The sequence below is a fragment of the Centruroides vittatus genome, unplaced genomic scaffold (genome assembly GCF_030686945.1).
Source record: "Centruroides vittatus isolate TY-2023 unplaced genomic scaffold, ASM3068694v2 contig_1824, whole genome shotgun sequence".
Classification (NCBI taxonomy): Eukaryota; Metazoa; Arthropoda; class Arachnida; order Scorpiones; family Buthidae; genus Centruroides; species Centruroides vittatus.
In genome coordinates this window covers 2291138-2350625 of record NW_027121123.1, presented here as the reverse complement: position 1 = coordinate 2350625, position 59488 = coordinate 2291138, and the positions used below count along the sequence as shown (strand labels likewise).

Here is a 59488-nt window from a genome sequence, read left to right as displayed (position 1 = left end):
GACAGCAGCGCCGCTAGCTGTTTGAGCGCCCGTGTGCAATACCGATTATGCCGCCCTTGTCTAATTACGACTACCTACGCTGAGCTTGCCAGCAATACCAATTTGCCGCCCCCTGGACGGCAAATTGGTATTGCTGGTCAAGCCAGCTGGTGCAAGGCGTGCACCTCGTGCGGTGCACGCCTTGCACTCCCGCTTACGACAGGCCTGGTGAGGGACAGGGGCCAGGGCCAAGACACAGGGCTGCTGCAAGCGGGCGTGCAGGGTGTGCAATGAGGGGCCAAAACATATTTATAATTAAATAACCGATTTGAATTATGAAGTGACAAAAATGGTACCAACACTACGTTGTTAACGCTTGTATTATATATTTATATGAATTCATATATTGATTTACTAATAAACTTGTACGAAGTGGCCCTGGTGGTAAATTTCTCGTCCGGCGAGGGATAAACTTGTATGAACTAGTATATAACAATCAGGATGGCAGCCTACAGCTCTGAGCGACCCGAATCGAATCTTCATGGGTCGAATAAATTCCAAGAAATTTTCGGGGGTCGTCCATCCTGGAAGGGCATTATGGGCCTGGTCAATTTATAGTGAGCTAACTGAAAATGCCTCCTTTATGCGGAGAGTTAAAATATAAAAGAAAGTATATAACAGGCATGGGCAAATGCGGCTCTTTTTGAGTTACATGCGGCTCTTGCTGAAAGTGTTAAAATTGTAAAACTAATAATAAAAAACAGAAATTATTTTTATAATTTTGTGAAAATATGTTTATTAAAAAATTCAATATTTGTTTTATATTATATTTTTATTATATAATAAAATCGCGCGCCACCATACTATCCGCCACGACAGTACAGAACTGCGGCTCCCATGCATTTTGCAAAACCTACATTTCGGCTCCCACTGAACTCTTACTTGCCCATCCCTGGTATATAACAGTACCAGACGTTCATTCCATCTAAATTCAATTAAGTTTCGATAGTAATCAAAGTATATTTGCACTAGGGTTTCTCATTTCCCGGTCTTTTGCTTGTCCCGGGATTCCGAAATAAAAGTGAACTGTTTCCCGAGATCCCGGGAAATCCCGGGACAAAATTAATTATTTTTAAGATATACAAAATATCATGAAATCAAATAAAAAACGAAAAATAATTATTATAAAGTAATTTAATACGTTCTGCAACCTCCAAAATCATATTAATAATGCTGTGTGAGATATATATTAAAAATTACCTTTGAATTACGTAGAAATTTTCACAAATAGAAAAAATTTATTAAAGTTTGCTGGAAACTGCATACAACAACAAAAAAATGACTTTGAATTGAGTTGAAAATTTAAAGAAAAATGAATTTAGATCAAACTTCTAAAGAAGGTAATTTTTGATTTTCCAAATAAAATACAAAATATTGTAAATTTTTATATTATAAGATTTTAAAAAGCAAAGATGGTCAATACTCCGATCACTCAAGTCTTGCTACCGAGAATGCCTTTTCCGATTCAATTGATGCGATTGGAATCGTGTTTAATGCATTTAAGAGAAGACAAATATTATGTGTTTTTCACCTGTATCCTGAAAAATTTCTAGTTCGTTTTTGAGATTGTAGTACTTCTTTTGTTCCCTAGTAATCTTGATTTGTCTACCTCGACTACTTTAATGGAAACATCATAGCCCAATAATTCGACAGTTCGTTTGTCTTTAATAATCAGATTATGAAGAAAAACTTCATACTCGCTGACTTCGTACTCGTTTGTATCCTTGCCCAATTTGCACAACTTGGCGTTACGCAGTCATTGAAGCTACTGGGCATGGTTAAAAGTTAAGACAGCATAAGCACAATTATTCCAGATATTACTGGTAAAGAATTTTGAGAGTCCTGCCACAAATAAGCTACGTATTGATTATTGACCATTTGTGACGTGCCATAACGAGCAAAAATTAAAAAAAAAAAAAAAAACTAATAAGTAGGTTTAAAATTAATAAATACAAATGTATTCTGACAGTTTGTGAGTTAATTATACTTTCTATTTGCAAAATTTCCTCAACCTTAACGTAAAATAAGAAAAAAGTGAATTTTTAAGAAATTTGCGGGATTTCCCGGGATAAGAAAAATTTCCTGGGTTAAAAAAAACAACCGGAATCCCGGGATTTCGTTTGTGAAATCCTAATTTGCACTAATAAAGGAACGAAATTTTTCCTTGCTAATATATATATATATATATATATATACACACACATATTTCCTCTACCATATTATCATTATAGCTTTTTTGCTGGGTAAACATTAAACATTGATTTGTCACCAATTTGTTTCATCATCTTTCAATTGCTTCTTGAATCGCGTTCTCGTCAGATAATTAATAGAGACGAAGGGACAATTTTCCGCAATGAACGTACAGTACGTACTGTACGTACCTATTTTTTAAAATTTAATTTAATTAATTCTGATGTATTCCTTGAATTTTAATTGAAATTTATTCCAGGTAGCATCACTTTAAGAATAATTTAATATGAAAGTAATCAACGATTAGATCATATTTTTACAAATACACTCTAAAATCAATTAACAGGAAATCAGTATATTTAAGAAAACTAAATAATCCATAAGAATTCTCTAAAACGAATCTGAATAAAACAATAGCGATCATTGTTAACTATCACTAGGAGCGAGTACAAGAAACAATCAGTAAGCAAGAAAATGATGCAATTAGTTTATGGCATGTGTTCGTTGTGGAGTGAGTTCAAGGACTAGTTTATTGAACTAACTCCATCCACTGAACCCAGGGTTGGACTTAGGCCCCGTCCTGAAAGTCCTGCGTAAGTTGTAACATGTAAAATACTTTTTCCCCTCCATCAGGTAATGATAAAGATGAGAGCTACTAAGCTCCAGTCATAGCATGAAAGTCGTAATCTGTAGCTTATTTAGATTATGTGCTAATCCGGCCCTGTCTATCATCAGTAGTGATCGCTTCGTACGTTATTAAATAAGGTAATGACAATAATTGTAATTCGCCGACAATAAGACGCCGTAATTCTATTTCGTTCATCCAATTATTATTCAGATAACGTTATGTGAAAATCTATTTTATTATTTTCTTCTTCTACACTAAAAAAAATTGAAAATGAAATAAATCAAACCGGTAATGGCGTCACTTTTTTCTACTATTTTGATAACGAAATGGGAGCTATAGTGTCATTGTGTGTCAAATAATAATATAAATGTTAACCAATTAATTAGTAAAACTATTTTATTGTTTTTTTATTCAAAATATAAAAAGAAACAATGGGTTTATAATACTTTGGTATAAAAATTACGGAGTAACTTCGTATTGAAAATAATCACTTGTTATTAATGCGTTTAAGGTGTTTTTGGTTTACTAAGAAATGCTGCAAGTCTTCAAATAATCGTTGGTTAAAACGAAATTCTGAATATTTTAACTACTTTAAGTTTAGCAGAGTCTTGTTTAATAAATACACAGCGAATACAAAGTGATTTCTCGTCTCGCCAATGGCGGATTACCCAATAGGCGCGCGCCTAGGACCTCGTCATCTAGGAGGTTTTAAAAATTACGTAGCAAAAAGATAATATATCTCTAAACATTTACAGAACGTTTAAAAGTTAAAGAAAAACTTATTATTCAAGTATTTTATTGTCTTTTTAATATAAAAACAAACACTTTTACATAAAGAGCCTTATAATAAAATTGTGCCTAGATAGAAAGTCCTCTCAGGAAACAGTCCTTTTACAGATCGGCCTTATGTTTCCTTATTCCATCAAACCAATCCAATCCAATTTATTTATTGACAATATGTTGCATTATAAATACAATTTCTGAGAATTCTATTGTAGTTTCTATCCTGTTCTCGTCTTGAGTGTAAAGAATTCCCGTTTAATAAAGATTTAAATTATTAAAACAATATTAAATGTTTTTTACGTTCTTTTATACATAAATTAAAAGGCTCTAATTTTTTTACAAGCAGTGAAATTAGTCTTACAGCAGAAAATTTCACGTAAAACAAATATAGATTTAGAATTTATAAATATAGACTTACGGTTCATATCTGTAAGCTTACTAAATAACCGGTTTTAGTTCTGGATCGTGTAATGCATGACGAAGTCAGGAATTTTCCAACTCGCAATTCTGCATATCTGTTGGCTGATTTCTCAAGTAGATAGATAAATTAACAACACACACTATCAATTTGTCAGTTTTAGCAGATGAAACAATTGAAGTTGTATAGCATTACTCGGAATAGTTGTTATATATATATATATATACACACAGATAACCCTTGTATAAAGCAGTACTTATACAATGCTTCGATATGAGTTCGTATAAAATCATCTGTTTATCTTATTCTACTAAATGTTCTTTTAGTTACTAAAAAATACTTGGCCAAAGCAGATTTTATATTGACCTTGTAGGAAAGGAAAATGTATAATCATAAGTGCATAACCATTCTGACTGGTCGAAATCGCGTATCTTGGTGAGAAGCACACACAATTTTTATAATTGTATATTATTGATTAGAAAAAGTTCGATTTTGTTGCCATTACTGTAAAACAAAGGGAAGAAACCAATACCGAAAAGAAAATTTATTAGTAGCCTATTTCTTTAGAAGAAAAAAAAATTAACATCCTGGATCAAAAATTCCTACGATCAAACAAAATAGACAGAAAATAAGAGAAAGTGTTGTGCTGAGTCGACTTAAGTGCAAAGTGTGTTACTTCAGGCATGTCCCGAGGGACACGTTGCCGAAAAGCATATCCTCCAGAATTAATAAAAACTGTACATCAAACTTCGTTGTGTTCCTGTGTCCTTCGTTCTCTCAAGCAATCTTATGTTACTCCTAACAATTAAGACGGGAACAAGAAGCAGTCAAGTACAAATGTGTTTCATGTGTACGCGATGAAGAAAATGGAAAAGTATCTAATGATATGGGTTGAAGACTGTACCAGAAAAAATTTCTTTGGATGGAAATGTAATAAAAACAAAAAGTTCCTAAAATTTACACACATTTGAAAGAACTTGAACAGACTTCTAAAGAATACACTGTATGTACAGTTTGGTCTAATGATGTGTTCACTTGTTTATAATCGATCAGCGCAGCCGTTACAATTCCGTTACAATTCCGTTACAATTCCCAGACACGCACCTGTTATCAAAGAGTTGACCGTTACGATTTGACCGTTACGAGATTGACGGTTGCGATTTGCGCTGATCGATTATAAACAAGTGAACACATCATTAGACCAAACTGTACATGAATTTTGTGATGGTAAAGAATGGTTTGAAAATTTATATTTGAAAAAAAAAAAAAAAACCGTTTTAGAACGTCAATCCACTTTTTATATTTAACATGAATCTCGCATAACGCGACATTTTTGTGGAACCTAACTATAGCGTTATAAGAGAGTTACCTGTATTTGTAATATTGTGAATACAGTGCATCCTCAATTTTGAAAATGTAACGCGATAAAAAGAAAGTTCTTTGGGATAGGGTTAAAAAAAAAGAAGGGATGTATAAGAAACTGGAATCGCGTGCAGTGGCGTAAATGGTGGACACGGAGGCGCAGATTGTCTGACATGATTTTATATTTTAATTTTTTTAGTGGCTTTATCTCAAAGTGAAAGATTCAATAGTATAAGTTAGGAAGTCCCAATCTAACATGAGTGACAGTGGAGTAATTCTCAAAATTCGTGTTGCTACTAACATAACTGAAGTCTAGGCACCCTGGTCACGTGTTCGTGCCTCACCAACGGGCTGTCTATATGAAATTTTCCATGTTTTCTTCACGTGTAAAACACCTAAATAGGTGCTAATTTCATATAGAAACTCTTCCCCAGAGAACTTGCTATATGAAATTGCATCGCCTTGGCAGATCGTTCATGTGTGTAATTGTCTTATCCCAATAATGGTTAATCAAAGCCAAACACCTTAGGAAAAAAAATTATTTAACTTCTAAAAATTTCAATTTATCTAAAATATAAATAAATATAATTTTTAAAAACTTTCAAGCTCTCATAACAAATCTGTTCATCAGTAAAAATGACATATTGAAAATATTTCAGAATTTATTCATTCTTCGAACAAAATTTAAATTTCGAAAAATTTATAAACTACCAATTAAAATCTCAATTTTTACGTAAACATTCATAAATGAGGTTTGTACAAGTCAATAAATTAGACTTTTAATTAAAACTTCAATACTGTAGATTTAAGCATGTTAAGAATTCGAATTCAAAGTACTTTGTGGATTAAGAATAATTACTTAAAAGAAGCGTAATTAGACATTAAATGAGTCTTTAGTAATTAGTAATTTTCTTAAGTAAAGTATTTATTGTAGACTTAATTAAAAGTCTAGATAAAATGGGTTTCAATTAGATTTATCCATGAAAAATTGAAATACATTAGCAAATAAGATTCAAAAAATATAAATTCCAACATTTAATACTCTAATTACAAAATTCTATAAATTTTAAGATAATCTTTGTTTTATTTTGCACCGAAAACTATATAATTTTATGGATTAAACAACAATAATAATGATATAATATCCAAAATTATTATACATTGATGATAATAAAATTGAATCACACAAAGAGAATCGTCCACGATGAGTCATTTTTAATATTTTTTTACGAGGAGATTGCAAGTATTTTGCAATAACATTATCAGGAAAGCTGTGTCATATGAATAAATTGTAGTAGAGAAAAAAAATATATATCTTGAAAACAACACGTTTCGTTTTTGTAATCTTATCAAAATAATTAAACGTCATCTAAATTACATAATCCAATTTGATTTATTGGTACGATGATTCAATACTGGGCATTAATTAGTTCATTTTGCAGATGGAAATTTTGAAAGAATTACAAATTTATAGCTTTAAGAATAAATTTAAGGTTGTCTTAATTAAACACAGAATTAAAATATTCGGAATTTTGTAATTTATCAATTAAATTCTTTACAAATTACTGACTAATTTAGTGCCTACGTGATGCGTTGCTGTTATTATTTTGTTTTTGTAACTATAATTATTTTAATTAATTCGAAATAAAAATAAATATGGTTAATAATGAAATACCAATCAATTATAACGTCAGAATAATTATATTCTATCTAAATATTAAAATTATTACAACTGTGGTAGCTTTTACGACTGATCTGTAAGAGCTGAATCTCAATTTTATATTTAAAGAAATCTCCCCAATAATGTTTAATGTAAGTAGACTTGAATAAGTTATTCCAGGGTGGTCTGCCGCCCACCATTGCACTATTCTAGTGCCGTCCATGATTGAAAATACGATAAACAATATTGAATTTGTGGTTTTATTTACGATGACTCACTTAACGAATTCTAATGACTTCAAAATTAACTAAAATACTCTGTAAACAGAGCCATGACACCAGAAGTAATTGATTTTCTCGAATGGAAATGAATCAAATGATTGTATCTTGAATACGAAATTGACAAAATTCTGGAATTCGATAATGCCGGATGGTGCACACCCAAATTCGAAGATCGACAGTTAAGATTACATTGCTGTAACGACGTGAACTTAAGTTCATATTAATTAATAAATAAGGTGATCATAGAAGTGTTCAGAGTCCTTCGTTGAAAGAACTATTGGACAAATCTCAATTTGGTATACACACTGTCCTGAATATGAGATTTCAATCTTCGGACAAAAAGTTTACTTCAAAAATGTAGCCGCCAGGGCTGAATTTGGTGCTGTGGTCCCCCTTAACACCAGTAAATTGTATACCAACTGAACGTCACTAAGAAGGTTACCATCGAATTTATTCCAGAAGCACAAATAATTATACAAAATGTCCATCTAATGATGAAAATTAAGAATTCTGTAAGAAAAATCTGAAGTATTTTCATCTGTGCATGGATAACTTAAAAATTATGAATCAAGCCCGAAACATAAGCTATATATAGAATTAATATGTAATTAAAATAAATTATCATGAAATATTGTAAAATAGCATTGCAAATGTTACATTATTGTGTATTTCCGTCATTAATGTGACCTTTAATCTGTCCTTTCATTTCCGTGATGGATAGTTAAAGTTTTTAACTGCTAGTAAACTAGACGATAATAATTATGTTCATTTATTACACAATTAAATAATGATTACTTCTACCATGAAGGTTTGTTGTAAATGCTTCATATATCGCCACTACTCTAGAATAATACTAAACATTTAATATCCTAAGTAGTTTGGTAGTATTTTCCGTACGAGTGATAAAATTCTAGAATAATTTGTTTTGATTTGATTGAATGCTATAAGAATGGCTCTTTTCCATTCTACGAACAAATTTATCATAAAATCATTTTAACTGATAAAATGAACTTTCCACTCTGTAGGCTCTTTTTAAATCCTGTAATGAAGTCAGCCAGAATTACAACGGGATTGTCGAGTGTGGAAAACAGCCCCAAACAGGATAACACACTTTCGATTCTTGAAAATCAGACCCGAACTCGAACCCGGATCTCTCAGTAGGGCAAGTATGCACATGGCTGCTTCCATTAGCCAGTCGTGATGATTTAATGATCTAATCATTTTAAACAGTCTTTCAAAATTATGACCAAAATAAGTTGTATCTTAAGTACCAGAAACTAAAGATGCTGAATGAACCAATCAAAAATCTTCACGAAAATCAGTTTGCAAATCATGCAAAAAAATGGTAAATATTCATTATGAATGGTTGGAAAGATTACATTTGAAGGGGAATCGTCCAAATTTTTATCAAATCCATCCATGTAACAAAGCCACAATATTAAAGGTTATTATAACTAAAAATTTAATTAGCTGAACGTTACACGTTTTTGCATATAAAACTAATATATAATAAGTCAATAAAAACTAAACTATTTCCATTTTAACTTACTATATTTTTCATTCTTCTCTCATTTTGCCCAATGGGTACCTAAGAAGCTTTTTTCTATTCAGATCATGGGTTTGGCCATGCCCATAATGGGAACAAATAATTAAGGTAAGGCCCAGAACAGACCACCCATGAAAACTTCCCAGGGATTTGTTCACCTGGGTCGATCCCACCCACCATCATTCCTACCCCAATCTCAAAAATCACTACCAATAAAAATGTTTAAATATAATTTTAATACATTAAAAACATATATATAACACACTGCCCTGTAGGAACTAAGATCCTCTTAATCAAGCTCATCATGAATTTGGCCAGGACCACAATGGGATAGCCAAGTGCTGAATGGAGCCTTACATATCACCCCAAAAAATTTGAGTTTTTTTGACCATGCAAATTTGTTCCTGAGTTCTCTAGAGCAGGAAACTGACACAAAGTGATGGTCATGTGACAACACAGTTACCAGTATTATATGTAGAGCTGATGAGAGAAAGTCGGAATTTGTTTTGAAAACTAACAATGCAATTTTTATCAGTATTCTATTTCCTTTTGTGATATCAAATTTTTTCTTTATTTTCCATTGCATTAATTTGAAAACATGAAAATAATTAAAGATGTAGAGTCTAGTTGCAATATGTATATTTTTTTTATTATGAAGTCTAGAAAACTATTTTATGTAATTTCATGTACATAAAGAAGAGAAATGTAATAAACTGAAAATATCACATTGAAAGAGGGAACAGAGTCCAGAAATCCTAACCCTAGAGCCCTGATACATCTATGGAATGCATATCCATATTAGTGAAGGTATTATAAAAAGACAAGTGATTTATCTATATCAGACAGAATTCCTTAGTTTCTTGGATAGGGCTGATGAATTTTCACTTTATATTATTTCTAAATTAAATTTCTCAAATATTAAAATCATTCAATTTGTTAAACTGAAATCTAAAACAGAAGTATTTGATTTTATTTTCTAAACATGTAAATTATGAGAAATAAATTGTTTTTTTCTGAAAAATTTTAATGATTAGTCCAAATGAATAAAATTAATACTTTTTAATAATTTCACAATTACTCTTTTTAGAAAAATATATATTTATTTCATATTTATAGAATTTGGACAATCTTATGTTAAATGTGTGTCCAGATTCTACATGCAATGTTTTATTTATTTTATTATTTATAATTTAGTGACTTATTTTAAAAACTATTAATAAATGAATAAAATCACAAACTGCCATAATAATACAGCCAAAACACACATATTATAGGACAGGTTCAATAGAAAAAAAAATCCAGTGAGTTGCTTCTTTCCTAGCAACATCTGTTATATTTCATTTAAATTATTTTTTATAGTTTCAATTATTATAAAATGACAAACAGCTTCATTTTGAGAGTTGAAATGATTTTTTTTTTTAAATTGTAAATGCTAATACCAGTAAAATTGTCATTAAGTTCAACCCTACTAGAGATACACAAGTTCACCTTTATTTCTCCACACCAAACTTTAACCACCAAAATTTAATAGCATCAATCCTCCCTAATAAACAAACTTCACTGCAAAATTTCAGAAATTTTCAACAAAAAATACAGGAGTTATTAAGCTTCAAACAGGGTGAACAAAATCATGCCCCCCTCACACACTGACATCCATACACACAGAAATTTTTGCATTTCAACATTTCAAGATCAAGTCCAAAAATGCAAAAATCTTGGTCATTTTTTGACCAATCACCATACTTTCCCTCTGTTATATATAAACAGCTGGGAAAATAACTAGTAACTGGCATTAAAAATTAGAAGGCTAATTAATATAGTAATTTTAACACATGAAACTTCAAAGTCAAAGTTGCAGCTGGCAACATGTTGGCATGCACGAATGTGAGGACATAACACAAGAGACTGAGAAAATGGCAGCATGCAATGCAGAATAATAATGTAGTGTCATCCAACTTTTGCAAAGTGACAGTATGAAACCAATCAACATCCATTGGTACTGTATATGCAGGTACAGTACTGAAAAAATTGCACGAGTCAAACTCAGATGTATTAATGGAGTTCTAGATTGGAAAATAGTCATAATTCTTTGAAATATTCTCTATAGTCTGGTTCATCATTCACTGTAGTAAAAAAAAAGAACATTGGCAGTAAAAGTGACATGGAAAAATTCTTGGTCACAGTTAGAGAGGTGGCCCAACAGTGACAATCTGTCCATCACTTTATTCATGAGGAGGTAAAATTCCACATTCTGTACAGGTGGGTTCTCAGGCTACTGATGATCAGATGAAAGATACACACATCTATGCCTACCAATTACCTAAGACAACTAAAGATCAGTGCTGGGCACACTACTTCCAACCAGAAAGAGAAAGCATGAATTAGTGTCACAGCATGTACAGTACCTAAACCCAAGAAGTTCCAGAGCAACCTCTCCACTAGGAAAGTCATGGACACATTGTTCTGGGATAACAGGGAAATGCTTCCAAAGCACTACACACCCAGAAGAAAAGTAACTGGTGCCACATACTGTGACGTTTCAGAACTGCACAAAGCCAGCAATCTGCACCAAGTGATTGGATCAAGTTGCTTACAGCAGGATATGACAATAATTATCTACACACTGCCAATGTAACGGTGTTAACAATCAAGCATATGAGGTTTAATTTGAATGTATCCGTCATCTTCCTTACTTGCCAGACATCACTCAGTCGAACCACCACATTTTCAGACTTGTGAAGGGAGACTGAATAACAAAAATTCTAGTTAAATGTAGAGGTGCAATCAGTAGTGGTACACAACTGATTACACATTCATCACAAAGGATTTCTTCCAAAGAATGAAAGGCCATATTCAATGCTGAGAAGGTGCATTGAGAGCAACTGTGTTGAAAAAAAGTCACTTAATTTCAATATCTTAAAAATACATAATCTGGAAAAAAAAAAATTTTCCTGTTGAACCAGCTCCATATTAACAAAAATTATATTGCTCATTTTATTACCTAAGTTAGAATGAATATATTTAAAAACTATATTACTTAAAATTAATTTTTTTAAATAAAATATTAGTCTTGTTTTAGAAATAAAAATTTTAATTTGCAAAATTATCTTTATTTTACTTTAATTATCATATACATCACATGGTATTTTATTTAAAGACACTTCAATGGCACTATATCTCTTATAAAAATATACATTTTTTTAAAGTTTCTGAAAGAAATTTAAAATACTACTAGTAAAGATTTTTACATTAATTTATTTCTATCAGAAATTAAACAACAGCATATATTACTCAGTAAATATGGCAGTGGCATATAGACTAGATAATGAAATATAAAAATATGCACTTATGATATATCACATCAAATATATAAAGTTCGTCATTGTTAAATGATGAACTTTAAATATTTGTTTACAGATGTTAAATGGACACATCAATGGTAAGATTGTAATTTAAGCATTTACCTCATAGAAAAGAAATGCTATTACAAATAACAATAAGATAAAGTTCTGATATCTATCTATGATATCATAACAGATGAGCTCCTGAGCATTTACTTCATGAAAATTATATGACAAATCAACGAGATCCTGAGCATTTTATTTCTTAGTATTACAAATATTTGATAAGTAGACAGTTTGCCTTATATTTTTTTTTCATATATTCAAAATGCACTTGAGATCTTTGCTTTCCTTTAATTTCAACCAACTAGTTTTAAATGTGGTCATTATTTTCTGGAATGGAATTTCTTCAAACACCGAACAGGCCGTATTTGTGCGAGAAAATGGTTCTACAAAATTAACAAAAACAAAAATTTTAAAAAAAAACCACTAAGATTAAACTATTGAACTCATTTTATTACCTTCAATGCATATATATTTCCAATGTCCTTTTTTATTTTTCTGAGATTTATAAGACATCACAGTTTGTTTTGGTAACTTACATCCTAAACGTATTGATATGGCATCTTTACTGAAACTAATTTTTAAAATTATTATATATTAAATCTAATATTTTGTATTTATACACACATTTGAAATTATGAGACGGTTAATAGTTAATATTTTATTTATCAGCTTATTATTATTATTATTATTCAGATACAGTATATTAACTATAACATTTACATGATAGATAAAATGCTATTCACTCAATTTCAAATAGAGAACAGAAAAATATTAAATAATTTTTATATCCAGAAACAATCATTATTTATACAGTTAAAAATTAATACCATAATTTTGGGGAAAACTTGCAGGATATCTGTGCTGAAAGATAATTTGAAAGGCATATGTATGCAATAGGGCAGAGATTATTGGCTAATTTTAAATTCTAATCATGAGTTAAAGTTTATTCATACTATAGGACATTTTTCCCTAAATTCATTTGAGACTACACATTTTATCGTCAAATCACAAAACATGAAAGTTAAACAAAAGAACATTAACACTTCGAACATATATTGAAACCATTGATTTGTAACAAAATTCTAAAAATAACTGATAATACATTACAAAATTAAAATATTAAAAAAAGCAAACCTTTAAAATATAATTTTGTCACATTTTGAACAAAATTAAACAGAATAATTTTAACACCTATAATAAAATTATTCTCTGTTAAATTTTTTTAGAGTTTATTTTATTACTATTACTGGACATTTATAACTTTTACTTTATGACTAATTATCTATCATATTTATTTTTACACTTAATTTATGTAACTGGGACAATTCATAAATATTTACAATTGAATTATGAGGGTGGCCAGTGATTACAGAGATGAATTTCTTGGAAGCCACTTTCCTGTTAAAGTACCATGCCATTCATACACACAAGGCATTGTCAAACATACATTAGTGAAAATAATATATAAGCATGTGCTTGTACAGGGGTTGATCTGAAAAATTAAAAACAAAAACTGCCAACCATTTCACTAGTTTAAACATTTTTTACCACCAGTTTTACTTACTAATTAATTCAGGTTCTGGTAGCTTTATCAGTTTGAAGTCCAAAAAGCAAAAATAACAAGTTAAACTGTCACTTAGAAATAGAAACCATTTTTGAATAATATTTTAAATTAATAATTCTGAATAACACATTTGATCACAATACTTAAACAATATTTCACATGTTCTGTCGTATCAAAATTTTTATGCTTAGTCAATGAAAAAAGATCAAAGTAAACAAAATGTCACCACAAAAAAAAAAAAAAAAAAAAAAATCCTCAAATGTTCTCAGTCAAAAAAGACTCAATCTGGAAACACTGGAAATCACTGCATGAAAAGTGCCTTTGGTTTTCAACATCACTTCCTGCTTTCCTATCCAAACTTGCTGTGTGATGTCATGACATAACTAGGTGTCACCCACTGCACAGGTGCTTGACACTGCTGTTTTTCCTGAAGTGTACTTTGAGATTCAATTTCATGCTGAATGTCAAAATAAGTGGACTAGGGTTTTTATCACCACTTTAATAAAAATATTGCCAAATGGTGATTTTTATACTATGCAGCATGACCCCTTGTGTGTGTATGCTACTGTTCCAAGATATTGTCTTTGCTAAGATGTGCTCAAATTGAAAGTTATTTAATATTTCAAATTTTATAGAAATGTTAGTTTAGTTAAAGTAAAATGGATTTCTACATTAGAGTTTAAAAATAAAGCAACAAAGATAATGATATTTTTAGTTTTAATTTTGTTAATTATTATTTTGGATTAAATTCAATTCCAAAATTATTGTAGCTATTAGTTAATGTTAGTATAAGACAGCAGTCCACCACTTGCTGTTATAAAAATTATATTAATTATTGATAGTTAGCCAAACTAAGTATGAATAATCCAGAAATTAATATGATTATTACAGAATATTTAGGTATAGTTGTTCATGTACATCTACAATGATTTATTAACAGAAATGTAACAAAGCAATATTTTAATACTTGAGATGGGAACTTCTAAACTGCATACTTGCTTGCTTTCATTGGCTACCTTGGAGGCATGAGATATGCAGTAGAGTGGATTATATAAATTTTTTATTTTGTTCTCGCAATTTTCTATGGGATAGTTGACATTGTGGGTTATCCCCAAAATTACAGTAATATAAGAATTATTATAATTTTTTTTATAAATTCACAAATCAGTTATGAAATCCACAAAAAAATTTTATATTTATATATATATTTGTTATATTTTCATTATTAAAAAACACACGTAATACATACTTGAATTTATTACTATAGTAATCCAAAAATCCTATAAAAAGTTCTCCTAAGTCTTGTTCATTTTTTGATTTAAAAGATGGTAGATTTTGAGTATTTAATCTTCTGATATCACCAGTGGAAAGAAAAAGATTCTGAAAGAATTTTATGTAAAAAGTAAACTTAAATTCATCTTGGCATCAGTAATGATAAACTAAAGGAATATTAAGATAAAATTTAGCTTTACTAAAAGAAAAAGTTCTAATTATTAAAATTCATCATAAGCAAAGATTTAAGTAAATAAAAATATCAGAAGGGTTTTACATAATATCAATTAAAATAAAAATCACAGTAGATGCAGAAATAGAAAGTATAAAAGATCACACTTTCATTTCCAATTAGCAAATAAAATATAGCATAAAGAACATACATTACAAATTAATAAAATATTAATCAGCCAGTATTTTATCTTGAAGAGAACACATTTCATATATGGTAGGTGTACTTTATTAATAAATAATTAATATTAAAATTATCAAAACTTGAAAGCTATTAAATATTTTAAGAATTTTTAATAAAAAACAAGCAACAAGTATAATCGAGGGGGAAAAAACTATATTCACACAAGAAAAGAATCAGCCCAAAATGAAATGCAAACTCTCAACTGCCACTTATGTGTGGATGCATTGCCAATTACACTGAACCTTCATCATATTATTTAATAAATAAAATTTTAATTATAATTATTAAATTTAATAAGAGATGGCACCCAATGCCTACCACTAGTGGCAAATTACTCAGAATTTAAGTATTAACAGTAGCTGTAATGAGCAATTTAAAAATCACTCAAAATCTTTCATTTGTGATCATATTTAACAAAGTAGTATACAAACTAGAAAAATATTTCTACTCTAACAATTTTTACATTCATTAATGATTCACTGATTATATTAAGTTGAACTTCTGGAAAAAAGTCAGAATATCATAAATAAGATATTAACAGAATTCTGCTAAGTAGACTATTGCAGCAGATTACTACATCAAACTCCTATATAAAGTTGTACTTTATAGTAATACTTTATCAGAGATTAACTATAAATTACAGTAAACAATTTTAAATAAAGTATTTAATGCAATTGTACAATTGCATTAAAGTTAATATTTTAAAATTTTTAAAATATTAACTTTAATGTAAATTTAAAGTTCATTTTAAATTTTGCATAACAAAGATGTTCAGATTATTCTGCTAACTTAGCAATTTCAGTAATAATGCTGAAATTCAAACAAGATTTATGAATGTTTGAAAATAATGACAACACACAAATTTTAGAAATAATGTACAAGACACACTAAGTTTTTTATATTTTAAAGTTTTCATAATCCATATTCATATCAACAGATTAAAAAAATAACATAAATCACAGCTAACTGTCAATATTGCTTGGACAAAACCAAAACATTACTTAAAATATTAAGAATTATTTAATTTAATGAGAACAGAGATGTCAATTAAAATAGCTATAATTTAAATACAAACACAAATATAATTTGAAGATTTTTGTATTTACTCATTAGTTTTCTTCAAATTATATACTTTTTTTAAATTATTTTCAAAATAAATGAATATATGAAATAAAATATTAAATTAATATAAATCATTATAAAAATATGTTTCTTTTATCTATACTTACAGGTTTCAGTTTTTGCAAGCACGGAATTACAGGAGGAACACAACCACCTTTAACATAAAGATATTTAAAACATTTTTAAATCATCGTTATTATAAAAATAAACTCGTGAACATTTAAATAAATAATTATTGGAAATGGATATTTCATAGATAGCTTTTTCTTCAAATAATTTATGATCAGTACAAAATAAAAAGTAAAATTATGCTATTTGTAAAAATTACAAAAATTGAATAGTAGTACAAAAATCATTTTGAAGTTTCTACACATCCATTCCATCTGTTCTTACAAATATCCAATGCTAGAGATACTTTTAGACAATTTGCACATGTGTAGGCAGAGTATACCTATAAAAAAAAAAAAAAAGGTTGAATCCACTAGTGTTGTGTTCCAATGGTTGAAATGGGCACAGAAGACTTCAAAATGTTTTTGTATTAATCTTCAATTTTGTGATTTTTATAACATATTCCCATCCTGAGTTTAAACATTTTTATTTTTATGCTATTTATGTTTCTTAATAATTGTTGAATAGTGTTAGAAGATTTTAATATTATCTTTTTATTTTATTGAAATAAAACAATATCAATTATATTAAAAATATATTAATATTTTACAAATTTAGACAATATTAACTGAATTTAATTAAGTTCATACAAACAATGCTAATCTCTAATGCAAAAATGTTTCTACAGTATACTTGAAACAATAATTCCAGAATAAAATTATTTAACAATACAATTTAAATCCCAATAAAAAAGTATAATAGAATAAAAAGATATCATTAACATAAATGATATTTTTATTTTACTATCTAATTGTAATTTTTCATAATAGAACAGTTTGAATTTTCTTTAAGATTTACCTATAAACTATTATAGAAATATTTAAAAGAATTAATTCTGACATTGCCAATCAATATTTGTAATAATTTAGGTACTAGTAACTAGATATTTCCCATATTGATGTTTGAACTTCCTTAACAGACAGTAATAAAATAAGAAACTAACTTACATTGTAGATAATGGATGACTAAAAGAACAAGTGAATAGCTAGATAATGTTTTTTCTTTTGCATTGTTAATATTATATTCTTGAGCCCATTCTTTTATTATCAAAACTAATGGCTGTACTCTCCAATCCACTAAAAAAATAAATTTTTTAAATACACAGTATTAATCAAAACAAATATTTAAATCTAACTTTAAATATCACAATAAATAAATGCTTCTTTATATTTTGATACATTTGTAATACATTTGAGTAGATAACATAATTTTAATATTTTGAATAATTGTGTTAATTGATTACCATTTGTATTATCTAATGCAATTTCTTATTAGTTTATGTTAACTGGATTTAATTATGGTTACACACACCCATACAGACAGTATGCTAATTTTAACATTAACTGCACCGACTAAACAGTATTTTGACAATTGTAGTGATGATTAGGTAAATTGGCAGAGCAGGGCTGGAAGCTAGTCAGAGATGGACAATCTCCAAAAAGAAAGTTAACAGATGAATAGGTCCTGTAATCCATACAGGTCACAAAACTAACTAACTCTTTCAGTTTTATCTTTTCCAAGAATTTGGTGTAGCATTTCTTACTACTTGAACAATTAAGAATGTCTATATGTTTGCATAGCTATCAAAAATTTGCTCAGTATATCCATGATGTATGCATGTTATAACCATAAGCAAATGTATGGAAATACACATAAGTTAAAATTTTTAACACCTTTTGCTCATTATATCTGTGATCCTTATAATAGATTGACTGTACTAAAAATACCAACACAAAAGACAAATTTTCATCAAGGAATCATTGTATTTATCTACTGAAACATTTTTTGAAAGCCTCTTCCCATCAGCAGCAGTAGATAAATGAAGGGATTCTTTGATGAAGGTTTTTCTTTTGTATTGTTGATATTTGCCATGAAATTGTGGTTTAGTAGTTTTCAACTAACTAAAAATAGTTGTCGACATTCAGTACAATAAACTTTGTTGACCAAAGGTGTTACAATGATCTGGTTCTATCTCAAATTTTACTCACTTTCAACAAAAAATTCAGGTGCTTGAGAGCAGTTCTTGATTATGTCTATAAAATATACCATGGTAACACAAGGAATGTTTTTACTTATGAATATCAAAACTATATGTGAGGAAATATTACAAAGGTAATGCTTAGTGAGAAGTTGATCCTTTAATTTGATGTCATTACAATTAATGGAGTTGATATTGAATAATTTGATGACACTTAATCAAATAAATATTTACAATATTTAAAAAGGGTTCCTTTTCACTGTTTTTCACAGTTGATATTCAGGTAGTATTTTCAATAATTTTTTTGAGCATTTTTATTACTGTAAATATCACTTATGAGAGACCATACCCAGATGAGGACTCTGGGTATGGTCCCTCATAAAATTACAATATTTAAATTAAATTAAAAAGAAAAACACATGTAAACTTTATACATAAGATGATGTAGGTGTTCTATTTGTTTTCTATTTTTAATAATCACTCAATTTTTTAATCTAAATCAATAATTAACGATGTTTACATTACAAAAAATTCCAATGCATACAATGGTTTAACAACTGTTTTTACATATTGAGGTGAGAAAAAGCAGCCTATAAAGAAAGGTCAACTTCGTCGTATGGACAGTTTGTTCCCAAAGTGTGTAAGGGACGTCGTGAAATTAAAGAAGACACATGGCACTTCTGTGCATTGGAACTTTTTATAATGTACTATTTATTGTCCCGGCATTTTTAATTATTTTAATTAATGTTTAATTGTAGATGATTGTTTAGTCTTTTTACTACACACAAATAATTTAAACCAAATATCACTTCATAATATATAAATCAGTGCCATCTTAACCATTGGGCTAATAGGGCTGCAGCCCTAGCACACACATTGCTGCCACATCAAAAGTTTTACTTTTTAATTTTTATTTTAAATTAATACAAGTATTCTGATATAAAAATAAAACTGTTGGGATGATGCAATTGCACAGAAATCACTTTGAATAAAATGTCAATTAAAACAATCCTATTAACATGTTGACTGCCAACTACAAGATGACTCTTAGTTTTCATTACTGCCCAGGACGCCACCTACAAGTTATATCGTAGTTTGTTTCCTTGCCATATTTGTGCAGCTACGATGTAATTCAAAGTATATCAGTGTAAATATAAATAGATAGCCTCAGGGCAAGAACAAAAAATCAAGTTTTGCCTAATTGAACAGAACATTTATTAATAAATGAACAGAAAATATAATCATAAAAAGTTTATTCAAAATAGAAAGAAAAACAATATTTTTATTGTTTGTGATAATTTTTAAAACAATCTTCCACGCAAAGGGCTGGCTTCTCTGGACAGATTGGACAGAAATAACGCGTTTCTCGGTGTTTTTTAGCTTTGGTACAAATTCAACATGGCTTTGTCGGATGCTGTTTTTTTCCAGTAGGTGGGACACACTGTAAATAGTGAAGCTCTTGCAATCTAATTTTTTTTGAAACTGGTTGAATCTCTTCTCCAATCAATGCTTCGATGAATGCTTCTGCAAACTAACAAATTTAGACGCACATCTCTGATTGGCTGTAGCAAGGTGACAGGATGAATTGTGTCTGTGCACGAATTAACTCGTAGTTTGGCTTTAGTGAAGAGCTTTCTGTTACATAAGCCAACTATGAGATAATTCGTAATATCTTTTTCTTAAAAAAAAAAAAAAAAAAAACACATTCTATATGCTTTTTGATTATTACTATGTACTCTGATTAGAGTTTTTAATAATATAACATAATTAAATTAAGTTGGTATTTTAGACCAGAATCCTGAAAAGTCACGTGGCAGTCAATGTGTTAAGCATATATTTATTATAGTTCTTCAGTAATAAAATAATCCAAAAACAAATAATATTTGCTAAGATAGTCCTTAGAAAGCCCAACTGGATTATTTAATAATTAAAATTCATTTCTCTAAAAACTCATTTAGTATATAATATAAATAATTTTGAATTATGCTGGAAGTTAGTACAGCATTTTCTACAGTATTTACAGATTTATACAGTGTTCTAAACCTATCTACCAAACTTAATGCTTTATTATAACTAAATAATGATACACACATTATTCAAATAAAATTTAAATGAAAATTGCAATTTTATTTGATGCCATTTAAATTGCAATGTGTTCAATATGTTTGCCTCCAACTTAAATCAATCTTATTCCAGTTTGACATCTCATTATAAAGAAACATTCCTGAGAATAATGATGATTATTATTTTTTTAAAAATGGTATTAAGCAAAACAATGTTTTTGGTATGTTATCAAATTCTTGCAAAATTATATTACAAAAATTTCTCTACAACATTAACTTGCAGTTTTATCCATATAAGCTTACTAAGAAATGACATGCATTTTGAAAGAATTTTACTAATTTTATATTTAAATATATTTAGGATTAGCATTATCATTATTTTTAAATAAATATAACTAAATGCAAAATAATCTATCATTTCATATAAATGATATATTTTAAAATAAAAATACCGTATAATTAATTATAAACAAAATACTTTTCATCATTGGTACAATAATTGTAAATTATGCCATCTTAAAAACAGAATTAAATAAGATTTTTTAATACGCTATAACAACAGTGGGCAACCCCTGACCCGCGGGCCAACTACGGCCCACAAGAACTAATAGATTATTAAATTGGAAAAATAACTAACTAACTAATAGTTATTTTTCCAATTCTTTGTAATTTTTCACAAACGATAAGAGAAATAAATGTAGTAATTAACTTCTTTTTTTATTTATTTCATATTTGCAGACTAAAAAATTATAAGTCACAAGAAGGTGCCAATTAACTACTATGGCCTGCGGAAAAAACGTAAAATTTATTCTGGCCCATGTCATAAAAAAGGTTGCCCACCCTTGAGCTATAAAATATTCTTAATACATGTAAAAAGTAAAAAGAATATAACTTACAACAGGTATAACATTTTAAAAGATGAGTATTTCTGATTCCTTCTATATTATTTACATTAAGATCTACCTCTAAGCCACTGAAAAAGTTCAAAGTTAATTCATTCATTATTAATTTATAAATTTGCTATTAAAACTAGTAGTTATGAAAACTACAACTACATAAATTGAATATAGTTTTTATAACTTTCATTTATATTATGACTAGTCAAAGTATTAACACTACAAGAATTACATTAATTTTTTAAAATCAACAAACAAGATAATTAGTTTTAAAATTGGAGTCCATGTTTGTTCAGAGGCACATTATAGTAAATAACTTATGAAACATACTAGTTAAAAATTTAAATACATTTTTATAACAACTATTTTACATTCCATGACAAAAAGGAACAAATTCAGCAATATAAAAAGGGCGTTTTCAGGTTATTTTTAAGATCAAAATTTTTTTGTTTGAAATTCAAGTAATTTTAAACAAAAACATCAAGAACCATTTTTAATATAGGACCTGTACAATATAAAATATTTTACAATTTTAAGTTGTTTACAACAATTAGCTACTGAAGGATCAGTTATACACATGCCATTTTATAAACACCGTAGAACCTTTTTTTTAAAAAAGTACCTTTTCCAAAATACTGAAATTTAGTACAAACTTAAACAGATAGAAGGGAGTAATACAAAGAAAGAAAGAAAAACAAGTTAATAATGTTATAAATGAACAAATATCAACATCATGCTCAGTGAGAGTTTATAAAAGTTATTCGAGATTTAAGAACTAAATTTAGATAACTAAGTGAATAGAAATCATTTATTTTATTCAAGTTTAATAAAAAGATCCCATTTAACAAGCTGTAAAATAAACTAAATTTTTACATAAATGATTGTAGATAATTTATGTAATAAAAAATACTGCAATGAATTGCTTAACTTTTCCAGAAACATTTTCAAATTTTGGTTGCACTATCCATTATAATATTTTATTAAAAACTTTTATATTTTTAATTATTATAAAATGACAAAAAAGTTAATTTTAAAGGTAGGTATGGGTTTTATAAAAAACTGTAAATGCTAACAACAAGTAAAATTGTTAAGTCCAACCCTACTTGAGATGTGACACATAATCCCCTTTATCTCCCACCTCGACCTGTAACCACCAAAATTTAATATCATCAATCCCCTAATATAAACCACCCAACAAAATTTCAGAAATTTTTGACAAAAAGCACAAAAGTTATTAAGTTTCAAAGAGGGTGAAAATTGCCCCACCCACAAACACCCATACATACAGAAAAAAAATCCCCTGAATTTGTTTTGAGTTTGACATTTCAAGGTCCACGAGTCCAAAAATGAAATCTTGGGGGACCATTTTTTGACCAATTTTTTCTTTGTTTTTATTTGGTACAGATTAAAAAATTGAAATTTCAAAACACAATGAAAATTTTGAAAAAGTTTAAAATTAAATGTTAATATTTGAGGTTAAAAATTCAATTCATAGGTATTATAACAGTTTAATTATTTTATAAATGTTTTCAACAAATACAAACGGTCATCAGAAAAATGAACACTGTCAGAGCAGCTATAACCAAAGTAGTATGTCATGCTAACGAATTTAACTACATATGTCATAAGGTACAATCTTTATTTCCACTTTCTATCCTATACAACAAACATAAATACCAATAGTGTGTGTCAGTAATCCCTGACATGAATAAATCTATCTGAAAAACTTTGTTTAAAAAGTTTGATTATATCTTTCCAATTTCCCCTTCTCCTAGCTCGAGAAGGTTTTGGACAGAACACATTTTTACTTTTTCAGAGGTTGAGGTATGTATGTACAGTACACTGTACTGATCTCACTCAACACTGATAATGCAATCCTGCAATACAGAGACAATTAGCCATTCATATCAATATATTAGAATATAAAAAGGCTATTAATAAAAAACAGATCATTACTGAACTTGTCAATATAAATTTATATTACAAGATGAATATACACTGCACTGGAAAGATGTCTCTCTATTGAAATATATATCCAATCCAAAACAAATTTTTATGTAGAAAACTTAATTTATTAATAAACTTAATCCCATTATCAGCCCACATGTTATCCACTAGACCATTGACCAACCATATACAAATTCTTAATGTTATCTCATCTTACTGGCTGGTCCAATTGCACACTATTAAAATTCACAACAAACCTAAAGACTAAATTAACTAAGTGAATATTATTATTCTTTTGTTTTATATTTATTTCCCAACTTTTTACTTAAAGTTGTTAACTGGTTTTTTTTGCTTTGTGCATGATGGTGTTTTAAAAACTAGTCTGTGTTTTCTTCTAAAAATTTTATTTTTGTTGCCTGATAGAGTTTGTACTTGTTAAAAATGTAAATTAATTAGACTGTTAATTAACATCTGTAAACTTAAATTAATAAATTTGAAACAAATACTACCATAGCCAATCTATACTGTAACTAAATTTTAATTTAATAGAATGCAATCTATTAAGTTTAAGATAAAGATTTTAAAAATTAGTTAATTTATGTAGAAGTGGAAGACCATAATTTCATGCAGATAGCATGCATGGGCATATATTCCATAAAAACTGCTAGAACAAAAGCATTACTTGCACCACTGTATAATCAGCAGTCACCTACCTTGAAAACATGCAATTTATCCGTAGGCAGTTCACACTGTATTATACCAAACATTACATTTTTTTAAATATTTAATTCTACCAGTAGGTCATTATAGATACTATTTTAAAATAAGTGAAATAAAAATCTAAAAAATTGAGTCAAAATTGAGAAGTTGTCACTGGACAAAATTTTTTTACAGCTTCATTTCTGTTTTATTTATCAAATAATATTAAATATAACATAATAAATTATAATAAATGATGATAAATGCTAAGATGAAGTAAAAAACAAAATTTAAACAGAAAAATACTTTAATGTTGATAGTATCTAATCATAAATGTTTCAACTCAAGCAATTCTTTAAGCAGGTCTTGAGTGACAATGTGAACAGCTCGGCCTGGCTCTTAGCAGGAATGATTGACTACTAAAGTAAATAAGCAGTAAATAAAGCAATTACTGTTAATGTCATTACTGTTGATTTTACTAAAAAATTTGCACATAAACCTGTCATTGGTTGTTATAGGCTAAGAGCTAATAAATTATTTTTACTTACTGTAAAGAACTAACATACTGTATGCTAAAGTTAGTTGGTTTCAAAATAATTGTCTGGAAGTCATATAAAGAAGGGAAATTTCCAGAAACTTAAAAGCTTTCAAGAAAAATTCAAATCTTGGCCTGAGTGTGGCTTGATTGATTCCTCATGTTAATTTTCCCTGATACAACTTTTAGAAAGGCATCAGCATTAGCATAGATCTGAATGGAAGGAATAGTGCTCAATTAGTTAACAGGTAAAATACCCATTTATTAAAATCCATAGTTACATGTGTGGTTACTCAGTTAACACTTCATGAAGGGAAGGGAAGGGAAGGGGAGAGAGTTACAAGTCAAAGTCTTACAATATCTGTTGGCTCCTGGGAGTCTAATGGCCATCCACAGACAGTGACTTGATGATTTCCATTGAGTTTCAGTCACTTTTCCTTTCCAAGCTTTGATCTGAACCTTGAACTTATAGAATCTGGTAAGATCTCAGCAATATATTTTGGATTGTCACAAGGATGGTAACATCGTTCCCAGGAATTTCAATGACACCATTTATGTGAATAAGCCTTGGTATGAACCTTTATTAAGCAAAATGGAGAAAGCACATTTTTTAAACATTTTCAAAAATTCAAAGTTAAAAAGTAGTAACAATTTATAAAAAAATTTTGTGAAGCACTTTATCAAAGACTTCATGACTCAATAGCATCATGCCTGACTCATGTTTCAGATCACTTGTCTTCATGAGTGACTGTTTTAATCAATGCACTTGTTAAATAAAATAGTTTATATTGTCTCTCTACTTATTTTCTATTAATGTACATTTACTCCTCTTGAAAATTTGATTTGGAATTAAGTATACTGCTTGTTAAAATAATTTTAATTAAAGTTGTCATTTTTTAAATCAAATTTGGACACTTGATTGATATAACTAAAAAAATACATATGCTTTATTAATTATTGAAAGTAGATGGACCAGTATGAGGCAAAATGATATTTGTCATAGAAACAATAAGGCTAGGCACTGATATGCAATTTTTAGTCAAGTGACTGACTAATTGTCATTATGCACTCACTACTGCAACCAACTGAACTATTGCATATTTTAACTCAGTCTCATCATGGATTTTGGAATGGCTTGTCTGTGCTCTAGAGATTCAAAGAAAAATAAACAAGGGAAAAAATATGCAAACATATACTGTACAGTACATTATTAAATAATAATGCTCTCCAACCTCAGTTAATAAAAATATATGATAAAAATTCACAAAACGACTTATTAACTAACTTATCTTGCAACACAATTTAATAAAAAAAAATATACAGAATATTAAATTTGCCTCTTACCTTCTTATGAAAACACCCCAACACACTATTATAATGAACACCAAAACTTAACTTAGTTGTCTGACTGTTTAGTTGAAACTGAGCACAGACATGTTTAAACACTCAATTCACATTGTAATTGCACAATCATTTGAGCTATGATTCAAACTAAATCAGCCAACAGAACTATTGTGAGAGAACAGCCCCATAGGAGTCTATAGGTGTCTATAGGTGTTACTTGTGCAACTAAACAGTTGGTCAACTAAAAACTGCATGTCAGTGTCTAGCCTATGTCACATAACTGCTTTCATAAGATGCATAAGGTGTCTTCCCCAAACACTTACAAGGTTCATTTAGATCATCAGGAACAAAAAGTACTTCGTTAACATTCATAATTTTCTTTTCATTCATAAGTTTTGAAGTGAACCATGCATAATGTAACATTTTTGCAAAAATAGAACTGACAGTTCATGAATAATTGAATAAATTTCTATGCAACCTGAGGTGATATTTCACATTCTTGTTCAATTAAAATGTGAAAATTTTTAGACAGAACCTGATATGATATTTGATTTTAGAGACAAGCAAAAATCTTTAAGGTTGACATAAAGAAAGATACATACTTAGAAGGAATGACTTTGATAACGAATATTACCAAATCACCAGTCCTGCAAATACAAATAAATAGCATTGCTGTTGAGCAATTTGGTCTTTGGTAAAATATTTCACAAAACTTTAAAAAAATCCCTAATGACTTAAAAGTAAACTGATTTTTTTAAATGTTTGAAAAATGTGCATTCTTCCTTTATTCCAACAGTATTATAGAAATTTCCAATGACCAAGTAACTTCCCCTTGTTCCATCGGCAAATTCCCACCTTAACTTCCAAATTCTTCTGTCTGCTGCTTCCAAACTCCCTAACATTACTTTTTACCTTTGAAAATGCAATCTTTTGAATAGCTTGTCCATTTTCACCCAATGACCTGAATAACTTCACATCACTCAGGTGACAAGTGGTTAAGCTTCACACAGGAATATATTGTTTATTTGTGTGTGTCTGTCTAAATACAAAATACATTCATTTTATTACAGTAGCAAAGGAGGTTCCCACCAGGACATCAAATGAACATAAATTGATGCACAGAAAAACAGAAAAGAACTAAAGGCAAAACATGTGTGTACATGCTTTTGATAGTATTGAGAAAAACTAATGGAAGCTGACTGCAGTATATAAGAATTTAACTTTTTTAAAAGGCACTTGGTAAAGTTTAAAAAAATCTGTTTGATAAGTTTGTAATTAAAAGTTAAAATGGCAAATAACCCTGTACTTTAAAATTAGCTTTGGAAGCAGATATGGGAAATGCAGGTGAACTGTGGCTCATCTGCACAAAATTACAGTAATACAAAATAAAAATGTAAAATAACATGAATATACAGAATAAATTATCTTAAAGAAATGTATAAATTTTAGAATTATACATATGTATATTTACCTATTACAATCAATAAATCTCAATAAAGGAACTTTGGCATTAATTAGAGTAGGGCGTAAAACAAAATCTGGAAAAAATAAAAATGTTTAAAAACAAAGTTTTTGTTTTGTACAAAAATAACTTTTTAAGTATTTACTACTACTATAATGTTACTAGATAAAAATTTGCATTGCAAAGTGAAAAATTCATTTCACAATTTTGGAATTTAAATATAAAACAAATTTTTAAAGATCCTCTTTTTTATATATTTCATTTATTTAGAGAATAAATGAAATATATAGCTTGAGTAATTTTTCATCAAAGCCTAAGTACTTTAATATTAATTTAAAAGCTGAACTAACTATTTAAGTTCTTGTTTGATATTATATAGATGCAAAATATTTTTGTAAATTTTAAATCTTAAAATGTACACCAAATTATCATTAAATAAAATGACAAAAATAATAATAATGTGCAATACCGAGTGCATTATAGGCTATATGATCAGATCTAATTTTTTTTTAATCATATTAAAGAGGCCAGAATAGCAAATTAGCAATGGTGGTAGCCAGATGAGACAATTAAGATATCAGCCTCCTGTTCTGAGAATCCAGGATTGAATCCAAGCAATTAAATTGGCAGTCTGTCAGACCCTGTTCATCCCCACCCAGCTGCCCAGATTGTGAGCCTGGCCAAGCCCATAATGGATGATTAAAAGACCCTCTCGACCTCTTAATGCTCACAGGGCAGAAAGAAAAAAAAATAGCAGTGGGATGACCAGCATATATATATATATATATATATATATATATATGTATGTTATGGACAAAGTGAATTAGAGTTGAGCAATGTTATGGAATAATAATGACCAAAAAGGGCACGCAGTCTGATAAATATTGATTAATTTATCAAAATTGACTGATCATTATGAATAATGCTATCACCTAGTCAGGCAGAGTGATGATAATAAGTTGAGGACTGATCATCTGACATACGCTAGCCAATCGGCACTCTGAGTTGTATGTGCGTATCATGTTTAGTACCAAATTTTAAAATTTAATTAAAAAAACTACTTAATTTCATTTAGAAATATTTATTTTTTTTAAATTATCTCAAAGTACTATTAACTGATATTCTTCCAGTAAGTTAGAAGTAACTTCCATTTTTGACTCTCACTTTTTGTATCATTGACAAATATGCTGATTTTGTAAAAATTTGATTGTTCACCTTTTTCTGCTATTAACTCATTTAATCAGTTGTCGAAGTGATTATTCATATCAACGATTCCTCCATGACTGTTACCTTTGTAAAAAAAAAAAAAGAAAAAAAAACAAGAAAAAACAAAAAAAAAATTAATTACTGGTCACATAAATTTAAAATTCGGTACTAAATGCAATACGCATGAGCAACTAAGATGTAAGTTCTGATTGACTAGCGTATGTTGGATGATCATTCCTCAACATATCACTTTGCCCAACTAGGTGATAGCAGTATTCATAATGACCAGTAAATTTGATAAATTATTGAAATTTATTACAATGCCCGATTTTGCTGGTCATTATTCATAATGTCCATATTAATCACTTTGTCCATAACATATATATACAAATGATGGGAAAATGCATTCAATTATTTATTGATAAATTATGAGGATTTATGATGCGTCTCTCTGCACAACATCTGCATAAACATTTCGATTAAGATGCAATTGCTGTTGCAGAAAAATTTTGTTTTTTGGTTTGTATTGATATTTTATGCTGTCCAGTTTGTTTTAATAGATCTGCCTGTAATTTTTGTTAAAAATTAGAATTTTTCAAAATCATACAATAGAAATATTTCTGTATTGTAAAAATAGTAAAAACTGTTTAATAGAGAGAGAGAGAGAGATTTATTTTCAAGTTAGCATATATTTTTACTTTGTTATTAACTAATAATTTGAGAAGGGAGATCCAATCTTCCATTTAAATACTGACTGATAACATTTTTTCAAAACTGTTCTATGGAACAATAGGACATTAAATTATGATTATATAATAATAATCATCATATGAAACTTTTAGTCAATAGAAAAATAGTATGAAATTCTGAAATTAATTCCTGCATAAACATACTGTACTAGAAAAATTTAATTTGTTTTAATTACTTTCTTCTTTTAATTACTTCTTTACTGAATTTCCACCCAAAGTTCTTTTGGGTGGAAATTTATGCATGTACAGTACAAAAATCACACTTCTAAGCATAAAAACAATTTTTGAAGTCATTTATATTATTATATGTTCTGCATTTAAAAAAATTAAAAATTTTATTTAAATACAGGCATCCCTTGTCAACTGCAATTTTGAAATAATGCAATTTCTACAAGAATTGAGTTAATGAAAATATCTTAAGTCTGGATATTTACTGTCTGGAATTAGGAAAATATCCTAAGTCCGGATCATTAAAAATTGTTGTAATAAAAGAGTAGTTATTTGCATTACAAGAACAAAAAGAAACATCTTAACTATAATTTATTTATCAAATTATGTGCAAATATGAAAGGTCAATTCAAATTTAACGAATTATACATTTATTCATATGTACAATGTTGTATACATTAGTTTAACATAAAAATATTTAGTCAATCTAATTTTTTAAAATATACATTTAATGAAAACTCTTCCAAACATTTAAGGTGTATCTGATGAACTGAACTAACTCCAAAAAGATTTTATATGAGTAACTAAAAAAGAACTCCTTTACATGAAATAGTCTCATTACCAATATGAATTATAAGGTCAAAATCTGACCATAATCAAGGTCAAATCTGACCATTTTCACAAAACTGTTTGTAGTAATTAAAAAAAACCTAAAACTTTTTAACCATTTTCAATAAATATCACTATGATAAAAAAAAAAAAAAAAAACGGAATTCTACTGGAAATGAATTACAACTGCACTGATCAAATGAATGAGGTTTGCTTGCTAAATTCAAACGAATTGTGACAATGATGAGGAAAATTTGGCTCCATACATGGTCTGATTTTTATACTATTATCTTTTGCTATCACTCACTGTGGTCTAAACTACCAGTTGGCAACCTTTCTGACCTCACGGACCATTAAACTCACAATTTTGAATCCCGTGGGCCACTATCATGAATTTTTTTAAACGATACAAAAATCTGTAGAATAATGATTATAAAAGTTCAATTGTACTATATTAATATGAAACTTGCATGTTTAATTATAACAAATTAATGCAAGTATGAAGTTCATTGCTGCTTGTTTGAAATAAGTTTATGGATTCTTAGCACTTTCCACAAAGGACGACAATCGCACTCACAATATCGTTTATTGTTCATTATTTATTGATAACAGCCACTTCATATTTGGTTTTAGATTCGAATAAAAACCCACAATGAGTGAAGAAAAGCAACTAAGCATTTTGCATTTCTTTTGTAATACTTTGCATAACCTTCAGTTGATCAATGTAGAAATTTCTCCATAGACCACTCAAATTTTCTCACAGACCAGCAATGGTCCACAGACCACCGGTTGCTGACCGCTGGTATAAACTATATTCTGATCCTATTATCATAAAATAAATTAATAATATTAACTTATATTGCAAAAATGATGACAATAACAGACAGCAAAAAAAACCACATACTTTTTTTGAAAAACTTACAAAATGAAGAAAATGACTTTCATTTTCAAGAAAGAAGAAAATCAAAACAATTCTCAATGTGTACTTGTGCATTATAAAAAAAATTCTAATAATGTATTATTAATTAGTAGCAATGGGATGATACCAAAATTTCTCCTGAGTCAGATTCTTTTAAATACTTTCTCAAGTTTTTATTTTAGTTTAGAAAAATTAACCTTTACATTACGAACACAATACATTGATTAATAAACATCAAGTATAAGAATGGAAAATGATTGGGAAATCCAGAATCAATCTTTCAAAAGAAACCTGAAAATTATCCATTTATACTGTATGTGGATATGCATGTTTTTATTGTGTACTACACAATAAATTTCTAATCTTATTTCTGATAACATTAACATTGCAACACTACACTTAAAGAAATTACAGCTATTCTCTTTTAGTCAAAAAACTACCCCATTGTGTCATCTAGGGTCGCCATGTTTGGAAACTGCATTGTTAGCTGAAGTGATATCAAGAGAAGGTAAATGAAAAGATGCATTTCTATTTTTATGCTTCTTGCAATAAGCATGCCTGTTAAATGTTTTAATTACATCATATTTAACACTAAATGAAGTTTGATAAGTAATGCAATGAGCCAAACATATATTATTACTACTACATGTTTACCAATTTTTGAATTCATTCACTTGAAACACAAATGTCTAGACTGACTCATCTTAAAAAATCAATTTTTAAAATTCAAAATGGCAGTAAACTTAATGTGAACAAGTATTTTTACTCAGAATCATATAAATCATATTTGAAAATTTAATGAATTACAGCATCATCTATGAATCATATCACAAACTGTCACGATTACGATGAGAAAGTCGCTTTATCATTATAAACAAACATTAATTAAATAATAAAATTTTATGTAATATTTTTTCAATCAGAATATTATTTTATTTATATTTTAAACTGTTTTGATGATCACCAGCCTTGATTTGAAACTAGGTAGCCCAATAATTCATCAATGTAAACTCACTTATAACAAATAAAATCTTAAGAATTTTTAAAAAGCAGGAAAATTTATAAAACAAAAATTAATGAAAATACTGAAAAATTAATTTAAATTTGATTATCTTGTGTGCAAAACAACACAAACAATTTCCACAGTTAATCGCAAAAGAAAAAAAAGCTGCAATTAATTTTAAAAAATTGTAAGTGTTCAAAAACTGCAGGCAAAATTAAATAAATAAAAATTATTAAAAATAATAAAATAATAATTAAAACTGGCCTTGAAACCAAAATCAAAATTAATTAAAATGAAATCAATTTAAAATTAAAACAATGTTTTTAAAAACTGTTTAAAAGTTGATCTACAATTTGAAAATTTAAAATTAAAAAGTTGTTTTGAAATTTATGTTATTTGGGTACAGTAGTGACAAAACATTTTGGTGCAATTTCTCATTGCTCTGACTATATGAAAGAAAAGTCCACCACAACAGACATCACCTTGTGTATGGGAGCATACTCTGCTTTATTGGAAACTTTCACCTCAACAAACTAATATTTAATCATTAATATCGTAATTTTAAAAGTTTTTAATCTTCAATTGAAACAAACAATTTTCTTACAAAAAGGGGAAGAATTGTTTTCAAGAAACTGAAATCATGACAAAATTTGCTCAATTTCCGGAAAATGCCTGATTTTTCTAATACCAATTAATCATTCCATCACTATTAATTAGTATTTTGATTATCAAAAAGTATATTGTACATTACAACAAAACAGTAATTACTATTGTCTTTACATAAATTATTTTCAATTTAATGCCCAAAAACATTTTTTTCTCTCTACTATTACCAACCCTACTGATCATTTTATACAAGCATTGGTCCAGTCACCAAATGTAGCTTTAAGATTAAACAAGGAATGGAAACATCACTGACATCCTATGATGTAAAATATCTTATACAATTATTCAATGTAATGATTATTTCCTTACTAACAATAGGGTCTACATTTTTGTAATTGTGGTTTTACCAACTAAGCTAAGCCTTTGTTGTATTTATTTAAATTTTTTAAAATGTAATTTCTGTGGTTGGTGAGGAATGCCTGTATTTTAATATGACACATACTAATTGCTAAGGATTAATTTCAGGGTAAAAAAATATCACTTACTGCATTTACTTATTATCTTAAAAATATATTTTAATATCTGAGTTGCTTCTGTTTGTTGATCAACCTGTAAACATTAAAATTAATCAGATTATAATAAACAAATTACAGATCACTTTCCATATACTATAAATAAAAAAGTTACAATAACTGGAACCAAATAAATGATTCCAGTAATATGTGAATCCACCTTATCTTTTTCACTAAAATACCTACTCTGCTTTATCAATATATAACAATAATTAGTGAATAACTTTAAAATCAAAATTTTCTTCTATCACAATCACTTTGTAAATATTTTCAACCTTTCATAACACTCAATTAAGAATCATTTATATAAATGTGTTGATAATTAAAAAATTTTATTTAAATCCTTGGTTTATGTATTTTGCTGCTTTATGCTTGTTGATAAAATTGCAGAAACACACATTAATAGAGCACTCATAGAATTTTAGAAGTAATAAACAATTGTTGTTCAAATTATTGTTTGCAATTTTAGTAAATAATTACTTTTACAGACTTAAGAAAACATCTTTATGTATAACAAGACAATACATTTGTATTTTAAATACAATGAATCTTAGAATCAGTATAGTTTATAATTTTTTTACTATACTGTATTACTACTTTTAAAAAATTTTACAAGCCTTATAAATAACATTATTATGATAAAATAAACTGTGTAATGTTTATGTAAGTTTAATTATTCTTCAATAGTCTGTTATTGATTTACAGTTAGAGGTTTCTCCACTTTAATACTAATGCGTAATAAACTAATGAATTTATGCAAGTAAAATTCGCTATCTCCATTTTTAATGGACATGCGATTGTCAAAGTCGTAGCTTTAAAGGATTTTTATCATAATAATGAACAGCAATCATTTAACATATATTTGTATATTATTACAAATAATAGCAATATTCAAATATAAGAAAGATAGCAATTTATTAAACATTACATTCAGATAAAAAAGAACGTACATACAAGAAAGACATTGGCCATACACGAAGTGTTTAGCCGGCAGAAAAGAGGGTAAGGGAGAGGGGAGGGGAAGAAAGAGGCAGGGGAGATAGACAGTAGAGAAAGATAGGATCCCTCTGAACAGCATACATATGGCTACAATACCCTCTATGTTTGATGTTGGTGTGCAGTTTTTATGCTGCAAGGCCGTAGTCTCCCAAAGGGTCTAAAAGAAAACCTGAGTGTAGCAAACACCAATAATTGAGTGCTGCCACGAATAGCTATACACGAAATAGAATACACAAAAGTGTAGGAGTTTACAAGCTTACACAAAATTTTCCCAAAAATTTACAAAATACATAAAATGATAAATAATTTAAATGGTATTATTTATTATTTTTTTATTTTAATAATTTTGATTGCATAACAAAACAATTTCTGATTTTTTCCAGTTTATTAATATTTTTTAAAGTTCAGGGAATTTATTAAGAGATAAATTTAATAAATATATACTTCTCTATATGGATTATATAGAATTTGTTAATGAATAATAAAAAATAATTTTTTTCTTTTTTTCTCTGCCGAATAGCTAAGCATAGAAGTTAGTGCCAAGTGGCTGTTGCTGTTAGTAGGAAGACTTATATCTACTTAATACTAATAAAACTGAACACAATCGCAAATTTTAATACTACTTAACAGCTAGACAGACAGCATGATAAGAAAACAAACACAATGACAAATTAGATGAGATGAATGGACTGACAGAGACAAACAGGCAAGACCTCAATTTTTTTTCCTTTACACATTAACTTACTTTAACTTACTAACTAATCTACCATAACCTAGGACAAACTTAACCAGACAACTAAAGCTAACAAACCCTAACCTATTATATCCTAACCGGAAACCAAGCTAAGGCTACGTCCTACGTGGCAGTGTCCAGCGACTGCAGGTAGAAAGAATCTTTGTACGTGCTTCCAACTCACAAGTGACTTCTGTCCAGAGTGGACATGTGTTGTTTACAAAATGGTGGCGAGAAGACTTTGTTGAATGCTACTATGAAAAATATGACAAGCATTAAAATGGTAAATTTGAAAAGGTAAATGTTATCACAAACTAGATACACAACAAATATAAAGAATCTTCATAGAATAATAAGTTAAAAAAAAGTTTTATTTTTAAAACATTACATTTATACAAAATCAAATTATTAAATTACGTAAAAGAGTATTAATTAAAGTACATATATACACAATTTATTTGTCATTCTGTTTTCATCTACAAAATCAGCCATTTTCTTCTTTGAAAGCATGAGCAGTGGAAGTGCCGATCAAACTTGCTTGGTAGCTGCTTCCTGCACGCGCGTGTAGAAGTGTCATCTGGTGGTGCTTGCTAAATGCAGTTACTCTAGATGCACACATTTGCTTCGATCAGTTTGTCCACTCCTCTTGGAAGCGCATTCATGCCCGCTGGATGCTGCCATGTAGGACGTAGCCTAAAAGTCCCTAATCTAACTTACAACTAGGACTAACCAAATTTAGACTGAAAAAGAAGACAGAAAAAAAGAATTAAAATATAAAGTTAAAGGCAGCTATATACTGCCATCCATGCCCCTGGAGTGAGTGCTCTCAAGAGCCCACTAAGGGGATATAAATGCAAGTAGATGACGGAATGCTGTACATGTGTGAATGAGTTGGTGCGGATTGCAAAGCCAGTTGTATTCTTCAAGAATAGCAGCTCTCATTAGACTATCCCTAACGTGATTGTACCTATTGCAGTAAAAAACTAAGTGAGGTGGTATTTGGTCCTCCGGAATACCACAATCGCATTGTGGATTGTCCCCAAGGTTAAATCTATGCAAGTATTGCTTAAAGTTGTCCTGTCCTGTAAGTAGCTGAGTGAGGGTGTAACTAGGGTAAAAGTGTCAAAAGAATCACAGTAATGTCAACCTTGGGGATGAAAGTGTAGGTGAGCCTACCAGTGGTGTCATGGTTCGAGCTGTCTTGTCAAAGAATGAAGATTTGCTTCTTGACATGACTGTTGACGTAGAGGTAGGAATGTAATTGAAAGTAATAGTGACTGAAGACTTTGCAGCTTGTTTGGCAAGACGGTCAGTGGTCTCATTGCCAAGAACCCCTGCATGACCCAGGACCCATTGGAAATCCATTCTAATGTTGTTGTCTAAATGCCTGAGAAAGTGGTGTATGAGATGGACTACTTTTAAGTGGCTATCTGACTTTGCAATCCTGTGTATAGCTACCCTACTCTCAGAATAAATGTGATAGTGTAAGTAGTGTCTTTTGTCCTTCCTTTGCCTAATGTGAATTAAACTCATAAATAGCTAAAGTTTCTGCCTGTGCTATTGAGCTGTGTGAACCTAGACAGAAGCATGCGTTGTGAAGCTTGCGACCTAAGTTGATAGTTGATAGATCCAGGCCACACCGAAAGGCATAGCCAGAGAAGGAAAGAAGGAAAGTAGGGGGAGAATAGGAGAAAGGGAGGGAGGAGAAGACGGAAGGAAAAGAGGAAGGATGAAGATTACAAGTGTGCCATTGCTGGGCAATAATTGCAAAACATAAGGACAATATATACAAAGGGTCCTGTGCATGGGGTAAGCACATAAATGGCGAAAGAATGTGCATGGATGGCGCACCAAAAAAATGCACAGAAGGTACCGAACCACATAGTATGGTTCAACAGCCAGACGGGGAAAGGAAGAAAGGCCTGTAGGGCCTCCCTACCAAAAGACAGAATGACACAGTCAATGAAGTTTATAAAGATAGAGTCCATTCAATGGTAAGTAGTCCTGTTGGAGAAGAACCTTGTCACAAAGTTTGCAAAGGCTTTGTAGTAATCTTTATTGCTGATGAGGAGGCTCGGGCTACAAGGCCAAGTATCATTGTTTTTTAGGATGGTGGATATGAGTTCCAGCCTTTCCTCCTCCATGCCCTTACAGTGGTAGAGATGCTCGGGGGTCTCATCCTCCAGTGGGCAGCTGCTACATTTCCCGTCACTCTTCTTTAAAAATCTAGCAAGGTAGTAGTGGAAGTTCCCGTGCCTGGTCATGAATTGTATCATGTAGAAGTTCGGGTTGAAGTGAGTTGGATTCAACCTGTCCACCCTGAGAATGAACTTGTGCGTCCACCTACCAGTGACAGAAGTGTCCCACTCCCTCTGCCATCTTCCTTTAACATAAAGCTTCAGGGTTCTGGAAACCCAGGAGACAGGAACAGAAGAGAAGGAGACATCAGTAAGCCTCGAAGGGGCTACCTTAGCAAGCTGGTCTGCCCGTTCATTCCCAGAACAACCAGAGTGGCCCTTCACCCAATAGAAGTTAATATCCTTTGAATGTTGCAACTTTTGAAGAAGCCCAAGGATGTCATTAATAATAGGGAGACAAGTGTTCATGTTTTTAATCTGGTGAAGGGTCACCCTGCCATCAGTGCAGATGTTGATGCTTCTACATTTGATGTGATTCTGGAGAGAATGAGTATACTTCAAAGCTTTCAGAATAGCAAGTGACTCTGCTTGATTGATGGAGCAGTTGTCATCTAATTTGTAGTAGGCTTGTTTAAAAATTTTCTCTTTGCTGTCCCAATAACAAAAGAACACCTGACTCCATTATCGGACTTAGAGCCGTCAGTAAAAATATTGAGGGAGGCAGGAATATGATCAGGGTGGAAGACAACCTTACCAGGAACATTAGTGGCAGGGTGTTGCAGATGGAACTTGAAATTCCTGTCCAAGCTGTTGTTGTCTATAGTGTTAGCCAGGTCTTTAATGTTAGGAGGGAGGGTGGTATGAGGATATATTATTTTAAGGTTGTAGGAGATTTCATCATCCCTATTAATGTTGAGAAGATAGAATTTCCAAATCTTCATTTCGACCAGTAGATCAATTGGAGGAAGCCCAGTGATGGTGAGAAGGGCATTCGTAGATGTAGTCCTGTACCCTTTGGCTATAGGTATGGCTGCCAGCCCCTGAACTGAGCAAAGTTTCCTCCAAATGTGGACCTTCTTAGCTGCTCCACCCCAGATCTCACACCCATAAGTGAGGGCTGGGACCATAGCTCCCATGAAAATGGTTTTAGAGGCCCAGGAGTCAAGCCCCCAAGTGTTCCTGGAAATAGACCTGAGGGAATACCCTGCCTTAGTGACCCTGTCACAAATCTCCTTAATATGCATGGTCCAGTTGAGTTTGTTGTCTATGTTGATGCCAAGGTAATAAATGCAGTCATTGATCTTAATCCTGTTCCCATCAGTGGTCAAAGACAGTTTTCTGGCCAGGGGATTAGACCTGGGAAAAAGAATGCCAGTGCACTTTTTGGCATTTAACACTAACTTGTTCTCATTGGCCCAGATAGTGATGTGCAGTAGGACGTTGTTCATTTCTCTTTGGAGAAGCATTTGGTTGGCATGAGACAACAAGATGACTGTGTCATCAGCGTAGGCCTGAGTAAGTGGGTCTAGGGAGGTAGGGGCATGCCTAACCATATCAAAAATGCTGTTATGCAGTATGTTCCAGAGGAAGGGCCCAGCCTTTGACCCCTGGGGACACCCTCTGTTAATCTCCTGGCTATGCATAACCTGCCCATTGTAGATACTGCTGGCTTGCCTCTCAGACAAATAGCTGCTAAGAAGATTATACACATTTTTGGGCAGCCAGAATCGAGAAGGCAATTCCGAATTCCTGGCCACCAGGCATGATCAAAAGCACCCTTAAAGTCCAGGGAGACCATAAAGGTGTGCCAATTAGTTTTCTTGGCTTTCTTAATATATGCCACAAGATTGGCAAGGGCATGGATTGTGCTCTTACTCTTCCTAAATCCATACTGATGGTGATTTATCAGCCCTTTGTGTTCATAGTGGTAGGTGACCCGGTTAGTTTGAAGGGCATCCAAAATTTTCCCAATGACTGGGAGGAGAGAGATTGGCCTGAGACTGTTGGGCAAGGTGAAATGATCTTGAGGGGATTTTTGGATGAGCTTGATAGACGCCTTCTTCCAATCCTTGGGGAAGTATCCCAACTCCACCCTGGAGTTGGGATACTTCCCCAAGGATTGGAAGAAGGCATCTATTTGTTAAAAAGGGTGGAGAAGGTGGTGGGAATAGCCCTGAAGGCATGCTTAGCCATCAGACCCGTAATATGATCCTGGCCCGGGGCCTTCCTGGGATTGATCCGATCAAATTCTTTGACAATCTCCTCCATGGTGAAAGAAGGGTCATCAGTGGTGTTACTGTCCCAGAGGGAGTTCTCCCTAGCTCCCTTGTGGTATGGAGTGTCCAGATATGGATCATCTGTGGGGAAGAGGCTGATGTAGATTGTCCTGAGCGTGTCAAAGATGGATTCTGGTGGTCTGTTGCTGGACTGTAGGGTAGGAGGGAGGTTGAGGGTTCTTGCCTTCTTGGCCGCGATGTAATGTGCAGCTGACCAGGGATCCTTACTTGCTTCTGTGCAGAACTTCCTCCAAGATTCTGTCCTAGCCTGGTTTATAGCCTTTTTGTACGTCTTGAGAGTATTGATATAGTCTTGACGAAGGATTTCTCGTCTTGCATAGTCAGTCTCACGCCTGAACTTCCGCCTGGCGACCCTTGTATCTTTTCTCTTGTGGTTTAGGTCCCAATTCCACCAGGAAGTATCCTTTTTTAATACTCTGACGGTATCGCGGCCTAAGTTGGAGTAAACTACAAAAGCGGCATCCACACTGTCATCCATCTTGGAACAGTCAGTGTAAATCCTAAACATAGGATGATCATCTGGATCTTCAAAGTAAACGTCAGGGGCAAGCTGATGGGAGGGGTGTTAATAGTAAGTCAGAAGTATTTTTGTTGATGCTGAATTTTTTGATATATTTACAAACATTTTTAAAAGAAAAGTTTGTTTTAATAAAATGTTAATTATTTCACAATTTATTCTTCAAAATAATTATTAATTTTGGATTTTTTTTTATTACTTCATACAAAAATATGTAAATTTATTGGTAGTTATTTTTTCACTATTTTTAAACAATAAAAATTTTTTATTAAATTCTTTTCACTAATACATACAGTAGAATATACTTATTGTAATCACAGTATCATCCAAGAGTTTGAGTATGAAGCAGGTTGTTGCTAGAGGAGTTGGAGAAGATCCACTTTTACTGACTTACTTTTTTTTTGTATAATGTACTTCATATTAAGGTCCTAATAGAAGCAAACCTTCAATCTTGCATTCTAGGAGCCTCCTGTAATGCAAGATCTTATTTTAATGATGATTCTACTACTTCATGATCTTTCTTTTCATTTCACTAATTACTGTTGATTTTTCTTTTCAGAAATTTATATTTGAATACATTGTGTTAGTTAATTCTAAATTTTCATTGTCAAAAGACTCATGCAAAATAGCTAAAGACGACTCTGGTTAAATCTACTGTTTTTGAATACTTTACTATAAATCACAGACAGAAAACATTGCTTTGATGTGTAGTTGATAATATAGTGGTGATAATGAAAGACACTGAAAAAAGAAAAGTACTTTGTTTTGATGACAATGTCATTTAAAAAATGCTTTAAAAATTAGCCTGATGATTCAGTTGGTAGTGATGAAATGACAGTTTGGATTAATGTAATCAAAATATACTTTAAATTACTATTTAGAGGAAGGTGTTGGACCTTCTAAAATTCTATGAGTCTGAGTCAGGGGCTTAGTCTACTGATTCACAATCCTGATATCATCAATCATCTAATGTTATCAGAACTAGCACATCTTAAAACAAATTAAAACACACTTACAGTAATCAGAATTTCTGTTACCATCATTGTTGTCATGTAGGCAATTTTTTTAAGCTGTTTTATTGCACTATCAGCCTCAATAAGCAAACAAGAAATACACGGTCATTGTTAGTTATCATTATCATTTAACTAGGTGTTTAAATACAATTGTTTTAATCATTGTTTGTTCACAATATAGTAACTTAAACTGCTGGCATTTAATACTTAATTATATGTTAACTATTGTTAAAAGTTGTCTACTGTTTTTTGCAATAGGCTACAACAATGGATGAATTATTTTTAATGAAGATCTACCACTAATAATAAATATCAAGTTATACATTTTTTAATTGTTTTAATTACATACTCTCTTAATAAATCACAGTCAATAAGACTACAATTACTGTAGATTCTGGTTTTATTTAGTTACTCTGCTTAATGTTATCAGTATAGGCAAGTTTCCAAATGATTACAATTAGTGGATTCTATTGTATTAAGTTTTGTTTCAAATTACTTTAATCAAAATATATGAAATAATAATCTATAAATCTATCATTGTTACAATTTTTTTTTTGTTGAACATTCTTATATAGTGAAATATTTTTAAATTTAATTGTTGAAAATAAAATTTTTGACCAGATGGAAAAGAATGTAGTTTAAGTGTAGCAAAAAAAAATCTACATAGTATAATAATTACTACTAAATTCTAAATTAGAAAAAAAAAATGTTTATATAATATAAATTATTTTGTTTAACTAATTTAAATGAAAATTTTTACCTCAGTATTAGAAAGCATAAGACACATGTCGACATCACTGGTTGTAGTGCCAAAACCATTCATTGAAGAACCAACAATGTAAATACTGCATTCAACTGAAACAATAAAAAGGAAAAAAACTTTTATCCTGAAAAACAACAATAATTAGGCAATTAAAATAAAGAATAGATCCTTGAATATTAATACTTCTGCAATGTTTTAAAATTTGTTATAATTATTTAAATATATTTTAATCATTTTGCAATATTACTACTCAGACACCTTATACCTCTGAGAAATCAATCAATACTTTATTAATATACACGTATATACATCATGTAGTTTAGTACAGTATTAGTTAGTATTAACAATAGAGAACAGATTTCTCTGTTTAGGGGGGAACTTTACAAATTACTTAAGAGAAATACAACTAAAAATAGTAAACTTAAATTCAGAAAATATAAACTACAAATTAATTCTTATTTTGTTTGAACATCAATTATGTTTACAGATGTAGTGAGTCTTCTACTTTCCCGCGACAAAAGATGATTGTACAAACATTAATTTTGATTTGACAAGTAGTAACATTCTGAAAGTTTTACAAAATAATTATAAATTTTATATAGATCCGATTTAAATTCCAGTTTTGAATTAGTTTGACATATTTGGTTTATATTATAGTAATTACGTAATTTTAGAAGATCTTTACAGCTTTGAATTAAGTGGAGTAGTGAAAATTCTTTAGATTTGCATAAAGGACAACAGTTTCTTGTTAGGTCGATATATTTATTATTAATAAACACAGTATTTATTTAAACGGAGTTGAATTATTAGATGTTTCACGTTAAGATTTATTGGTTAAAACATATAAAGTTGTAAGGATGGAATTTGCAATAATTTAATATACCATGAGTGATAACTGCTTTGATATAGTGAATCTTGATCTCTTTTTATTGCTTGTGAAATTGCAGATTCTATCAAGAGAGAGTAGCCAATTTTCCAATCATTGATATTATCATTGAACAATAGTATTGATGTACCAAAACTATTTAAAATATAATTTAGTTTGTATTGCCATAATTGTTTGAATTTATGATCTTTACTATGAATAATATTTTGATGGTGAAGATATGTTATTGTACTATCGTTTTTAAATTTAATTCTGTAATAAAATTTAATTATACATTTTAAAACAAAAGGGAAAAAACCAAATTCTATTTACTTCGTGTCTCACAGAGTAACCTGGAACTGTTCTCTCCAATTGAAATAGTTTCCGTAAATAATAAACATGAAGAATTTCTAATTTATATATATAGTCTAAACTCCATATTGGGCTTGCATAATATATTATTGGAACAATTGTTGAATTAAATAGCTTAATGTGAATTTTCAAGTTAGTAGTTTTTAACCTAGAACATAGAAATATCAAATTATCAATAGCTTGTTTTGCTTTTATTTTTATTTTATTAAAATGTGCCTTAAAAGATAAATTCCACTCAAACCTGACTCCTAAATAGTCTATTTCATTAACCGTTTGTAGAAGGATATTTTCATGGTATATTTTAGTATTATTTTCAGATATCTTACAGTTGTTACGAAATATAATTATTTTCGTTTTGGAAGGATTTATTGTTAAATATAATGATTGTAGAAATTTATTAAGTTGATTTATTTTCCTTTGTAGTGTAATTTTTGTTGGAGCCAGGAGCACAAGGTCGTCCGCAAAAAGAATACAATGATAAGTTCTATTTCCTATTGTAATTCCATCTATACCTCTGAGAAATTATTAATTTAATATTGCCAAGAGTTAATTTAATATTTCTCAGTTATAAGGTGTCTGAGTAGTAATATTTTAAAACTCTGAGCATTTATTCAAGCATTTCATAATATTTGAAAATCAAAAATTATATATATATATATATATATATATATATATATATATATATATAACATTTATTTATTAAAAAACATATTAAGAATTAAAAAAATAATAAGATTTAAAAAATAAAATCCACCTTACTGAAAATTTGGTAAATTTAATTTTAAATTTAGTAGAAATAACTTAATAAAAAAAAGCAGTTTTCAATTTTAACTAGATATAAAAACACTCTATTCAAAAATATAAACAGTTATTTACTTAATTTACAAATTTCCTAATAAAATGAAAACACTAACATGTTTTTTTATTACTGAGTTTTCTAGTAAATATTTAATTTTTTGTATTTATTAATTACATTTAAAGATATGCATGAATAGATGCTACATTATGAAATCAAACTTATCAATGAATTGATGTTCAAGTTTTTTTTTATTATGTAATTATTTCTGTGTAAATATAACCACAAAATAATGTTTTAGAGAATAAAACACAGTGTCATTTAGTTTCCGAGATCTTTGATTATGGTATGTGAAAGATGAATATGTTACTGTGAAAGACCAATATCTGGCAAATGTTAGCAGCAGTGATTACAGTGCTGCTTTTTGAAGCTAATTGAAGAGAAGGATGCCATGACAGTTTCAGTGGGTTTATAGCAAAGCGTACCGTAAGAAATAATCATGCCACATTTTTGTGCCGCTATCAATTGTACCAACAGTTACAAGAAAGGTTTGGAAATTTCATTTTACAAGTAAGTTATAACTATTAATTTTGCTCACACTATATGTCTAATAAAAAGTTTAAAGATTAATTTAATAAAAGTAAACGAAAAGTGTCGAACTTACTTCAAAACGCTGTCTAATTTATAAAAATTTAAATAATTATAAAATGTTTTGGATAGAAACATTATAGATATCAAATTATGAAGTTTAGATTGGTTAATACCAATGATAAGTAGGTCTAAATCGGATTCCATTCTTGTGATAGTGAAGTTTATAACAAAACTTTTTCGTCAGATTTCCGCTCACTGATGAATCCCTTCTTAAGAAATGGCTTAACTAACATCTAAAGACCCTATTTCAGAAGCCTGTAAAGAAAAAATTGCAAAGATAGAATATGAAATATCAGTCTCTCATGATCACATATTGTTTGCCATCGCCAAAGAAGGTGCATGAAATGTTAATTTTAACAAAACGGAAATGTGAACAGCTACAAAAGAAACTTAAATACAGGTACTCCTCACTTTACAACTGAGTTACGTTCCGATGACTACATTGTTAAGCGAACTGTTCGATAAGCGAGGAGCTTGCACCGGGAATATAGAATCGTTGTAAAATTATACAAATTTTGCAACGAACTTCAAATTTATTCATAACAAAGACTACAATAGTACTATAAGACAATTATAGTATGCGCAAGCCTATTATAGTACGCTTAGTGCGCATGTCACCATTCGTCACTGATCGACACTCAAGCTGAGAAAGGGGATTCCCCAAATTGCAGGTCGAAACTTGATTCGTCATAAGTGCGAGTGGTCGTTAAGCAGATAGGTTGTAAAGTGAGGCGTACCTGTATAGCAGACAGTCTAATAAAAGAAATTCAAATAAGATTGTCAATTCAAAAAACATTATTCAAAGGCTCAGAGAAATGCTTTCTAAATCTGATGCTATAATGATAGAAAGTAACTTTAATGGACTGCTTTGTCATCTATTAAAACATCACTTCTTGGTAATGAAGGCAATGAATATCCAGAAGTTAAAAAAGTTTCCTTTAAATTCTAGTAAGACATATGAGTATCTAAGACAGTTTAATAAACTACCTACTACTAGTTCTCTACAGAAATAGTCTTCTTATATTGATGGTAGTCCTGGCTTTACTGAACAGTCTAATTGGTCTGATAATTGATTTAAAAAATATAGAACAAATAGCAAATCACTATGTTTGGAGTGAAAAGCCATTATTAAATTATCTTCTAACAAAAAAACTCAGTCAAGATCACGTTGAGTTATTTTTTTTCTGCAATAAGAAATAGAAGTCGTAATAACAATCCCACGGCATTGCAGTTTAGATCAGCATATAGGAAGTGTTAGCTAGAGTTTTTCCATCTCCAAAAGCTAATAGTCAATTAAACTGTACAGATATCCTTCCATTTAGCATTTCTAATCAAAAATATATAGAAAAGCAAGATTTACATAATATTAAAGATACAATAAATAATCTGCAAAATATTTTAAAATGTGATCATTCTTATATTCTTAATATTTATAAAAGATCAAGGTGGTCTATATATTCCTTCAGATGATGTCATAAAAATATTAAGATTAGAGATGCACAAGACAAATTTTTACAAAAATGATTATATTTAAAGGACAGTGATACATAATCATTTTTTAAAATATGATATACAGTATGTGTAATATATTTTGCATTGCACTGTAAAATTTTATGCTTAATATGTAATGTAGATGTGTATATTATAATAATTTTATTAAATAATAAAAATTAATGTTAACTTTTTATTTGTAAAGTTTTTCTAAAAATCCAGAAAATTTTGCTAAAAAAGAATTGTAATTTTATGAAAAATAATATAATAGAATTATGATAAATTTTACACAATATATTTTGATAGATTGTATATGTCAGACATGGGCAAATGTGGCTCTGATAGCCGCATGAAGCTCTTTTTGAGTTACATGCGGCTCTTGCTGAAAGTGTTAATTTCTGTTTTTTATTATTATTTATACAATTTTATTTTTATAATTTTGTGAAAATATGTTTATTAAAAAAATTCAATATTTATTTTATATTATATAATAAACTCGCGCGCCTTACCATACTATCCACCACAACAGTACAGAACTGTGGCTTCCATGCATTTTGCAAAACCTACATTTCGGCTCCCACTGAACTCTTGCTTGCCCACCCCTGGTATATGTAAAAAAACAACTTCATTAATTTATCTAAATTGCAAAATATCTTCAGTTATCATTAACTTAAATTTAGTCAATAGATGGAGTCCATTTCAACTGTTGTGGCTACTGCACTTCAATTTGCCTCAGCTCTAGTAACCAGTTTAGCACTCTATGTTATTCTACCTCGTTGGTTGAGGTTCTCCGATGAATGTCCGCATTCATATAGTCATTTTGTGTATGTACGAAGTATTTGCTAAATATCATTATTTCTCACTTACACTGGCAAATGTCAACATTCAGCATGCACTGATGGTGAATGTTGAATAAAAATATTTTTATTACGTTAAGACAAAAATACAACTTTCTAATATATGATGTTTGTCAAAGTAGGAGAAAGCTTAAGCACCAGCACATGTAAATAAACTGTTGAACCTAAAACAAACAGTACATTCTTAATCAAAAAAGAAAAATAATACCAATAATAAACTTACAAATATATTATGTGATTAACATTATACGATCTTATTTATTGCAACAATGTGAACTGTTATGACAGTTTAAATTGCACAAGAGTCCCTTGCTTTTACAACTGCATTTAGTCGTGGAACACTTCTTTTTGCAATTGCAGTGTGTATAGCTTTGCCCTCAACTTTTTGAATTAGCTGCAGCTGCTTCTCTCAGTGACATTTCTTGAGAAGAAATCTCATCTATGGAAAGTAACTTTTCTTTACAAATTATAAACTGATTGCGGGTATAAAGCTGCTTGAAGGTACGTTTTTTGTTTGCTAATTTATAAACATCGGCGTCTTCTATTTGAACAACAACTGCCAACACATTTCGGGCATCTGTATGGCCACTGTCAACATCTGGGACTTTTATTCTTACAGTATCACCAATTTGAGCAGGAGGAAATTCTCTGAGGTTCATAACATTTTTGTTGTTTGCAGTAGAAGATTGTCTTTTGTGGCCGCTTTTTTTATAGAAATAAATTTGTGTTGTTCAGTTAGGGCTTGATATGAAGACATGATGGGTTGCAGCTCCTGTTCAATATTTTCCTTTGGAATATGGTATTCATTATGGCCACCGCTCAAATTTTCTTCAAAAGTATTCACAATTTCTTTGAGCCGTTCTTCGGTTTCAATATTTGCAATTTGTTTGCTAGGCAAAGAAGACGATGCTATGCCTTTTTTTGGTTTAATGACAAACACTGCTTTATAAGGACTTTGGTGTATTTCTTCGTGATAGATAGTGTTCTTGGCAAACTGAACAAAGGGCAAACTGTCTGATCATTTATTTGTATCGTTATTGTTCATTCATGCAGTTAACATTCTGTATATCTAAGCTTACCATATTTTTCTCTCAAACTGGAACAATTTTGAGAAAATACAACAGAAAATTAAGCCTACTAGGATAAGTACCTATGATTGAAAAGACTAAATAAAGTAGTTGTTAACAAAAACAACAAGTTAAAAGCAATTTTTAATAACTGAACTAAACATATATTATTATTAAAAAGTTGTTATTATTTATCACTAGTATGAAGTTAGATATGACATGCACAGCAATAACGTGGCCAGTGTAAGTTTCAGTGTTGCCAACTCTAATTGAAACAAAATATCTAAAAAAATGAAATAAAAATATCTGGATCTCATAGCCTACATGCTATTATAAATTCTGTGAAAAAATAAAACATCTAAATTCATTAGGCCATGCGCTATAAATTTTGGGGAAAACACCCAGACAACATTAAAAGTATTTAGCTCTAGATACGAAATACTTAGATTGGCAACAGTGGGTGTAATTGCCAAATTGCTATTTTACTTGAGGCTGCACTATTTTTACTTCTTGTATATTCGGCACTTTTAAAATTTTACCAAATAACCGGGACAAAATGACAAACTGGCCAGGATGCTGGGACAACATTCTCAAACCGGGACAATCCCAGTCAAAATTGGACATCTGGTAAGCCTATGTATATCCTGATTGGCCCTTTCAACTGAGTCTTGTGTCTGACTATGACGAGGCTTTCCATAAACTATCATAACATCTTTCCACATAGTGCATAGTTCAGATATGACTTGATCACAGAATTCTCTACCATTATCTGATTGCAATATAGCTGGGGCATCAAATGTTAAAAATATTTGAAGAAGGTGATACGCTACTTCTTCAGCTGTCTTAGTTTTCAAAGGTTGTAGCTGGACAAATTTTGTTAAATGATCTTGGTACACCATTATGAACTTATATTCGCCATCCCTGTGTGACTGCAACTCTATCAGATCGACTTGACATCCTGAGTTTAACTCTGAACTGACCATTGGTTTCACAACAATACCTTTTTTAGGTGCACTATGTTTCATTTGACATTGTTTACATAAATTTAAATACAACACTACAATTTCATATGTAATATTTTTGTATTTTACTTTCAATTCTTTAAGCATGTGTGTTCTTCCTCCATAGCCTGTTCTGGTGTGAGTTTCAGATAGTATACTGAACAAGTCATCAATTGGTAACATAATACTGTATATTCGTTTCTCCTGGTTTTAATGGTACAATTAATTTCTCTTCATTAATTTTTAAAACATCAAAATATTTTAATCATCTGTAATCCAAAAGGTGTGCTGCACTTAGTTTTAGCAGAAATCACTTCAGAAAGTATTTTAGAGTACTTTTCTTGAGAAAAATAAAAACAAATTGTCTTCTTGTTTTCTTGCAATTAATGCACGTAACTTTTCAAAAAAGTTTATGGTTCACTGCAGTATCTATTCAATATAAATTAGGGTATCGGATAAAAAAAATTAAAATTTAAGAAAAAGTTGTACACACCAGCAAACCTTGCATAAGACTGACAAACAGCAGTGTTCCAGAGTATAAAAATAGATGCCATGTGATTTCAATCGTGGCAGAACAAAGGATTTGGTGACAGACTCACCTCTCTGTCAACATCAGTTTCTCGGCTTGTCATTTCGACCTCCACCAAAGCTTATCTGTACTTGTCAACATACACTGGCGATTATTCGAATGTATAATAATATAACCAAATATTCAGTCTTTCGCAGACATATTTTGTATGTATTGACTTTCACTGGAGAATATTGACATTCTCTAATTTTGGTCTTTCACAGTAACAAATACATTGTACCTTCATCCACTCATCTTGAATTGATCATCTTTAAATATAACTAATGTCCTCATAATTTCTCTGCCTATTTACCTATATTGGATAGTTTGCTATTTTTACAATTTTTTAAACAGCATATTATGATAATTCATAAATCTAAAATTAGTTCCTTCTGTCATATAAATTATTATTATAATCTAAAATAGGACGTGGAAGAAAAATGTGAATAAATCTTGATATAAAATAACAAAATTGATTCACATCCTCAATCAAGTGCAAAAACATTTTCTGAAATTTAGCTACCCCTCTAATAAATCTAGTTTGTCAAACTTTTTATGTAAGTTTATTTATAATATACACTCATTGCCATAAAAATTAGCACACCAAGGAGGAGTCATGAAACTTAGCATGCAGATAAGTCTCAAGCGGATATTGAAACAATTAAAGTTATAGCATGATGGCACATTGCGTAATGCCATAAGAGGTCAATAAATTGTCCCCATATAAAGAAAAGCACGCAAAGGCATCCTATCTGTAGTTTACCTGTTGAAGAGAGATGCTGTATCACTGCTTTGTTGCAATTGAAGACCATATGAACAACTAACCAATTTTAAGGGGGAAGGATAATCAGGTTGAGAGAAGCCAGATAGTCATCTAACCAAATAGTCCACTACCTAAGCTGTTCTAACAACACAGAGCTGTTGGAACCAGTGGACTAGAGTTTGCACACATTGCTCCCAGGCTCAGGATGTTCTTGGCAGACCACTAACCGAGAGGACTGTCTGATCCTCCAACAAGCATGAACACAGTTGACTATCATTGTCTGCCATTTGGACACAAGTGGCATCATCATTACAATCCCCCATGTTTGTCCATACCATTTTGAGGCACCTGGGAAAGGAACATTTGGTATTGCAGCAGCCATTGACATCACCCACTGTTGCCTCTGTTTGGAGTAGTGTCACTAATGATGGGACTGGGCCACAACGGAATGAAACAAGTTGTCTACAGTGACAAATCCAGATTCAGGCTGGGCACTGACAATGGCCATGTCATGTCTGGAGACCACATAATGAATGACTCAATCCTGTCTACACTTTGGAGTGGCACACTGCCCCCACAGCTGGTGTGATGTCTGCGGTGCCATCATATACAACAGCCAATCACCTCCAGTAGTGATCTAAGGAAACATCACAGCCCAGTGGTATGTTAGTGACATCCTGCAGCCACATGCATTGCTTCTCGTGGCAGGGCTTCTAAGAGCTGTTTTTTCAACAGGACAATGCTCAATCACACAGCAAAGGTGTCATAGGATTGTCTCTGTCACATTGTCACACTTCCCTGGCCTGCCCAGTCTCGATTTGTCATCAATTAAACAAGTCTGGAGTCACCTGGGATGCGAAGTTAGACAGCCTAGGAGTATGGCCAAACTAGAGGATCACTTGCAGCAACTATGGACTGAGATGCCGCAGGACACTATACGACACCTGTATGCTTCTTTGCCTGCCTGTATCACACAGTGTATTCGTATTAGAAGTGGCCCAACAGGATACTAGAACCTTGTTTCATTTGTAGTTTTTCCTGCAATAATTGATCTTTTTGCTTTCGTTTCATAATCACTTACTTATATCACCATTACACTCACCCATGTACAATTTCATTTGATTCTGACAATGCCTTCTTGGTGCACTAATTTTTATGGCAATGAGTGTATTATTTAAAAACATAAATTTTTAAATTTCTAAATTACTGTTGCTTTCATGCTTCTAATTTTTTTTTTTTTTAATATTCCATGACAGAAAAAACAAATATAAACTAAGAACAAATAAATTGTATTGAACAACTAAGAACAATTATATACTTACAATTAAAAGCACAATTAAGAATATTATGTACTGCTGTTCTGAGTCTTATTTTCCGTTCATATATATCTCTCTAGTTTGTTTATTTTCTAGATAATGCGTCCAGATTTGTTGTGATAACTAGAAGTTTAAAAAGTTTTAATAAAATTAAATTCAACTATTTAGAAGTTTTTTTTCTTCTTTTACCTTTCTTACCTTATCCCAATGAATACTTCCTGAAGAGTTTTGTGTGGAAAATACTGAATTGTCACTTTGTTTCTTTTGTCTTTTGAAATTTTGTTTATTTGAAGAAGATTGAGTATGTTTAGGTGAATGTTTTGGATTGAGTTGTCGCCTGAAAGTTAATTAACATTTCTAAAAAAATTTATTTTACTTATAGCAAAAGAATAAAATACTCATCAGTTTAATATATTATTTAAACAAATAAAATTAAAAATAAGCAATTAAACTAATTATAACTAATTAATATATCAAATTATAATTATTTTAGATATATATATATCTAAAATAATTAAATACATTAATTAGTTAAAATTAAAAACAACAAGCAATTAAAATAATTAGACGTGTTTAAATATTATAATTGTGTGTGTTTGTATATGTACACGCACACACACACACTTATTTAATAAATATTTAAAAAAATAATTTTTATTTATTATTTTTTAATAATTTTTAATATATTTTCCATTCTAAATTTAGTTAATAAATATAAACAATATTAATATAAACTATCTTAAGTTTCATTAATTAAACATTGTTTGCAAAAAAAAATTAAATTTTTATTTGATCTTAATTTTCTGTAAAATCAAATTTCACCTCAAATAATATAGCCAGATTCTTATCAGATTTCAATATGGCTAATGTGAGATCAGGGGGCTGTGAGATTCCACTCACTATAATCAGGATGATTAAGATTTTTATGTTAAGACGACAGAGATCACAAGATCTGAGTATGTCAGGAGCCTGATACCAGTAAGAATTATTGTGTGTCCCAATTTGCATTTAAAATGAACTATTTCTAATTAGTCTGATTTTAATCTGAGTGGCAAGTGAAAATGTAGGAGGGTGTCTCGGACCAACAATGGAGCTAGACACAAATGTAGTACAATAATAATAAAACCATTTATTTAAATTATAAACTATATATATGGTATAATACATGAACAACAATAATAAGAATCAAAATAAACAAAGTTTCCATTCAACAATTTAATATTCCTTTAACTCTATCTTAAGAGAGCTTTCTGGAGGTTACAGTCAAATGCAATACCTCATTTCTTTCCTTTATTCTCTTCTGAGTTGTTGACAAGGCTGGCTGTGTTTTCCTGCATTTGGCAGAAAACTCCTTTTCATTCAGAGACAACTTTCTAGAGAGTTACGTTTCCAATTCCAGCTCTCTGATGTTGGTGTGAACCCTATTTATAGGATATTCATCTAACCAATCATCTGGGGCTACTCAAATCATCTGAGGAGAGAAGCAACAAGGAACTTCCTTGTGGAGTTGATATCAAAATAAGCATCTCACCTCAGGAACTTCCTTTAAAATCAAAAAAGGTTCATCTGACTAAAACAAATCTTTCCTGTTTGTCAAATTTTATAATTTTCTATTCAACCTAAAATATTGGCCCCTAGGTTTTCACACTAATTAATTAATTGGACTTTTTGTTATGAAAATGGTGCATGTTTGTGTTGAGATATTTTAGGGTTTGCATTTCAAATAGATTCAATACCGGTAAAGTCTACTAAATTTACCCATGTTTCTATGAATTTAAATATATGCAAATTCATTATACAAATGATTTTTATGAGCATCAAATAAACCAAATATTTTTTTTTTGTGCCATAAATGGACTTATATACCATTCTCATAATTCTTAAGTTATTTACATTACACTTGAATATTTTAGTCTGATTTTGTTTATAAGTAATAACAAAACAAAAAACTATTATTTAATCTTAAGTATAGAAGAACAATTATCTGAGATAATGTGGACTAATGCTAACTCAGATAACTGAAAAGTGATAAGACCAGATAGCTGTGGCATTTTTTATATTCATAATTTGTCATCAAATTATGAATATAAAAAATTTAAGTAATATTGTTTTTAAAGCTGCTTTTTATACCTTAGTGAACATAATCTATTATAAGAGAAATTTTATTTAAACTTACATCTCGAAAGACACATCCAATCTTATAATACAGGATAGACCACTTAGTGTACTTAATGCATTTCACAAAATTACTATACTAATTGACTCTTTACTAATTAGAAAATATATTTAATAAGAAAAATAATTCATTTCAAAAGGAATTTTTTCACTTAACAGATTATTTGAATTTTAACTAGTTGTAATTGCAAAAATTGCATTTGCTGATACTTTATTCGGATCATCATTCAAAATATATCAGAACTTCTTCTGAACTTGAAAAAACTGTGGCCATCTTGACAATTCTTCTCAAGTTTAAATCAGCACTGTTTATTATAATAATTTTTCTTTGACGTTTTTAATCACTAAATAGATATTTATGCACCTGCACAAATTTCTTAGCTTTATATCCTTTCTAGAATAGTACAATTTATTAAAATAAATTTGATACTGTACGTTAACTGTATATATAATATAAAATTATCTGATCCACTTTTATTGTCAGAACGAAGTGACAACTAATACTTGACTTCATGCATTCCTTGTCAACATTATAACTCATTCTAGAGTTGTCCTAGAAAATTTAATCAAGATCAGACAACTCATCATCACTCAAGGAGAAACTGATTAAAATTTCAACTCTCAAAAATGATCCATTTTTGTAGAACTGGAGATAGGGGTCAAAATGAAGATTGCATTTTTCTTCAGTATGGATCATTTTTGAGATTTGAAATTTTCAATCAGTTCATCCTTGAGTGATGATGAGTCATCCTAGAAAATTTAATCAAGATCGGACATCTCATTCTAGAGTTATAATATTGACAAGGAATGCATGAAGTCAAATGTTAGTCGCTTCCTGCACGCATGCATTAAAACAGTAATTTTGAAAGGTAAATGTTATCACTAACTAGAAACACAACAAATATAAAGAATCTTTATATATATATATATATAAAATCGAGACGAGTTGATAATAATAATAATAATCAGTGCAGAGCCCAAACGGTTAGGAGTTGAAAGTTGAAATTTGGTACACAGTTAGGATATGTCACGAGAATGCTCACTAAGAAGGGATTCTTTGAAATTCCTCTTCATGGGGGGAACAGGATTAAAGCTTCTATATACATTATCGAGACGTGTCCAAACAGTTAGGAGTTGAAAGTAGAAATTTGGTACACAGGGTACCGAATTTAAGCAATTGTGTTACACCAAAGTGTTAAGTAACAATGGAGAACAGCAATGTGCAAGATTTAATATAATATAATAAAGGGACAACACCAGAGTGAAAATAAATTAGAATCAACAACTGTAGTGCCTTTGACCGGAGTGCTGCTTCTCTCTTTCTCTGAAAATCGCAAATAGGAAGACAAAGGAGAGAATGAATCGTAAAGTCATCAATATTGATCACTGCTGCTCCATGTTTTAAAAAGAAAATTTTTTTTTCTTTTTAAAACATTATATACCGATCACCTACAATCCAGCACTGAAGGCCATATACTACCAAATAGCGAAGAAAAAGGATATCCACTTAGCTTTCAGGAGATGCCCAACGATTTTCGAATGGCTTAGGAACGAAAGACACGCTCCGGATAGAAACAGACTTCCGGGAATATACTCTATACCAGGGGTGGCCAACTTTTGTGCACATAAGATCTACTTTTTATCGTAAAAATGTGTCGCGATCGACTTGTTGTCATAGGCATAGTCTAAGTGGGGAGGGGGAAGTGTGAAATACATGCTATGTTTATACACTGTTTCAGTACGAAGTGCACTCACTGCTTATGAGTCGAGTCATAACTGCATGCATACAGTTGTGTTCAGTTACAAATATAATACATTAAGTCAAGACATCGCTAGCGATCGACCAAAATTGGCTTGGCGATCGACCGCGATCGACTTGTTGGCCACCCCTGCTCTATACCCATCGCCGACCACAGAGATAACAGCGAAGCCATATACATCGGATCCACCAAACACAACATACAAACGAGGATTAATGAGCACAAAGCGGACATATTACACCATAGACAAAACACCGCCCTAGCAGTCTATTCATCCAAACCAGAAATAGAGCCTCTTTTCACCCGTGCCTCAATCATTCACTCCACGTTTCAACAAGATCACCTCAAATGGCTTGAAGCTATATACATCTTACTCAACACCTGCAGTAACACACACTGCATCAATTTTAAAAAGGAGGTCAACTTATCATCGGCTTGGGAAGCCTTTCTCAACAGATCCCTGAAGTGGCGCTATACTCACATCGCGCAAGTCTAATATGACAACATCGGCTGCACGCAACAGTGTTCCAGAATGCAATTTTTTCTAAATCAACAGTCAACTTCGACAGGATATTTAAATTTTGTAAAACAGAATTCTGTTACGCCTGAGGAAGAATCCAACGAGGTTCGAAAACGTTTGCGATTTTCAGAGAAAAAGAGAAGAAGCACTCCGGTCAAAGGCACTACAATGCAAGATTTACAGGTGCTGGAGAAAAAAAAAAAAGAAAGAAAAAGAGTAATATGTTAGAACATATAAGATTTTCAAATTTAAACAGATTAGTTCGGTTTTTCTCGACCCTTCTTCTTTAGAACATTCGATGAAAATCGAACGATATAATCAGAACATGTCATGAAAAATCGAACAATATTAGAACATTTGATTTTCAAATTTGACCTTTCTTTAGAAATACTTAGTTTGTTGATGAAATTACACTTTTTCTTTTGTGACTATAACATAATAATCTTAATCTTCGCTATCGTCACTTTTGCCCGAGCAACACCGGGCCTACCTGCTTGTGGAATAATAAGTTAAAAAAAATTTTCTTTTTAAAACATGGAGAGGCAGTGATCAATATTGATAACTTTACGATCCATTTTCTCCTTTGTCTTCCTATCGTTAGTACGAAATTTCAATCTCTAAATGTAGAACCTGCAGAGATTCCAGATTAAAATAAAGTCGCTCAAATTCATCATCATCGATGAAATGTCAATGATTGGTGCAAGAATGCTTTACATGATCAAGAGAAAGTTGAAGGAGATAAACCCCGAGAAAGATGAGCCGTTTGGTGGATTCTTTATCTATTTGTTTGGTGATTTTCATCAGCTTCTTCCTGTTAAAGATACTCTTCTCTACTCGAGTGTTTTTTACAATGTAATGTCCCAACAGGGTTCCTACCTTGTTGGGACATTACATTCGCATTTGATTCTTTTGAGAAGTTCATTGAACTTAGTAATTCTCATAGACAAAATAGCACAGATAGTTCCTTCACAGATGTCTTACAACATCTAGCTTTGGGTGATTTCTCTGATACAGATCTGAACATTCTGACAAGAAATCGAGCCTATTTATCCAGAGATAAACTTGATCAGTTCCAAATGGCAGTAGAGCTATAGCCAACAAAGGAGCAAGTTAAACAAAGCAACGAAAACTACTTGCAGTCAACTGGATGCCCTCTTGCTTATATAGCATCTGAAAACACTCCAGATATTGCCCCGCATTCATTCAAAGATGACTCATTTCTTGGTCTATCCAAGTATTTGAATCTCTCAGTTAATGCCAAAATCATGCTGAGAGTCAACTTATGGGTGGAAGGAGGTCTCATCAATGATTCAGTAGGAACTATACACTACATTATATATGCTCCTAATGCTCGCCCTCTAGCTCTTCCTCTGTTTATTTTCGTGGAATTCGATAGCTATCAGAAACCTTTCATCTATGGTAATCTGTTTCCAATACCAATAATCCTCATAACATGCTCTTCGAACGATGGCAGTATATTGCGATCTCGTAGACAGTTTCCCCTTACCTTAGCATACTCGATGACTATACATAAATCACAGGGATTAACTCTTCCAAAAATCAAAATAGATATAGGGAAAAAAGAGACAGCTATCAGTCTTACCTATGTTACATTGAGTTGAGTGAAAAAAAATAACTGACTCAGTATTTTTAAAGAGTTACAACAAAGATCGCTACGAGTCAATCTAAGTCCAAGGCCCGTAGTGACAGACAGAATTTCATGAGACGTTAAAATAAGCCATTAATTAATTGCTATGCAGACCTTTTAAATGATCCAATAGAAATCAAATATATTGTTGAGAACTAATGATTCTCTCTCTCTTTTTTCCCTCATAATCTAGAAAATAAAGGTGCGAGCAACTTCGTTCCGACTACACGCTGATACAGCGTTACTTAACTAGTGTAATTACATTTAAGACATTTTTTTATTAAGATGTTTTAAAAAAATATAAATTTTTTATCCACATCAACCTCCCATGCTATAAGGATATGATCAATATAACGCAAATACAGTCATGGGTAGTGGATGGCAAGCAGGGAATTGAACGTTGTGTGCTCAATTTCTCTCATAATGAAGAATGAGAGAAATTGAGGATTTAATGCGCAAAGGAATTAATGTACATTTTAGGCCACTGTAGAATATCATAATGCATTAATTTAATGTCTTGGTACATATTTTAAGCTGTACCATAGTGAATCCCAAACTAAACAAAGCTGCATTAAATGAGGTATTCCTGTATAAACTAAAATAGTAATGTTATTTAATAACAACAACTGTGATAATGGCTATATTTAAATTATCAATTAACATATTATTATGGATTTACTGAAGTGATTATATATATTAAATTTTAAAAACAATTTATATTACTGTATATGCTTCATACTGTAATATGAAAGAATCAGATTTTATAAAAAAAGAAATTTCAACTTACTTTTGTCCTTTTGTTTGAGTATCTTTAAGACTTCCTAATGCACTTTTGTCTTGATCTGTTAAATTAGTTTCTAAAGTAATAGCAGAAGATAGAGGAGTTGAAGACCGTGAACCTAAAAGACTTCCATCACAGCTACTTGATGATTCTCCTAAACTGTCTCTTGAGAAATGTCTCTGTGGATGATAAAATCTTATAGGCTGCACTGGTGGCCAATTATTTGCAAAATATGGAAATGAAAGTCTCTCTCTTTGATTAGGAACAGTCATATAAGGATTTAGTCCCGATAACCGATACATATTCATTGGAAATGTCAAGGCAAATATGTTTAAAGGAGGACTTCCTACAAGTCGTGATTCTATTGGAATCAATGAATAATTATCTCTTCCTGATGGAACCATCCATTGTGAAGGCATTTGGAGCATGCTGTCAAATCTGATAAATGCCAAGGAATGTAGAGCAATATAGTCAGATATAACAGTCAGAAAGTTGTCTTCAAAGGATGTGATCTTTAAGGAAATAGGTTGCTTTATTCAAAATCATTTTGTCATAATGTTATAAACATGTTTCATTATCTGTTATGAAATAAAAAAAATTGTTTTTATCAAAAATTTTTTTAACATTTTAGAATTTATAAAGTGTAATAAATTTTAAGTTTAAAGCAAACTATGAAAATCCTAAAAATATCAAAAAAATTGGGAAATGACAATTATTAATTAATTTATATTGCTGAAAAATTCAATAAAATACCATATGAGATTTAAGCCACAACTTCCATATGGT

General features: G+C 30.4%; 1 protein-coding gene across 1 annotated transcript; it reads right to left on the bottom strand.

Annotated features, from left to right (window-relative positions):
• Positions 1 to 12056: 12056 nt before the first annotated feature.
• Positions 12057 to 59130, bottom strand: LOC136969888 (poly(A) RNA polymerase GLD2-like). Its single transcript, XM_067264196.1, is given in 13 exon segments — positions 12057 to 12697; positions 12770 to 12885; positions 15128 to 15258; positions 16795 to 16841; positions 17803 to 17931; positions 21793 to 21869; positions 27789 to 27855; positions 33585 to 33648; positions 42069 to 42163; positions 51825 to 51894; positions 51897 to 51941; positions 52017 to 52155; positions 58709 to 59130. Coding segments are annotated over 13 exon segments (1536 nt in total). The 3' UTR covers positions 12057 to 12563.
• Between the last annotated feature and the right edge of the window lie 358 nt (positions 59131 to 59488).